The following is a 72,089-nucleotide window of genomic DNA, read 5'->3' as shown; positions in this document are numbered from 1 at the left end:
AGCCACCACCATGCTTGAAATTGTGATGAGTGGTACTTAGTTTTGTGTTGTGCTGGATTTGCTCCAAACATAACGCTTTGTTTTCAGGACATGAAGTTAATTTCCTTGCCACATTTCTTGCAGTTTTACTTTAGTGCCTTAACATTGCAGGATGCATTTCTATAGAGGCCTCCTTCTCCACTCTGCCAATTAGGTTAGTATTGTGGAGTAACTACAATGTTGTTGATCCATCCTCAGTTTTCACCTGTAATTGTTTTAAAGTCACCATTGGCCTCATGGTGAAATCCCTGAGCGGTTTCCTTCCTCTCCGGCAACTGAGTTAGGAAAGACACCTGTATCTTTGTAGTGACTGGGTATATTGATACACCATCCAAAGTGTATTTAATAACTTCACCATGCTCAAAAGGGATATTAAATGTCTGCTTTTACATTTTTTACCCAACTACCAATAGGTGCCCTTCTTTGCGAGGCATTGGAAAACTTCCCATGTCTTTGTGGTTGAATCCTGTGCTTGAAATTCACTGCCCGACTGAGGAACCTTGCAGATAATTGTGTGGGGTACAGAGATTAGGTAGTCATTAAAAAATCCTATTAAACACTATTATTGCACAGAGTCATTGCAACTTATTATGTGATTTGTTAAGCACATTTTTACTCGTGAACTTTAGGCTCGCCATAACAAAGGGTTTGAATACTTATTGACTAAAGACATTTCAGCTTTTCATTTTAAATTCATTTGTAAACATTTCTAAAAACATGATTCCACTTTGACACTATGGGGATTGTGTGAAAGACCAGTGACACAAAAAGTATTAATTAACTCTGGGACCACACAGAAAATGTTTGGGAATAATGGATTATTTAAGTGATAATGCCTGATAAGCGGTGTTTGGAGGATATTGGCAAGGGTCTGTCTCAAAGCCGGTAAACTGTGCCAACATATACTCCAAACACCGGCTTCGAGAGCATTATCACTTTTATACAACAGGTTACCAACACAATCAAATAATGATTGTCATATTTTAATTAAAAAGGTATTTTGATAAATGCAACGTTCTTATCCCTTGCTTGCTAGCTAGCCAACTACGGCTAACTTACAGTCACGTCAAACATAAAAATAATAACAACAGTAGCTGCATTTGCATTTGTTTAAGCTGTTTTCTAGTGACAGTTATTTGGATACATTCATAACATTGAGCTAATGAGGCGCGATTTCGCCTGGCATAGAAAATGTGCTCTCTCGTCAGGACACTGTTGTTCAGAGGAGCTAGCCAACAACTCAGCTAACACAATCACTTCAAACACTGAAGTTTAAAGACTGCAGACTAACTGCACTTCGTTTCGTTTGACCTTTTTTCAATTTACATTTCTTTGTATATATCCATAGAAATTATTACAACTGATTCATGATTTTGACTGGCTGAGAAACGCTGCCTGCCTGTCTGTCTCGTTCCGACTCCCGACACCTACACGTTCATTACCATGGGACAACTGGAGATCGAATTTGAATATTGTTGTTTTTTGCAAATGTCGGAGAGATGGTCTCAACCCAGTCTCTCATTAATTATGTACTATATGTACAAATTAGCACAATGTTTGTATGTACTAATAGCACACACTCTTGGCATTTGTACATATAGTACATACTTAATGAGAGACTGGGTTGGAGAAACAGACAGCAAGGTTTAAAAAAATCTCAGCTGCTGAAAACTAACTGTTAGTCTAAAAGAAATGTGAGATAATGTCTAGATACTTTTTATAGTGGAGATCAAGTTTATAATTTGCCTGGCTGGGTTGATGAGACAGTGGATTGCTCAATCAGATGGAAACAAGTAAATCAACATTTTAAAGTCATAGCTGAATGCACTTTTAACCAATCAGCATTTAGGATTAGACCCACCCATTGTATAATTGATGATACATACTCCTATAAAATGTTAATCATGCTATGGAAATCACCTAATGATTTCATGTCATGTGTCTGTAAACTCCCCAGATGAGACACTTAAACTGGGAAATAAATACATTTATTCAATTTGATGGGAACAATGGTAGAACAATCAAAATAATCCCAGGTGGGTAATTCCCAAATTTTACTCAGTATGACATGATTCATTTATATAAAAAGGCAATGTGGAATTTCACTGAGAGAGGAAATAGAAAAGGTCTCATGACCTAAACCCAGTTTTATACAAATCTCCACTGTTGAAAACTAAATTTTAGTCTAAAAGAAATGCGAGATAAAATCTAGATGTTTTTTTTATAGTGGAGATCAACATTTCTTGAGCTATTTCTTATGTTTCTCCTTAAGCAAAAAGTTAAGAAAAAATGATATTCTTCAAAATAAAGTTATTGGAAATGTTCTGAATTCCAAGATAGCTAAACCCTTGTCTTAAACTCAGGGCAGTGAGAGAAAAAGTTCATGAAAGCAATACACTCAAACTTTTAATTTTTTTTTTGACCAGCAAGTCAGTTAAGAACACATTATTATTTACAATGACAGCCTAGGAACAGTGGGTTAACTGCCTTGTTCAGGGGCAGAATAACATATTTTTTTTAAACATAGTCAGCACAGGGATTTGATCGAGCAACCTTTTAGTTACTGGCCCAACACTCTAACCACTAGGGTACCTGCCACCCCAGGTACATCATCTGAAAGGTTCAGCCTTTGGCCCTAAACCCTGAGTCCTTGCATGACATTTTACATCGTAACATCTGAGGGTACCTTAAATGTCCCTTGACCAAGCGAGGGAGAGTTATGATCGGAAAGCAAAGTTCTTGGTGGAAATCTTGAAATTGAACTTTAAAACAACCAACCTAAAGCTATTAATGTACTTAGCAAGTGAACGTAGCTAGCTAGCTGCAAAATCAAATCAAATCAAATTGTATTAGTCACATGCGCCGAATACAATAGGTGTAGACCTTACAGTGAAATGCTTACTTACAAGCCCCTAATCAACAATGCAGCTGAAAAAACAGGAATAAGAAATAAAAGTAACAAGTAGTTAAAGAGCAGCAGTAAAATAACAATAGCGACACTGTATACAGGGGGTACCGGTACAGAGTCAATAAGCAGGGGCACCGGTTAGTCGAGGTAATTAAGTTAATATGTAAATGATGTAGGTAGAGTTATTAAAGTGACTATGCATAGATAATAACAGAGAGTATGTGGGGGGGGGGGGGCAATGCAAATAGTCTGGGTAGACATTTGATTAGATGTTCAGGAGTCTTATGGCTTGGGGGTAGAAGCTGTTTAGAAGCCTCTTGGACCTAGACGTGGCGCTCCGGTACCGCTTGCCGTGCAGTAGTAGAGAGAACAGTCTATGACTAGGGTGGCTGGAGTCTTTGGCAATTTTTAGGGCCTTCCTCTGACACCGCCTGGTATAGAGGTCCTGGATGGCAGGAAGCTTGGCCCCAGTGATGTACTGGGCTGTACGCACTACCCTCTGTAGTGCCTTGCGGTCGGAGGCCGAGCAGTTGCCATACCAGGCAGTGATGCAACCAGTCAGAATGTTGCTACAGTTACCCATTACTGGCTAGCTAGTTTTATAGTTTGGTCATTTATTCCAATACATTTCAGAATTCCCCAAAATATGTTTATGAAGCTAGCTACGTTTTATAGTGTCCTCACTACTAGACTAAGTCAATTTGACAAAGCTAAAATCAATTAGAATTCACGCCAATGCATATCAAGCCTAGACGATAGTGCAGATCTAGTGCCCACTATCGGCTGCCTAGTCTAGTAAAGATGGCTAGTGATGATTCTAATAATAATAATAAAACATTGATTTGGCACAATGCCAAATTGTTGAAATTCCTACTGTGTTGAACATCCAGTTAAAACAAAATTGGTATGTCTAAGTAGACAACTCACAGCCGCTCTGTGTATGAAATGAGCTCAATCAACACCTTTCTATGAGGATGCCTAGTGGCAAAGTGGCCTGATAATTTAGCATGGAGTCAGCACGCAAATGGTGATAGGCGATAGCACGACAGCGTTTTCTAATCTGCACTTTCGTCATTGTAGAAACATATTTGATTTTAGGACAAACAACTAAGTAAACTCATTCTCAAAATCTGATATATACCTATACCCTGATCTCATTTTTACATTTTAGTTGTTAAGCTGACACTCTTATCCAGAGCGATTTACAGGAACAATTAGGGTTAAGTGCCTTGCTCAAGGGCACATTGACAGATTTTTCACTTAGTCATATGGGGGATTCGAAACAGCGACCTTTTGGTTACCTTTTGGTCACAATGCTCTTAACAGATTGGGCCAGTACCTGCTCCTCCTCCCACCTATGTCTGTAACCTCTAATCAAGGACTTTGGCAGACTCAGAGGCATGGCACACTTTGAGTGTCTTTAAAGGGACTGTCTCTGGTTCTACAGAGGTCTATTCAGAAACGCTTTTTTCACTGGGGACAACCCCCTGAGGTGAAGATGCACAGTGTTAATTAAGGGAGTGAGATCGGATTTACGGGATCCATCCAACAGTTCATGTGCAGAGAATTAGTCAGCTCACTGTTTTAATCTGTAGATGGACTCACATTTAAATCAACATGCAAATCACACCTGTTCCCCACTTCTTTTCTCATGCCTCATTTACATATGAGCAGCTTTTGGTTTGGCTCTTTGAAAATGTCAGCGCAGATAACAATCAATGGGAGTGGCTGTACATTGTATTGTGCTTAGAATGCAACTGTTTTGAAACTATTCCCTTCTCAGTTTCAATGGGCATGATGCTCCTGTGACCCAATGACATGTGCCTTAATTTCTTAGTCGCCATTTGAGGAACAGCACATTCATATGAATGTTTTTCTCTTGTCAAAGCTCTTTTCTTATCATGGAAGACTTCAGTTACTGTTTTTGTCAATCGTGTACAAGCATTTCTTGGAACAATGTCGATTTTCAAAACAGTTTACACAAGACACAGAACCTTATGGCCTTTCGCAAAACAGTAAATACATTTTCAAACTGTAGTTGCCATCTCAAAACATAAATATACTGAACAAAAATAAAATATGTAAAATATTGGTCCCATGTTTCATAGGCTGAAATAAAAGAGCAAAGACATTTTCCATACGCACAAAAACCTATTTTCTTCTCAAATTTTGTTCACAAATTTGTTTACATCCCTGATAGTGAGCATTTCTTCTTTGCCAAGATAATGCATCCACCTGACAGGTGTGGCATATCAAGAAGCTGATTAAACAGCATGACACAGGTGCACCTTGTGCTGAGGACAATTTATTTAAAGGGGGAGATCAAGCTGATCCTAACTGTTATAGGTCTATTTCTATTTTGCCCTGTTTATCAAAAGTGTTGGAAAAACTTGTCAATAATCAACTGACTGGCTTTCTTGATGACTATAGCATTCTATAGCATTCTCTCTGGTATCTCAGGTTATGGATGTGTCACTGCAACCTTAAAGGTCGTCAATAATGTCACCATTGCCCTTGATTCTAAGCAAAGTTGTGCTGCTATTTTTATTGACTTGGCCAAAGCTTTTGATACGGTAGACGATTCCATTCTTGTGGGCCGGCTAAGGAGTATTGGTGTCTCTGAGGGGTCTTTGGCTTGGTTTGCTAACTACCTCTCTCAAAGAGTGCAGTGTATAAACAACATAGCTCAGGCAGTAGGAAGCTCTCTCATCCATTTATATGCAGATGACACAGTCTTATACTCAGCTGGCCCCTCCCCGGATTTTGTGTTGAATGCTCTTCAACAAAGCTTTGTCTGCCCTTAACTTTGTTCTGAACACCTTCAAAACAAAAGTCATGTGGTTTGGTAAGAAGAATGCCCCTCTCCCCACAGGTGTGATTACTACCTCTGAGGGTTTAGAGCTTGAGGTAGTCACCTCATTTTATTTATTTAACGTTTATTTAACCAGGTAGGCAAGTTGAGAACAAGTTCTCATTTACAATTGCGACCTGACCAAGATAAAGCAAAGCAGTTCGACACATACAACAACACAGAGTTACACATGGAGTAAAACAAACATACAGTCAATAATACAGTAGAAAAATAAGTCTATATACAATGTGAGCAAATAAGGTGAGATAAGGGAGGTAAAGGCAAAAAAAAGGCCATGGTGGCGAAGTAAATACAATATAGCAAGTAAAACACTGGAATGGTAGATTTGCAGTGGAAGAATGTGCAAAGTAGAAATAGAAATAATGGGGTGCAAAGTAGCAAAATAAATAAATACAGTAGGGGAAGAGGTAGTTGTTTGGGCTAAATTATAGATGGGCTATGTACAGGTGCAGTAATCTGTGAGCTGCTCTGACAGCTGGTGCTTAAAGCTAGTGAATGAATAAGTGTTCTCAGTTTCAAAGATTTTTGTAGTTCGTTCCAGTCATTGGCAGCAGAGAACTGGAAGGAGAGGCGGCCAAAGTAGGAATTGGCTTTGGGGGTGAACGAGAGATATACCTGCTGGAGCGCGTGCTGCAGGTGGTGCTGCTATGGTGACCAGCGAGCTGAGATAAGGGGGACTTTACCTAGCAGGGTCTTGTAGATGACCTGGAGCCAGTGGTTTGGCGACGAGTATGAAGCGAGGGCCAGCCAACGAGAGCGTACAGGTCACAGTGGAGGGTAGTATATGGGGCTTTGGTGACAAAACGGATGGCACTGTGATAGACTGCATCCAATTTATTGAGTAGGGTATTGGAGGCTATTTTGTAAATGACATCGCCGAAGTCGAGGATCGGTAGGATGGTCAGTTTTACTAGGATATGTTTGGCAGCATGAGTGAAGGATGCTTTGTTGCGAAATAGGAAGCCAATTCTAGATTTAACTTTGGATTGGAGATGTTTGATGTGAGTCTGGAAGGAGAGTTACCAGTCTAACCAGACACCTAGGTATTGTAGTTGTCCACATATTCTAAGTCAGAACCGTCCATAGTAGTGATGCTGGACGGGCGGGCAGGTGCAGGCAGCGATCGGTTGAAGAGCATGCATTTAGTTTGACTTGTATTTAAGAGCAGTTGGAGGCCACGGAAGGAGAGTTGTATGGCATTGAAGCTCGTCTGGAGGGTTGTTAACACAGTGTCCAAAGAAGGGCCAGAAGTATACAGAATGGTGTCGTCTGCGTAGAGGTGGATCAGAGACTCACCAGCAGCAAGAGCGACATCATTGATGTATACAGAGAAGAGAGTCGGCCCAAGAATTGAACCCTGTGGCACCCCCATAGAGACTGCCAGAGGCCCGGACAACAGGCCCTCCGACTTGACACACTGAACTCTATCAGAGAAGTAGTTGGTGAACCAGGCGAGGTGAGAAACCAAGGCTATTGAGTCTGCCGATGAGGATGTGGTGATTGACAGAGTCGAAAGCTTTGGCCAGGTCAATGAATACGGCTGCACAGTATTGTTTCTTATCGATGGCGGTTAAGATATCGTTTAGGACCTTGAGCGTGGCTGAGGTGCACCCATGACCAGCTCTGAAACCAGATTGCATAGCGGAGAAGGTGCGGTGGGATTCTAAATGGTCGGTAATCTGTTTGTTGACTTGGCTTTCGAAGACCTTAGAAAGGCAGGGTAGGATAGATATAGGTCTGTAGCGGTTTGGGTCAAGAGTGTCCCCCCCTTTGAAGAGGGGGATGACCGCAGCTGCTTTCCAATCTTTGGGAATCTCAGATGACACGAAAGAGAGATTGAACAGGCTAGTAATAGGGGTTGCAACAATTTTGGCAGATCATTTTAGAAAGAAAGGGTCCAGATTGTCTAGCCCGGCTGATTTGTAGGGGTCCAGATTTTGCCGCTCTTTCAGAACATCAGCTGACTGGATTTGGGAGAAGGAGAAATGGGGAAGGCTTGGGCGAGTTGCTGTGGGGGGTGCAGTGCTGTTGACTGGGGTAGGGGTAGCCAGGTGGAAAGCATGGCCAGCCGTAGAAAAATGCTTATGGAAATTCTCAATTATAGTGGATTTATCGGTGGTGACAGAGTTTCCTATCCTCAGTGCAGTGGGCAGCTGGGAGGAGGAGCTCTTATTCTCCATGGACTTTACAGTGTCCCAGAACTTTTTTGAGTTTGTGTTGCAGGAAGCAAATTTCTGCTTGAAAAAGCTAGTCTTGGCTTTTCTAACTGCCTATGTATATTGGTTGTTCGATGCTAATGCAGAACGCCACAGGATGTTTTTGTGTTGGTTAAGGGCAGTCAGGTCTGGAGAGAACCAAGGGCTATATCTGTTCCTGGTTCTACATTTCTTGAATGGGGCATGCTTATTTAAGATGGTGAGGAAGGCATTTAAAAAAAATAACCAGGCATCCTCTACTGACGGGATGAGGCCAATATCCTTCCAGGATACCTGGGCCAGGTCGATTAGAAAGGCCTGCTCGCTGAAGTGTTTCAGGGAGCGTTTGACAGTGATTAGTGGAGGTCGTTTGATCGCTGACCAATTACGGATGCAGGCAATGAGGCAGTGATCGCTGAGATCTTGGTTGAAAACAGCAGAGGTGTATTTAGAGGGAAAGTTGGTTAGGATGATATCTATGAGGGTGCCCGTGTTTACGGCTTTGGGGTGGTACCTGGTAGGTTCATTGATCATTTGTGTGAGATTGAGGGCATCAAGCTTAGATTGTAGGATGGCTGGGGTGTTAAGCATGTCCCAGTTTAGGTCACCTAGCAGCACGAGCTCTGAAGATAGATGGGGGGCAATAAGTTCACATATGGTGTCCAGAGCACAGCTGGGGGCAGAGGGTGGTCTATAGCAGGCGGCAACGGTGAGAGACTTGTTTTTAGAGTGGTGGATTTTTAAAAGTAGAAGTTCAAATTGTTTGGGTACAGACCTGGATAGTAGGACAGAACTCCGCAGGCTATCTCTGCAGTAGATTGCAACACTGCCCCCTTTGGCAGTTCTATCTTGTCTGAAAATGTTGTAGTTAGGGGTGGAGATTTCTTCCTAAGCCAGGATTCAGTGAACTGGCTAACTTCTGGCTAGCTTCTGTTGTGGATTTCAGATTTGAGGTGAATTTTTTTAAATTGGTGAGGCGGGTTGCAGGAGAGTGTTTTGAAGTTGAGTTTTTAGAAAAAAATATATATAAAAAGATATGCGAAGAAAATATGTAAATAGATATATACACGGGACACGACAAGACGAGGACAAAGGACGTCTGACTGCTATGCCATCTTGAATGAATGACAAGTACTTGGGAATATGGCTAGACGGTACACTGTCCTTCTCTCAGCATATATCAAAGCTGCAGGCTAAAGTTAAATCTAGACTTGGTTTCCTCTATCGTAATCGCACCTCTTTCACCCCAGCTGCCAAATTAACCCTGATTCAGATGACCATCCTTCCCATGCTAGATTACGGAGACATAATTTATAGATCAGCAGGTAAGGGTGCTCTCAAGCGGCTAGATGTTCTTTACCATTCGGCCATCAGATTTTCCATCAATGCTCCTTATAGGGAACATCACTATGCTCTATACTCCTCTGTAAACAGGCCATCTCTGTATACCCATCGCAAGACACACTGGTTGATGCTTATTTATAAAACCGTCTTAGGCTCCCTCCACACTCCCTCCATCTGAGATATCTACTGCAGCCCTCATCCTCCACATACAACACCCGTTCTGCCAGTCACATTCTGTTAAAGGTCCCCAAAGCACACACATCCCTGGGTCGCTCGTCTTTTCAGTCCGCTGCAGCTCAGCTAGTGACTGGAACGAGCTGCAACAAACACTCAAACTGGACAGTTTTATCTCAATCTCTTCATTCAAAATCTCAATAAGGGACACTCTTACTGACAGTTGTGGCTGCTTTGCATGATGCATTGTTGTCTCAACCTTCTTGCCCTTTGTGCTGTTGCCTGTGCCCAATAATGTTTGTACCATGTTTTGTGCTGCTACCATGTTGTGCTGCTGCCATGTTGTGCTGCTACCATGTTGTTGTCATGTTGTGTTGCTACCATGCTGTGTTGTCATGTGTTGCTGCCTTGCTATGTTGTTGTCTTAGGTCTCTCTTTATGTAGTGTTGTCTCTCTTGTCATGGTGTGTGTTTTGTCCTATATCTTAGATTTTTTTTAAATCCCAGCTCCCGTCCCCGCAGGAGGCCTTTTGCCTTTCGGTAGGCCGTCATTATAAATAAGAATTTGTTTGTAATTTAACTGACTTGCCTAGTTAAATAAAGGTTAAATAAATCAAATACAAATAAAAGGCCACTCTAAAATGTGCAGTGTTGTCACACAGCACAATGCCACAGATTTCTCATGTTTTGAGAGAGCGTACAATTGGCACACTGACTGCAGGAATGTCCATCAGAGCTGTTGCCAGAGAATTGAATGTTGATTTCTCTAGCATAAGCCGCCTCCAATGTCGTTTTAGAGAATTTGGCTGTACATCCAACTGGCCTCACAACCGCAGACCACGTGTAACCACGCCAGCCCAGGACCTCCACATCCGGTTTCTTCACCTGTGGGATCGTCTGACACTAGCCACCCGGACAGCTGATGAAACTGTGGGTTTGCACGAGAAAAACTATTCTCCACAAACTCTCAGCTCATCTGCGTGCTCGTTGTACTCACCAGGGTCTTGACCTGACTGCAGTTCGGCGTCGTAACCGACTTCATTGTGCAAATGCTCATCTTCGATGGCCACTGGCACACTGGAGAAGTGTGCTCTTCACGGATTAATCCTGATTTCAAATGTACTGGGCAGATGGCGTTGTGTGGGTGAGCGGTTTGCTGATGTCAATGTAGTGAACAGAGTGCCCCATGGTGTTGGTGGTGTTATCGTATGGGCAGGCATAAGCTACAGACAACGAACACAATTGCATTTTATCGATGGCAATTTGAATACACAGAAGTACAGTGACAAGATCCTGAGGCCCATTGTCGTGCCATTCATCTGCGCCATCACCTCATGTTTCAATATGATAAGACACGGCACCATGTCCCAAGGATCTGTACACAATTCATGGAAGCTGAAAATGGCCCACTTCTTCCTTGGCCTGCATACTCACCAGACATGTCACCCATTGAGCATGTTTGGGATGCTCTGGATCGACATGTACGACAGTGTGTTCCAGTTCCCGCCAATATCCAGCAACTTCGCACAGCCATTGAAGAGGAGTGGGACAGTATTCGACAGGCCACAATCAACAGCCTGATCAACACTATGCGAAGGAGATGTGTCGCGCTGCATGAGGCAAATTATGGTCACACCAGATACTGACTGGTTATCTGATCCACACCTCTACCTTTTTTAAAGGTATCTGTGACCGACAGCTGCATATCTGTATTCCCAGTCATATGAAATCTATAGATTAGGGCCTAATGAATTTATTTAAATTCCTTATACAACTCAGTAAAATCTTTGAAAATGTTGTATGTTGCGTTTATATTTTTGTTCAGTATATACATTCATCAAAACCATATATCAGCAAAATTGCAAATACATTCATCAAAAGAACATGACTGTCTGCAAAGGGTGACAAAATGGTAAAGCATCATCCAAAACACAACCAAAACAAACTGCAAATGCATACAAAAAGTTTGTAGTCACACACTTGATATAGTCATTGTATGCAAGGAATATGGGACCAAATACTGAAGACATTCAGACTGGTTGGTTTGACAGTTGCTGGACCTGGGTTCAAGTCCCAGTTGGGGCTACAGCTACCCCTCGAATTTCATACAATATACTTTCATGGTCGGTTTCATTGACTTGCCCATATTTTTACCTACAACTTCTGAGTCCGTTGGAGAGGATCACCTCTGATCTACAAATAGTATTCCTTGCAAAATAATAGGTTTTGTGCGATTTAATATTGACAGAGCTACGCTTCCCATGGCTTAGGCAATCCCTCAACTACATGCCAGACATTGATTGATTGATTGAGATTGATTGATTGATTGATTGGAGACAGCTTGTGCCAATTACAGAACATTTCCTAGGATTTCCTACCTTCAGCAACTCTAGTGAATAATGCTGGAAATGCCAGTGAAAGCAGTGCCTCAAAAAGTGCCCCAAAACTCCTGGTCCTAGTCATACCGTACTTCATACTCATACATGGTCATGATGCAAAATGAAACTGTACGTCTCATTTACAGCAGGTACTTAAGGTTATTCACCCCATAGGCATAGTGTACATAGTTACCATGATCACCTTGTTTGTCTTGCTTTTGGATAACACGGTCAGCGTTGGTTACACCCACTGCCGATTGCAAAACAGAGCTCGCAGCTCAACTTCCTGAATTGAAACAGAATACAAGAGAGTCCTGAGCTAGAATTTCACATCGGCCTACCATAAACCTACGTTTTAACCCTTGATAATGTGCAACAATGGGGTAACTGCCAGATGATAACACAGCCACCCACTTTGAATGCAAAGTTATTTTCAGACCACCACATCTGCCCACCTGTCATGTCAACGGCTGTTGGCTGACTTAGGGAGAATCTCAATTGCATTCTCCTCACGTCCTCTCTCCTTCTCAAAACCCATTGGAGAAGTTCAAGAGGTAGGGAGGCAAGTAGAGAGGACGCGAGGAGTATGCAATTGAGATTCTCCCCTAGTACCCACGCTAACGCTATTCCTCCCTCCCACGCACTCCTGAAATGTCACCTCTGCCCAACAACATATATCCCCTCCCTCACCCTAACTCTCCCTCAGCAGCGGTAGCTTCTGATGAAGACTTTCCTTTCAGCTGTGACTCAACTGTGAGGATTCTGAAGGGGGTTGCCTGCTTTTCAAGCACTATGGGCCAAGGCCATGAGAGGTCAGACGTGTGGGTTTACTTTCAGAATTACATTGTTAGAAAGAGTGAAAAAAATTAAATGAGAATTTTGTTAAAGTGAAACACGTATGTGTGTGTGAGAACCAAGATGCTTTAGAAACGTAATGTGGATGGTTTAGCTAAAAATATGAGCAAGTCAATGTGGTAGTGTTGAGCTGCACTTTGGCACAGGCCCATAGGCCCATATGTCTCCACTGGAAAACACAGCACACATCAGTAATAGAATCACTCTAAAAACAAAAAAAACAGAATAATGTCATTATTGAAAACCAGTCATTGAGCAATATCCAGTTACCCACATACGAAATGTAGAAATATGTTCTGTAGAGTTTGTTCATACGCAAGCACACACACACACACACACACACACACACACACACACACACACACACAGTTTGTTGATACGCAAGCACACGCACACACATGTATACACACACTGTGTTGAAATAAGCAACAAGACAATGTCAGGTTTTCTTAATAAAAATAGTTCATTTCAGGACAACATATAAATAAGTATTGAAACGCACAATACAGATAATATTTGATATGAATAAATACTTAACAAACAAAACAAAGCTTTTCATACAATACCCTATTATTGAAAGGTTACACAAAAATGTATCTCACAACTTTTGCATGTTTTGTTACAACTTTGCGTGTTTAAGTCTAACATTGGAATGTCCCTATGCATGTCAAGGAAAGTACCATCCTAAATTCCGGAGCAGCTTATTAAGTATTGTGCAAGTAGTACGTGATGATCAGAGTTCCGACCCATAACCAAAGAGCACGTACTCCTTTGATGTCTCGTAATGAACTGACAACTAATTGCCCTTATATTATATTATGTTTATTATCTGATTAAAGACCAGATCTCTATCTAGGCTACCATAAATCAAATTTTTAACAGACGTCAGATATGCATATTGAACAGACGTTCTTTTGTTTCAACATTGCGTTGGTTAAGAGGTCACGAGAATGCTTTGTAGATGATGGCACGTTTTTTGGCAGGAACAAAAATGTCAGTTCAAATATATAGATATAAAAGAAGAAAAGGAATGTCAGTTTGCTTGCGCATATCACACAGGTGTGAGTACTGGAGTGAGGCATCGTGTGAGCAGAGCAGATTTCAGCAGAGCCCCTATGATGAAGTGGTACTGTACTGCAAGCCAGGTTCTACGGGTGGAGAGGTATTTTACTGCAGGCTGGAGCCTACCAGCTCATGGTAGCTAAGAGCACTGGCTGCCATGCCACAGCTACATGGTGTGAACCAAGTCTTTCGTTTTTTCCTCACAGGTGTATTTGTTTACCTTCTCATGGCCTCCCTCCCTCCTCTGACTGAGGTATTGAGCTCTAAGGGGATTTCTCCTGCACTTATGTTTTCTTTCCTTTCCTTTCAAACACACACTCCTTTCTTCACTGGCAATCCCCTTGGACGAGATCAACTGAACTCTGCTCTTATCTTTCTCTGTAAGTTAGTCATTAACTAGGAGTCTGTGTGAAGGTAATTGCCCAGCATTAACAGAGGCCACATATAGAACATACTGTAACGCGGTACTACTCTCAGGGCAAGCATTAACTTGTATTTCTACAGTACAGATACAAAAGTGGTCAACAGCAAACAAGAACACAACCACAAAAGGCAACAGCATCTGTACTGCCAGCAGACATCTATGCGGCGGTGGGAGAGGTTGAATATTATTGAGTTCTAACTACTGTTTTCTCTGTCATGTCACAGAACCTCCATGTTTGATTTCTGTACAAGTAGCACCATACTTTTAAGGGTCCTGCCCACTCGCAAATGCTCAGATACTGTACATTAGCTGTCTAGGTAGGTGCAGTTTTTGAGACTGTAACTACTCCTGTTTAAACCCGAATTTTGACTAAACAAACTCATTTTGGCAGTGCGCGATGGCTTTGGCACAGCTTTGCACTTGTCAGGACTTTGGTCAATGAGGCTCTTAAACAAAAGCTGTGGTTTATCACATTATTGTGTAGGTAGCTAGCTGCTTGATAGATAATTCCTTGGCCGTATTATTAAGCAGTTTACACATTGCGCTTTTTTCAAGATACAATCAGTAGTCCAGCATGATACAGTATGTACTTAGATACATACTGTACATATGTTGTCAGTTTTCTGACACGTATACCTCACCTCTCGTCCTGTACACGTGAGATAATAATAATTGCACTAAGAGGTATTCTGCCGGCCATTTCTACTACCCCCGCTCTTCATGAACACATTTTAAAATGGGCTTTTGGCCGTAAGGTCACTAGTTTCAGAGATGCATTGACTAGCATCGTGGCACGGCCATTTTAATCTTCCCTAAACTTTTGGGCTCACCCCCTGTAGATCTGCTTAAAGAGGTCACATTCATTACAGTAGCCTTGCTTCTCTTGGTTAGCATAGTGGTCACAGCCTAGGGTTTTACAGCGCTGCTTTGTCTTCTCTTTAGGTGCCCCTGCCCTCTCCCTGCGACTCTCTCTCTGCCCCCGCGTGTTCCGTGTGTGGCACTCTGGACACAGGTCTGTGCAGCCGGGGGAGATGTTACTGCAGCCACTCCGCCTACATGTCGCCTGGGTCTGGGTCTGGGTCTGTCTGGTTCTTTCTGGTTTAGCTGTTCGCTGCAGAGAGAGAGAAAAACAGAGGAACATTGTCACTTGTGGAAGCAAATCATTATATCTGATCTAAGACTTTTATTTACTCTCTGAAACAGTGTAAAAAATGATCTGCAATTCAAAATGTGGTGTACAGCCACTGGGCCCTGTGTGAGAGGGAGGGAGACACTCACCATGACCAGTGGAGGGGAGTGGGTGCCGGGAGCCCTGGTAGCAGCCTGGTTGAGCCTGGTGCTCTGCTCCTTTACGTAGCACTTGTTACAGTAACCCTCCAGCATGACCTTGCCCATGGCCCCACAGTCCGGGCCCCGACAGCGCGAAGCATCCTGGAAACCTGCCTCTGACGCGTGACGACTCTGGATTGGAGCAGGGGGAGGATGAGGGGTCGCCACTGGGAGAGGTGAACACAGCAAAACCACACGTCAAACTCACATATGACCACACACAATATCAACTTATCTTGAGATTCCAGTAAATTTGCAGCTTTCCCAGTACTGTCTGGTGTAAACATTTTGTTTGTTTCATGTTGTCTCTAAGTATACTGATATAAATAGATTAATAGTAGACATGACAGCTGTGGGTTTGATGTGGCCTGATTCCCTTTGATGAAATCTATGTTTTGCTGGGAAATTATTAGAAAAGCATTTCTTGTTAAAATGACTATGAACGAGCGGCTGATTAGACTTACGGTGGTTGGTCTGATAGTCCAGGTAACAAATGGTGCAGAATCCAAGATTCTGTTGAGTCCCGAAGAACTGGCATCCCGACCTCTTACAGGGCCGGCCAGACGTGTTGCCGTTGAGAGCCGAGGTGCCTGAGCGCTCAGAGTCCCTTGGCTGGGGCTGAGTCCATAACGACCCAGAGGAGGCCTCTATCCTGGCTGCTGCCGGTGGCTGGGGATCCTCGCCCCTCTCCGTAGCAGTCCTCTGGAGGCACGGGGGGCACAGTCCGTTAAATATCCTGAAGGCCTTCTGGTGGCACACGTTGCACCGCTCTGTCTCCTGCTCCCGTCCCGCGCCCCACTGGGGCCAGCCGAGGTGGGCAGGCAGGGGGATGCCTGAGGAGCCATCAGCAGTAGGTGCATTCTGCCGGGTGTTGAAGCAGCGTTCACACAGACCATCGTGCTCCACGCTGAGGGTGAAAAGGCAGCCGGGTGTCTTGCACTTCATGGCGTGGGTCTCGCTGTACAGGCTGAGGCTGGGCGCCGTGGGTGGGGGAGGGACGGAGCGCGGGCTGGATAACACCGCCCGGCAGCCACTACTACACTCTGGCTCACAAGCCTGACCACCGCCTTTCGTAGGAGCGGCCTCTATCCTCCCGTTGGGCTGGCCCTGGCGTTTTTCAAAGCACTCGTGACAGTGTGGCTGGGTGTCCACGGAGACGTAGAAGGTGCATCGTGGTGTGGCACAGCGGATCTCGATAAGGGACAGCTGGGACACGGAGAAGGGGGGTGGTCTATGGGGCTGGGCGGCCCACAGTTGGTCCTTGTCCTCCTGCCAGCGCTTGTACTCGTGGTTGACCAACTGGAGGTAGTCCTCCATCAGGTTCATGTCCTCAGGCAGGTTCCCTTCATCCAGCCTGGGAGAGGCAACATGGAACACACTCAGAACTATTGATAGGCTAATCACACACCTCTCGGCCAGGTCGTCAATATTGACAATTGGTTCTCAACTGACCCACCCGATTAAATAAAGTAAATACAAATGAAGTACTATTATGCCACAAACATACTTTTAAAAACAGATTTGTAGTGCTTTTTAAACTGTGCTTAATATCCTGTTCTAGTGTAGTTCCCCATGCCTTTAGTGTCCCACCCACCTGGCAGCGTTAATGATGCGTGTGGTGTCATAGCCCAGTCCAATGACAGGGATCTCAATCAGCATCAGGTAGTCCTTCAGCAGCCTCTCCTTCTGCGTCTGCTCCTTCTCCATCAGGAAGTGCACCTTGAGCTCCTCGAAGCCCCCGCGGCCCGGGTTGATCAGCGGCACCGCTCGGATCTCTGGGGCACACAGTCATAATAATAATACATGAATAATACATAGGTGTTAGGTATATACTACCACTTTTCTGGGACCCAATGACGCTGTACAACAAAAACAGCAGAAGAAATGACTAAATTTAGTAGGATGCGGTATATAGGTCACATTCACCCTCATTCTACAAGCACTCCTCAACAGGGTAATCTATCAATGACAGTTACTGTACACACCTGGGCCACTGTCTTTGATGGTGATGAGGGGGGCAAAGTGCTGGGAGTCGTAGCCGAGCACTATGGGGTACTTGTAGCACTCCCCTGGAGGCCAGTGCAGAGGCAGGTAGATGCCCCCCACATTGAGGGGAGAGAAGGAGGAGCAGGATTTCATGCTGCGTAGCACCTGGTCTGTAAGGATACAGCCATGAGTTAGATACTGGACACCATACTTGACAGACTGCTTCTACTGCAATAGTAGACAGACCTACAGAAAGAGGTACAGAAACTGTACACACCAGACTAGGGTCAAAATAATTTGTCAAACACTTTCAAAAATGGGTGCTTGAGTTTGACCTGTACAATTGAACCAACAGAATAGAGACGGAGCATACTTGTACAATGTAAACATAACTTCTGATGAACTGAATGATGAAAGGCTCCATTGAGAAAGGCTGTACCTGCGATGACGATGATGGGCCTGCGGAGGATGTTTGAGAGGACAAAGATGTGTATGTCTTCCAGGGAGTCAAACTGCAGCCCGTTGCTGCTGGATACAGGTGATGCCATCTTGATGATCTTCTCCCATTCCTCCTCCCAATTCTGAAAATAAAAAACACTTTGAGTTAGGCTGCTTTGAACATTATGATACTACTAACAGGTGATACTACTAACAGGTGATACTACTAACAGACCTGTGTGATACCACTAACAGGTGATACTACTAACAGACCTGGGTGATACTACTAACAGGTGATACTACTAACAGAACTGGGTGATACTACTAACAGGTGATACTACTAACAAGACCTGGGTGATACTACTAACAGGTGATACTACTAACAGGTGATACTACTAACAGAACTGGGTGATACTACAACAGGTGATACTACTAACAGACCTGAGTGATACTACTAACAGGTGATACTACTAACAGACCTGGGTGATACTCTAACAGGTGATACCTACTACAGACATGGGTGATAACTACTAACAGGTGATACTACTAACAGACCTGGGTGATACTACTAACAGGTGATACTACTAACAGGTGATACTACTAAAAGACCTTGGTCAAATATATACAATACGTCAAACACTTTCAAATACTTGGGCTGCACTTGACTTAGCTTGCCTGGTACAATGACACCAATGGAATAGGCCCAAAAGTGCAAACTCCAAACTAAATCAAGCACGCATCTTACTATACTTTCCAAGTATCTGACATTATGCAGTTATCATTATGCACCCAGGTCTGCTATAGTAACACCATCCTAGCCGTAGCGGGGCCTCCGTTCCTCACCATGGTGCTGTAACGCAGGCCAGTCTGGGTGAACTCCTGAGACTGCAGCAGCTCAGTCTGGAAACGGGCTCTGAAGTTGCCCGTGTCTGTCTCCTTTAGCACGCTGTACAGGGCCTTCCTCAGGACCAGGTCTGTGTCCTGCACCCCCAGCATGTACTGAGATGCAGCATGGAGAAGACAGTTCCCATCTCCTGCAACACACATATACAGCCATGAGAAATGGGGGTAGATATTACATACGGAACAGGATCCCCACTAGAACACATGTAAACAAGAATAACATGTTTCTTGACCTAGACTAGCGTGAGGAGGATATCACATCCTTTATTAATAACAAGCCTGTGTCAACAAATATGTCGACTGACTTTATTATGTTGACGCATTCAACTTTGTAGAACTCCGTCTGGTTTGAGCCAGACATGTACAGTAGATGTTAAGTTTATCTCCAGTCCTTTAATATGAATCTGTGTTTATGTGAAATACAAAGTGCCCATCCTCACATCACCAGAGGTAATACTGCGGGTCATTAACGGCAAAACTATCCATCACAGACAAAGACCTGTATCGCTTGGAGAAAATAGTCTAAAAGGAGAGGGGATTTCCAGACAAGCTCTCACAGCGCTCTTTAGGCATCCATTATATCTGACCATCATTCATCACCTTACAGAGGAAATATAAAAAGGCCTGAGAAAGTTTGATGTCACAGACTCTATCAGCACTGTTAGTTTTTGTGGTGTCCTTTTATTGCATTCCTTTTTAATCTTCTTTGAGAGACCAGAGAAAAACTTTGTGCAAGTACTGCAGGTACTGTGGGCTTTGACACACTAGCCTGGTCCCACACTTTATGTATCAGTCTTCTATTGTTGTCATCATGCCATACAACATGGCTAAAACAGACTGGACCACTAGGCCTAAGACACATACAGTATTGGTTTAAACTCTAACTGTATTTTAATTAGACAGTCGTATGGTCCCTTGGCACGTTAACACTGAAATAACCTAAACTAAATAAGAGAATGAAAGAACAGCCTTTAGTGATGACTGGAGAGGGTGACAGACAGGGCCTGAATGAGTAAATCAGGTAAATTACGAGTTGCGTATGCAGGTTTTAATCCAAGTTTAAGAAATCAATGGTAAACTGTATGGAGAAAATGTTGACTCTTATTGCAGGGCGGCGGGTCTTTTTGTCATTGTGAAACATCAGTGAGTACGGGGAGCCTAGCTCGTCTGAAATACCCTGCTGCCTGCCACACTAAAGAGAGGAATTTCCCTGAGTGTGGTTCTCTGTGACTAAGTGCCGTGAGGCTGCCATTCGACTCTTTCTTCCCTTGTCTGCTGCTCCATAGACATCAGACTCTGGACTTTCCAGAGGGGCGGAGCTTGGCTCGGCTGGAACGCTTTCTCTTTACGAGCTTCGCCGACGACCAGTAGAGGTCTCATTTTCGCGTGGGATGATATATTTTTATATTTACACACGCATATTTCTTTACTTAAAAAAGGAAGTTCTGAGTACTGACATGGAACACCTTCTGCCTTCCTCTTTTTTGTCTTCCGCCAGGCTGAAAAACCAGTCTGGGCCTGTAGAGGTGGACACTGTGTTGCACTACTGTTTTTACATATGTACTGCTATATGTGCACCGCTATATATGTATTACTATGTGCACCACTATGTAATATGTACACCACTATTATACCTATGTAATATCTGCACCCCAGTCTGTAGATACCTGTTGCCAATAGAGGCAGGACATGAGCCTAGTAGGGATAAAAGGGAAAGGGGCCTAAGATGTTTTTTCTATTTCTATCCTTTAAATAATTTGATGTATGAGGAGAAAGCGTTCCGTCAGTAAAGGGAACATTCTACCCAAGCAACAACAAACCTCCGCACAGAACAGGAAATCTTGATTATGTTCCATCTTAAGGTTGAATCATACTGGAGAAAAACATATTTCTGGTAAAAACACTATGCTTGTTGTGTTGTCAGAATCTTCATATGTAGACGTAAAACCTATACCGGGGGTGTATTCAGTGATTTGAAAAGATTTGACATGTTGCAGATAGAAATGAAATGAGATCTGACACAATTGCCTATTTTAAATGATAAATGGCAATTGTATATGTTCTTCTACATAATACATTTCTATCTGAACTTTCTGTAATGTTGCACTCTGCCGAACACTGTGAACAGACCCCTACAGTTGTATATTAATCAGACAATAAAACATAAAATAACCTGGGCAACCCAGGTAACCCTGCCTTTGAATGTCTGCCTTCAGACTATAAAAGTATGTTGGTAAATGGGCAATTCCCTGGGAAAGTCAACCTGAGCATGCAAAATAAAGTTTGTCATTTGCAAATGAAACCACTTTCATAATTTTCCAAGGTCTAAATGTTGGAGTGCAAGCTTTATTTAACCAGTTGAATTTGGGCCATTACAGAGTAGGAGAGCTTGTTTTCCCACTCACAGCTGTCCACTAGTGTTTGTTAAAAGGTTGAGATGTTAATGAAGTAATACAGACCTAATGGAATGTCTTCAGTTGTATTTGCTAGTCTTACAGTCTTGTGAAGTTGGGGGGGAGGGGGGAGCAATGTAACATCCATGCCCCGTACATCGGATCGTCTTGAAACTTTCTCTGCAAAGTTAACTTTCATCAAGTTGTTTATATATGAGTATCCTTTTTCAGCGTTATGATAGTCGTAACATCCATTACGGTTGTGGATGTGATGGATATGGATTTATCATATCTTAGCTTCAAAAGCATGTGCATTCACACATTTTGTGTGCTTGTTCTGAGATGTATTCTTAGACTTTTACAGAAGTAATATTGATATATTGAACATTGTGATATAATTTCCCATACATGGTAGTAGTTTTTTTAAGATAGAAAGATGAAAAGAGTGTTTATCCACAATCTGTGATTAGTCCTGGAGTGTTATTCAAATGAAACCCCCAAAATATGCTGACTTCATTCAGGGTCCAGTAAAATGGATTGGTGTTATATGCACATCTACAGTATTTTACCTCATTTGCATAATGTTATATCATATTTCCAATAAGGTGTAATACAATAAAAATGACATATTTGTGTCTACATTCAGTTGGTAAAGGTTCATTTTGATATACACTACCGTTCAAAAGTTTGGAGTCACTTAGAAATGTCCTTGTTTTTGAAAGAAAAGCACATTTTTGGTCCAATAAATAACATCAAATTAAATCAGAAACACAGTATAGACATTGTTAATGTTGTAAATGACTATTGTAGCTGGAAACGGCAGATTTTTTATGGAATATCTACATAGGCGTACAGAGGCCCATTATCAGCAACCATCACTCCTGTGTTCCAATGGCACGTTGTGTTAGCTAATCCAAGTTTATCATTTTAAAAGGCTAATTGATCTTTAGAAAACCCTTTTGTAATTATGTTAGCACAGCTGAAAACTGTTGTGCTGATTAAAGAAGCAATATAACTGGCCTTCTTTAGACTAGTTGAGTATTTGGAGCATCAGAATTTGTGGGTTCGATTACAGGCTCAAAATGGCCAGAAACAAAGATCTTTCTTCTGAAACTTGTCAGTCTATTCTTGTTCTGAGAAATGAAGGTTCTCGTACAATGCTGTGTACTACTCCCTTCACAGAACTGCGTAAACTGTCTCTGACCAGAATAGAAAGAGGAGTGGGAGGCCCCGGTGCACAACTGAGCAAGATGATAAGTACATTAGAGCGTCTAGTTTGAGAAACAGACGCCTCACAAGTCCTCAACTGGCAGCTTCCTTAAATAGTACCCGCAAAACACCAGTGTCAACGTCAACAGTGAAGAGGCAACTCCGGGATGTTGACCTTCTAGGCAGAGTTGCAAAGAAAAAGCCATATCTCAGACAGGCCAATAAAAAGAAAAGATTAAGATGGGCAAAAGAACACAGACACTGGACAGAGGAACTCTGCCTAGAAGGCCAGCATCCCGGAGTCGCCTCTTCACTGTTGACACTCTTATGTACTTGTCCTCTTGCTCAGTTGTGCACCGGGGCCTCCCACTCCTCTTTCTATTCTTGTTAGAGACAGTTTGCTCTGTTCTGTGAAGGGAGTAGTACACAGCGTTGTACGAGATCTTCAGTTTCTTGACAATTTCTCGCATGGAATAGCCTTCATTTCTCAGAACAAGAATAGACTGACGAGTTTCAGAAGAAAGATCTTTGTTTCTGGCCATTTTGAGCCTGTAATCGAACCCACAAAATCTGATGCTCCAGATACTCAACTAGTCTAAAGAAGGCCAGTTTAAATGCTTCTTTAATCATAAATCTGTTTTCAGCTGTGCTAACATAATTGCAAAAGGGTTTTCTAATGATCAGTTAGCATTTTAAAATGATAAACTTGGATTAGCTAACACAATGTGCCATTGGAACACAGGAGTGATGGTTGCTGATAATGGGCCTCTGTAGGTCTATGTAGATATTCCATTAAAAAATCTGCCGTTTCCAGTTACAATAGTCATTTACAACATTAACAATGTCTACACTGTATTTCTGATCAATGTGATGTTATTTTAATTGACAAAAACATGAGCTTTTCTTTAAAAAACAAAGACATTTCTAAGTGACCCCAAACTTTTGAGCGGTAGTGTACATAAAGGAAAACAATGACCCTGATAGGATGTGGTGTATGGCCTTAGCCTATACAGTATATTATCAAGGCTACCTGTAATTATATAGTCCTAAGCTACTATGCCTTCTGCTGACATCTTAAAAACGTTCCAGATGACCAAACATTTTTATGTCTATTTCAGACGCCGTAACTTTCATAACGGAGGGTGTAACATCTATAACGGTAGCTATTTCCTTCTAAAGTAATATTGCAAATGAAAATCTTTTCAAAAGTATTGTTTTTGTGTTCAACCAAGCCTTTCCTTCGAAATGGCTATCCATGTTTCGACCTAAGACTTACAATCTTCCCAAAAAGCTTGTCCATTTCATGCAACATCCATAATGCCTCTTACTTGCTTCATTTCTCCACCATGCCAATATTTAGAATTTCGCTTTTTGGGATATACACTCACTCTAAGGGTTTCTATAGATGCACACATCAACATTTTCATTTATATTTTGTTTGGCCATTCTGTGACACATTAAATTTGTGATTTTGCCTAAAATCAGTATGTGGTATTCTCAGTATTCTCGTTTAGAATACTGTGAATTTTTTGTCAGCAACAGAATGACCATCCATTATTTGGCAACAGTGGGAATCCACTGACTCACAATGTCCTGCTTTGTCTCTCATGTCCTGCTCTGCTTCTCCTGTCCTGTTCTTATTCACCAGTCACCTGACACAATAGATTAATTCCAGTGAGTCAGCAGCCAGCCAGCAACAGACAGGGTGGTCCTCCTCAGTCTGAAAGTCCTCTGCTGAAAGTCATGGCTGCTGTGTCATTCAGAGGAGAGGCTACTGTATATGCTGATTTCCCAAATCAAGGCCTAGCTGGGCCCTCCAGAAACTTCTATGAGAAAATGTTATCCTTTCATTAGGAAGGAAATATGTATCATGTTAAAGGCTGTTTCTGAATTGGATTTCCAGGAAGACAAACTTTTGTTATCACTATCATTTTACTGGAAATACTGTAGTTTCAACATGTAGGGAAAAGCCATTAGGATATGATTCATGTTTCATGTACTGTTACTTTGTTATGACAGCATTAAATTACCAAAAGTTCAAGATGTCTATTCCACAGGTGATAAGATATTTACCCTCAATAAGACAACACACAAACAAGCCTAATAACCTGGTTATATCTCCTCCTGACAATAACATTCCATATTTGCAATGATTCAATGGAATTACAGGATTGACATGGTAACTCACCCACGTATGAGTCAAGACAGGTGGGGCTGTTTGCTGTATGATTTGTGAATAAAGGTCCAACTCACTTAGCTACTTATTGAGAGAAGGGGTATACCCAAACCTCCACTGCAAGGTATGAATCTAACCAGACGGAAACTGAGCACTACAGAGTTTGAATGCGTCAACAGAATAAACTCAGTCAACATGGTCTTTAGAAAAATGGAGGGGAAATTATCACTATGACACCATAGAATTACTGCTTTGGGATCTCCCACATAATTACCCTAGACGTCAGGATTTAGATACGCTGAACAAATCCTGTACTGTAAATCTTCAGAGTCATGTTAGGTACCAGTCAAATCAAGAGCTGCTAATGGTCATTCTAAAAGATAACAAATCTCACCTTTGTAATTTACCATAATGTTTGAGTACCAGTGTTTCCCCTATATTCATTTAGCAGCGTTGGCCCAGCACTTTTAAATGGATATTTGTTGGCTCAATGACTGGAAGTCTATGTTAACAGCTAGTATGTCATTGTGCTAACGCTAGTACCAATGCACCCCACTCCCCCAAGTTACTCTGCCACTGCTGCTGAAAGAACTCATAGGGGAAACAGTATGAGTAACTCTTACTCTTCAGTGTCAAGGTCTTTCAAACTCCTTTGAAAAATACCCCCTCCCCTACTACCAGCAAGAGGAACAGAAACCCAAACTAATACATTACCATTGGTTCTCAATGGCACCATCTTCTTGACCTCGCGGCACCAGTTGAGCTTCTTCTCCTGCTCTAGGGAGCTCTGCATGGCCCTGTCCAAGATGGCTGCCTGGATGACCTGTTGGAAGGCCTGGGGGAACTGGCTCATGCGGATCATCTCCAGGGTGTAGCGGTGCATGCCCCGCAGGTGGTGCATAAGGCCTCCGCTGGCCGCTGGCTTCACCACATCGTTAGGCACCCGCTCCCGGATCTTGACCGCTTTCAGCAGGTTACTCACAAAGAGGAACTTGGGCAGGAAATTCTGTCCCTGGGACATGGTGTTCACCAGATGTAATGTGTACAAACGCAGAACTGAAGAGGAGAAAAATAAAAAGTTGTTGGTTGGTTTCATTGGCAGCACGTGGTTCTGATTACTGGACTATATGGGCCACTTCTAATACTAGACAAATTGTGGGTAATGAATAAAGACAAACAAGAGGGCTTTTGTGTTCTTTTCCAAGTTAGAATTTCCCCACAGCCTCTGCCGCCCCAATGGGATTGAGGCACATGACAGACGCCTTCTACAAACTGATGGTGATTTCCAGACCCAAAGCCAAAGGACACCGCTAGGCAGTAGCTAGTAGAAATCATAAGGCCCACTCACACCCACCATCACAGAAAAGTCGGTAATACTGACAATGATGCATAAGAACTGCACAGGATGGAACTATTAAAAACCCTTACAGTTCTTTTCAGTATTCAAGATGGAGGACCATTGAAACAGGAACTTGAAAGTAATGTGTTTTAACATCAAGAATAACACATTGCTCATCAATCATAAGTCATAAGTCATCTCCCATCTGTAGAACAGTCTGTCAGATATATGTACCCATTTCATATAATATGACAATAAGCTGTTAAGACCTTATGGAGAGGTACCTACCTACAATGTGATATATACTGTAACTGTATATTATGGGCACCGTATACATTATTTAGAACAAAACAATTCAAGCAACAAAACAATTCAAGCATCCTTCATCAATTACAGTATAGATTACCTTGAAGGCGCATAATGTCATTGTAGGAGAACCTCTAAATATCCATGTAATAAGGAGACTGTCGCTCTTTCGATATTGGCAGACATTGAAGCGTTGGCACAATGGTGAGCGCTGCGGTTTACACAAAACACAATAACAGGAGTCTGCTGACGTTCGGATTACGTAATTCCTCTGACAGCAACGGTTGAAACATTGTAACATTGCATCGCGAGTATTGTCAAAAACATAGTTACAATGTAACATAAATTATTTATTCCACTGGGTAATGTTTTTTTAATTGCTTGAGGGTGACGTCTTCGTAAACAATGGCTGTCAGAACCATGGCGCCCATGCCAACGCGCATACCTCTGTCTGTGTCCCCAGAAACTCAATGCTACGACCAAGGCCTCTCAATGTTAGTCAATAGTAGATATATTTCAAATGCTTAAACGAAAGTGAGTTACAATCCTTGGTAAATAAATATATATAATATGAATGAATATTACCTGTGCAATATGTCGGTACTAAGACTACCAACAAAGCCTAAGGGTGCTCCGGGTAGTCCTCTGCCACTTCAATCAGGTTAACCGCAGCAGTCCACACAACGCCATTCAGCCTTCTGCACAATCAATTCTATTTTGGTTGATTCACTGTATAGACCGTCAAAGCATAGATCACGTCCCTCAACTTAATTTAGTTAATGTAGACGGAGGAAAAAAAACTGACTAAAGGGGATTTCCAGTGTTAGGGACTTTCCACATATCTCTGTCACAACCTTCAGACGTAGTTACATCTCACACACAATAGGTGGTGTCTGAGCGAAACGCCATTAGGCTACGTTCTCCGGGTCGTGTTGGTGACGAATAGCGTACTGAAATGCCTGGTCCCACCTACCGTGCACAGACGAGCGTTAGTGACCACAAAGAGGGAGCCTCATTTTCTGACCCTTGTGAGACAGACAGCCAGCCCTAGAACAAATAATTACATTGAAATGAGAGAAGTCCTGAATCTGACCTAAACACTGAATTAGATTCATGCATAAAATGTAGGCTTCGGCCTACATACGCTATTCGTATTATGAGAGAAATGTATTTCCACAATCTATTTTACTTTTAGTTAACTAGGCAAGTCACTTAAGAACAAATTCTTATTTTCAATGACGGCCTAGCAACAGTGGGTTAACTGCCTTGTTCAGGGACAGAAATACATATTTTTACCTTCGATATTTCAACCTTTCGGTTACTAATGCAACGCTCTAACCACTAGGCTACCTGCCGCCCCAAAATGCATTGCCATGAATAGAATAGAACGCAATATAATATAATTGATACTTCATTGTCCAATTGGTTAGAATGGCTGCTGGTCTGCCTCTCTATCCTCTCAACTGTGTAGGTAAACTACACATACTGTACTCAAGGATTTGCAAACACATTTACATGGAGATATCTGATTAATCTCAAATAATTATTCTAGGGTGAGGGGTTTACACACAATTCATTTGAGTTTATGAACAAATGTAATGCATATAAAAGGATATGTGTAATTACACGTAACCTCATGTCTACTCTATATAGACAATTATTTGCACCAGCTTTCATAACCAACCCCCAGCTACACAGAGCATCATACTTTAACTGCATTGTAAATAAGAGTGTTTAAGTGCTCCCCCTCTGGTGTAATACAGTCTGATGAAGGTATTTTGCTGCAACTGTAGAGGAAGTCAGGAAAGAATTTACTTGGTCCTCTACCAGATAACAACTGTGCAGTGTAGAACAAAATCTATACGAATTGCAATGGCATTATTGCTTGCTAATGAAATCCATGGCCCAAAATCATGACAGACAGCTTGATCAATTAAACTGCAACAATTTGATTTCATACGGTATACAGTACAATACTGAAGTTAAACTTGAGTCATTACTAGCGCTGTGTCACTATAGTCAAAGAGGAAGAGGCGAAGAGAGAGGTTTTACTCCGCCCAAAATCGTCTACGAAAATATGCCCACTAAGTGGGACATTTTTTGTGTGGTGTCTTATTTGGTCAACAAAAATATAATTGCTAATATGCTACGTGAGGCTTATTTGATCGAATAGACGTTTCGTAATGGTTCGGTTGTTACAAATGCACTGATATAATTGGGGGAAAAACGACTTTATATGGGAGTTGTGCCTGTTGTCATAGAGATAGATAGAGGACTCATCGTGAATATAACCCGCTTTAGCATGGACATTGCTATTTAGGGCTTCCACCATTTTAAAGTAGTCAACTGGGTGGAGATTCCTATGAGTTGGGCGCAATCAGCCAATAAAGAAGAAGAAAATGGACTACTTTAAAATTGATATAGCCTAAATGGCGCTGCTCATGCTGTCACAGACGCTATAGTGGCACAGATACAAAGAGGAGTCTTCTATCTCTATGGCCTGTTGTTCACACCCGTCTCTGCCCTCTCATTGGCTAGAATGGTCCCACCTGATCTTGCCTCCTCCCGCCTGCCTTCCATCTTTGAGGACATGTATTTCCATTGTTAGAGCGGTCACTTGACTATCTTTTCAATATAATAGACAATCTTTGCTATTGTCTAGCTAGCCTAAAGCTAATGCTTGGTGATATCAATCCTAAGCAGCAGTGACATCTATTGGATAAAGTTGTAAAAAGTGATTTTTGGGAAATATGCAAAAAGTAACACAAGGGGGCAGACATGTTACATGGTGAGAATGTCACAGAATGAAAGGTGGCCTATCATCCAAATTGACATGCACAAAGCAGATGCTCCATATTCTGCAATGGTTTAAATACTCCATGAAAGTACAAAACACAGATGGTACCAAAATATCTTACTCAAAAACAGTTCTCAACAGCATGAACTAGAATTGGGTGTATAGGCAGGTCTTGAATTTCAATATTGATTGGTTCCCTCACCATCAAGTGGTTGCATTCACTCCACATGTAGCTGTTTTTAATAACTACAATCTTATTGTTAAGGTTGGTTACTGCAGTGTATTAATCCATGGCTTATTCATACCAAGACAAAGATGAGAGAATCTTGATTGATACATGGTATACAATGAGGGTTTGGTCCATATAGAATAAGACTTCTAATTGTATGGTTTGGTCAATGGGCCTTCAATGTGGAGATAGGGTGCACACGAACAATATACAAGTTTGTTCTTGCTTAGTATTTTATATTTATTGAATTCAGTATTTAGCCAACCACAACATTTTATCTGCTGCCTTTCTAAAGGGAGGCTGGTGGTCAATGGACTTTACCAATGAGAAATGTAACCACAGTCATACAGAGCAAATGCTTTACTGTATTCGATCACTGCCCTACAGTGCCTTCAGAAAGTATTCTCACCCCTTGACTTTTTACACATTTTGTTGTGTTGCAGCCTGAATTTAAAATTGATTAAGTTTAGATTTTTTTGTCATTGACCCTACACTGGCCCTACCCCATAATGTTAAAGTGGAATTATGATTTTTTTCGAAATGTTTACAAATTAATAAAAAATGACAAGCTGAAATGTCTTGAGTCTATAAGTATTCAACCCATTTGTTGTGGGAAGCCTAAATATGTGCTTAACAATTCACATAATATGTTGCATGGACTCACTGTGTGCAATAATAGTGTTTAACATGATTTTTTAATGACCACCTCTTTTCTGCACCCCACACGGACAATTATCTGTGAGATTCCTCAGTCCAGCAGTGAATTTCAAATACAGATTCAACCACAAAGACCAGGAAGGTTTTCCAATGTCTCGCAAAGAAGTTCACCTATTGGTTAAAAAAAGCAGACATTGATTATCCCTTTGAGCATGGTGAAGTTATTAATTACACTTTGGATGGTGTATCAATACACCCAGTCACTACAAAGATACAGGCATCCTTGCTAACTCAGTTGCCGGGAAAGGAAGGAAAATGCTCAGGGATTTCACAATGAGGCCAATTGTGACTAAAACAGTTACAGAGTTTAATGGCTGTGGTAGGAGAAAAGGGTATGCTTGTAATCATTAAGGACTGAGGAGTTTTTCAGGATAAAAAATAAACAGAATGGAGCCACAGGCAAAATCCTAAAGGAAAACCTGGGTCCGTCTGCTTTCCACCAGACACTGGGAGAGGAATTCACCTTTCAGCAGGACAATAACCTAAAACAAAAGGCCAAATCTACAATGGAGTTGCTTACCAAGGATACAGTCAACGTTCCTGAGTGGCCAAGTTACAGTTTTGACATAAATCTGCTTGAAAATCTATGGCAAGACTTGAAAATGGTTATCGAGCAATGATTAACAACCAATTTGACAGAGCTTAAAGAATTTTAAAAAGAATAATGGGCAAATGTTGTACAATCCAGGTGTGTAAAGGCCTTAGAGACTTACCCAGAAGGATGTACAGCTGTAATCGCTGCCAAAGGTGATTCTAACATGTATTGACTCAGGGGTGTGAATACTTATGTAAATGAGATATTTCTGTATTTCATTTTCAATAAATATGCAAACATTTCTAAAAACATGTTTTATTTTTGTCATTATGGGGTATTGTTTGTAGATGGGTGAGAAAACAATATATTTAGTCAATTTTGAATTCAGGCTGTAACACAACAACATGTGGAATAAGTCAAGGTGTATGAATACTTTCTAAAGACACTCTATAGTGAACAGGACCAAAGTGACACTCATGGAACTATATTATGGTATACATGGGTCCCAGTGTTTCAGAACTTCATGAAACAAATTGAAAGTACCTTTCATCTACTGTGAGCAATGGGAAGAAAAAAGTTTGTATCATAAACATAAACCGAATGGCTGAGTGTGCTGTTAAGATCACATAACTTGACATTTTGAGTTTTAAAGTGCAGTAAATGCATTTTGCACACACAAATAACATAATAATACAATTATATTTATGAACATTCTACAGCCTTTTGTATATTCTTGCCTGTCCTTTATCATGTGGTGTAGCACCTGCTAAACTGACAGTAGTATTTGCATGATAAAACATATACTGTAAGTTGTGTGATGTACTGATTGCCTGTTGAACCTGCACCTGAGGGGTTAGAACTAAACTGCCAAGCATGGGAAATTACAGGGCAAATCACTGCCATACCATTGGCCCCAGTGCCATCTTGAGTCCAAAAGGAGGTGGGCAGATTGGTCCCTCACTTTTCACAAAGACGCAAAGGCGTGCTCTTTATGAAAGCTGGGGAAGTCTATAAAAATCAGCCTCTGATCTCCTCACCGGCAGTTTACCACTAAAACATTTTTATAATCAGCCTTTATTGTTCATTCCCTCCTTGTGGGAGATGCGCCCATGTTCATTTTTTAAAAGGGCAAATCAACCATAATTCAGTTTATAAACTGCTGCGGCGGGTGAGAATGCCTGGATGAATATTCATTAGCCTCCCTCAAGCTGCCACGCACTGTGATTCATTAGGCATATGTAAATATCACTCACTTTAATTGCCCCTAAACTGACTCAACATAATGTTGTCATTAGCAAATTATTACTTATTTGTGATACTAATGGTACAGTATGCTGTGCATGTTAAAAAACCCACATATATGATTGCAATTATAATCCCCTTTTTCAGGGCAGTTTGTTGTCCCATTGTCAGGGTGTTGAGGAGTCTGGTGTATTATGGACAGAGTTGGGGTGATGGTAATGAGTGAGTTAGGGAGGGAGGGAGGAAGGTGGGAGCTCTCGTCTGCTCTGTTGATGTGCCAACAATTAAACAAACTGGCACTTTGATGGGTTTAGGACACCGTTGATTTTCCTCTCCCTCCCTGCCCACCCCTGACTTCCTCTCCCTGCCCTCCCCTCACACACGGCAGCAGCGCTCCTTCACCATCTCATCTATCCCTCTCATTTGCAGTGATTACCAGTATTAGTATGGCTGACTGGCATTAGTAGAGAGGTGCTGTAGAGGTGAGGCTGTGGCAGCACACTGCATGGCTTGTGACTGTGGTGTAGCCTGCCTCTCACAACTTTCTCCATTTGCTGCAACCTATAGGAAAAACACTATATTTTGCTACTTTTACGTCTTCCACAAGCGCATCAAGACTGTACGTCTTGTAAACCATCTTTCGTTTACTCCACTTTTTCATCAATAATTATCTATTTTTTTGTTCTCTTCTTTAAAAGTGGAATTTTGAGAAAAATATAAACACAAACAAATCTTAACTGATAATAGATTCTGTGCTCTATTTATTTTCTTAATTCCCCCTATTACAATAAAATATACATGTTTATTTCAGGTGTTGATAAATGCTTCTACTGTTTTCAAAACATTTGTGTTCCATATTTTACTTAAAAATATCAACAGTGCCTCTATACATTGCCACATTTTGCTACATTAGCAAATAATTACATTACATTTTTCATCAAAGAATGTGCGCATATTTAATTTTATAAATGTGGCTTATTAGGCTTTGTTAGTTATTGGTAATGAGATCAGAATTTATGAATTCAGTTAATTGATTTACAAATATTAACAACTTTAACTTCAATTTCATTCTTTATCTTGTAGATTCTGTAGATTATGCCCATTCCAATTCATCATTCTCAAAATTCTATCGCTAAAGAAAAAACAATTTTCTTGACCTAAATGTGGAACCAATTGGTGTTTCCTTTGTCAATATACTTACTGTTATAAAATTATCCTCACCTATTTATTTGGTCAGTCATCAACAGACAAATTCTGCTTTAGTAACTAGGGATTTAATGATAATGAGAGTATTCATGATTAGTTGTTTTTGTTGTTGTTATAAAGACTGGTCTGAAAATGAGACTGTTTAGTAATCCAGGCATGTATCACAAGTTCATGGTGACAAAACCGTGTTTGACCCTAACAGATCCTTAACCTGAAACTGGTCCAGATTCTTGTAATTCAGTTGGGAATATATTCAGGGGGAAATCATGTAAATGTATTTGATGAGGGTGATGCCACATAAAACATTTTTAACTTCCACTACCAACACTAATACTCCCTCCTACCCCTGTAACCAACTCCCTCAAATCCCTAACTCTGGGCATCACAAACGTGCACATTTTTTACAACCCAGCAATTAAGCTGTTTGGAGTTTTTTATGGGGCCAGTTGCACTCGGCACAACAACCATGACAAAACGGGGGAACAAAAAAAATAGAAGAGGGAAAGTAAGAAAGGGTAGAGGGAAATGGAGAAAATGGGAGAAAAGGGAGAAAGGGGAGAAAAGAGAGAAAGGGGACAAAGGGGAGATGGAAAAGGAAAAGGAGAAGTGAACGGGAAAGGAGAGAACAGGAGGAGAGAAAGGATTAAAAGGGGCGACCTCTTACACGCATTTCTGCGCGCTTTACCCGTGCGATCACGCATACTGTCGAGATCCCGAAGGGTGACGCGGCATACGCTGCCCATTAGTACTACAGCCGCGTAGTACCGTGTCGTGACGACGGGTAGATATAGGTGCCCGTGAGCTCGCGAACACGTGAGGATAAGCCGTGTGTCATACCCTGTACCCGTGCGTGCCATTTCTCCAAGTGATCGCAGCGGTCAATAGGCGACGCGCATTACATTCCCCTCGCGCTCTCCGACCGAGGGAAAGGGAGACTCAATGCCAGCTGTGTCTCCCAGTTGAGAGGAGCGGACGACATAGCGTTCCGAGAAGTTTCACTCCTTAACCCGTGACGATCCATTATCTCACCCGATACACAGTACTTCTTGAAGTATTTCATCCCGCATCATTCCTTCTGCGAGCGAGCCGTAATACCCTCTCCATATGTGTCTCCGTGCTGTCTTTCTTCGTCTACGCGTCTACCCACTCATTTCCTCTTACCTCTACTTCTACCTCTTACCCCTTCTCACCATTCTTACTTCCCCTTCTCCCCTTACCCTCTCCCCTTTCTCCCTTTCCCCTCTCCCCTTTCTCCCTTTTCGCCCCTTTATCCCTTTCTCCCTTTTCTCCCTTTCTCCCTTTCCCTCTCCCATTTATCCCTTACCCTCTCCCCTTTCTCCCTTACCCTCTCCCATTCTCCCCTATCCTCTCCCCTTTCCCACTCCAGTCTCTTCTATCCCGGCGTATTAATTTCATGGGGGAGAGGGAAGGCCTGATGCACCCGCTTCACCCGTGAAGACACCGCCGTGGTCCCTCGTCCGCGCCCGATGAATCCCACACAGCGGCCGAGTCCGAAAGGGCCTCCTCCGAGAAAGAAAGGGATATGAAAGGCGGCGAAAAGGAGAAAAGGGAGAGGAAAGGGGAGAAAGGGGAGAGGGTAAGGGGAGAAAGGGGAGAAGAAAGGGGAGAAAGGGAGAAGGGTAAGGAGAAAGGGGAGAGGGTAAGGAGGAATGGGAAGAGGTAAGGAGAAAGGGGAGAGGGTAAGGGAGAAATGGGAGAGGGTAAGGAGGAAATTGGAGAGGTTAAGGGAGAAAGGGGAGAGGGTAAGGGAGAAAGGGGAGAGGGAAAGGGAGAAATGGGAGAGGATAATGGAGAAAGGGGAGAGGGTAAGGGAGAAATGGGAGAGGGTACGGGAGAAATGGGAGAGGGTAAGGGAGAAATGGGAGAGGGTACGGGAGAAATGGGAGAGGGTAAGGGAGAAATGGGAGAGGGTAAGGGAGAAAAGCTAATAAAGTAATGTGATTGATGATCCTCTTTTCCCAAAGGGTCCAACACCATGTAAATTGGCCCAGACAATGCATTATGGATAAGGCAGTTGAGCTTATAGCTTGTTAATGTGTCCCTCCCTCCTAACCCACACACAGCATCCTTCCCTCCCCACTAGCCTCTCTGCTTCTGTGCCGGCGATGACATGGTCACCTCATTGTCAGGGCATGCGGATCTTTAGGTGCAGATGGAGAGTGGTGTCTCTGCTGCAATCTGCCAGACGTTGCTGCAGTGCGGGGGTGAGTGTGTCTGAGATAGGGAGATGCTGAGGCAGAGTGGAGACTTGCCCAAAGACAAGCAGTCAGCAGAGGACAGGGCTGTGGCCATGTCTCCTCGTTCCTCTGGTGACCCAGTGTGGTCCACACAGCTAGGCGTCCTGTCCAGGGAGACGAACGTCAGGCCATCTGTTGAAAGTTGGGGAGGAAGGCGCTTGCTTTGTTAGCCTAATACTGGGATTAGATTGAGGATGATTGGCCGAACTAGGGGGTTCCATGACCATGAGTGGTGCCCTGATCATTATACTGTTTACTGTGTCATCCCATTCATTTGGCATTTCATGGTTATGGTGAGGATTAGGGTAAGAATAGATGTCCCTGGATCAGTGCGTCCATACTCGCTCAACAGGTCAAATCCAAAGCTTTACGTAATACATGCAGCATGTGCAGGGATGATATTCTGCATGCAGTCAACGGCGTAACAAAAAGTTCAACCTATCTAACAAATGTGTCACTGTTTAATTGATTTATGGTTGAAATATTAAAGTCATTTTGTATTTTACAAAGTACAGTAACCACACAGCATTTAAATAATTTGCATCCAATTTACCATAAAAACTATTACCAGCTCCATTAGTCAACACAAAGCTAACACAAACCCTTTCATGGTGAAACAGTACAATAACCAACTATAATCACCTACCTATCAAAGACAATTTTGGTATGATATACTACATCTCTAAAATTGAAGTCAGTGCATCTAAGTAAATTGATAATTAACTAAAGTTACATTGTGTTTACCACTAAATAGAGATGTATGGGATGAACCCCCATCTTTCTCCTTCACATGAGCTGGCAAGCAGGAGAATATTAAAAGAGACACATTTAGCCGTTTTCTGCAATGTCGTAAAGAGGCTGTTTACATGATTGTTTTAAAATCCACCTGCTTCTTTTGACACGTCCAGATAATGTTTGGATTATGTTGATTTGAAGGAATTTGTGTACCATATGCTGCCAGGGCCAGGCACCTTCATTTAGGCGAGAGACACTGCTGCAGGTCTTAATGGCAACATCATTTTAGCTTGTTTATCTAATGCGACTGTTTCATGTAATTTATAGAGCTGTTGGCTGGGTTCATTCCACCACTGCATGCTAAGGAGACAGACATAAGATATGCTAATGCAAATGTTGGCTGAACTTTGCAGCAGTAAAACAAAGCATTTGCATTTGATATAGCACATAATAAACTGGTTATTAGCATTTTAAATATGTCAAACAAACTTGAAAAATGTGGGGTGCGCTGTTGGCTTTTATAGCTCACAGCCACACACACCACAGCCCCATATGAAAGTCTGTGATTTAATGTTTTTGCACAATGTCACATAAAGATGCTTAACTCTGTTGACAGGCCTAAACTGTCAATTATTCAACACACAATTTGTAAAAAGGACAGGAACAAGTATATTACTTTAAGTAAGTCCCATTAAGATTCTGTTCAAATGTGCCTAACAGAATATGTTACAGTATCCAACTTTGAGAAAACTATTGATGGCCTTTGTCCTCTTGCTTAAGGAGTTGTAAACATCGCTTTAAGACTATTTGATTAAAGACATTAAGCTACATGATTGCTATGGCGCAAGACTATTCATCATCAGTTAAAGAGCACCTTTGTAATTCTACAGATTCAATACATCTGATACGGTACAGATGTAGGATCTTAATTTGATCACCCTCTTGCAGGAGATGCAGGAAACATCAAACTTCTAGTGTATTTGAGGTTTAGAAAGGCTTCTGAAGTTTGTAATTTTCACTTTGAAATTTCAGACTTGATTTTCCTTTACAATTATTTTTATCAACCCCTACAAAAATGACCAGTAATAATAATCCATATAATAATTCACATTTCCTGTTGCTGCAGGATTATTTTCCTGCTGTAGCAAACTGGCTCAAATTAAGATCCTACACCAGTACCTTGTGACTGACAGGAATAGACAGACAGACTGACTGACTGACTGAGTGAGTGATGTATCCAAAGGGACTGGAGGACAATTATAAGAGTACAGATGGCCCTGTAAAAACACACATTCAAACTCAGCCCTTTTGTTTTTATGTGTTTTATTAGAGAAGCTGGTGTTGAATATATGTTTAGATTTACAATCTGATCAAACCAACAACAAACATGACATATTTTGGGATCTTTTTGGTCTGTTTTTCAGGCTGTTGTCCATTTCTATTAGGAAGAAAAATATATGAAAATGGTTGATTCTATTATTCAGCTTTTGAGATTTGAGATTTCAATTGTACTTCTAGTAACTTAGATCAGTTTTAGGATCTCTGATAGTGTGTGTGTGTGTGTGTGTGTGGTGTGTGTGTGTGTGTGTGTGTGTGTGTGTGTGTGTGTGTGTGTGTGTGTGTGTGTGTGTGTGTGTGTGTGTGTGTGTGTGTGTGTGTGTGTGTGGTGTGTGTGTGTGTGTGTGTGTGTGCGGTAAACATTTAACGCATGCGTACATGTATATATCTTTAGGAGTAAGCTGGTGAATAGAACCCACATGATTCCCAGTCATCGGCAAGGCATTCTGTCCGTGCCACTCTCACCCCATTAGTATGGAAATGAGGCTGGTGTGACAGGTGGCCTCACAACCAACACAATTAACTTTCTCCATTAGCTGATGTGCTGACAAAACAGAGCGGGGCCAGGAGGAGCACAAAAACATAGGCCCTAAGAGAGAGCCACAGACAGACATGTCCCATACTCCCTTCCATTGCCTGGGCGGGCTAGAATGACTCTCATAATATCTCCAAATGATCCGTCTCTCACTGCTCCCCACCGTTACTGAAAGATTTGCACCATTCATCCTTTTTTCTTCTAACCCGTATGTTCCATCATTTTGGAACACGGATAGCTTTCTCCAACAACTGCCGCTATGGTCTGTGTGACACGTTGTCTCTCTTGCTTAGCCACCTCTCGCTCTACACCCTCCCCCCCACTCCACCCCTATGTGCGCACACGCATGCACACACACACATACACAATCCCTTTAAAGCTACTCTCAGAGGGATCATTTATATATGCAAATGATTTGTTTCTTTGAAAATTTCTCCTTACACAGAGAGGACGATTCTGCTTTGACAAGAAACGGCGACAAATGAGACTAATACCCCAAATTGCTGCATCTCCTATCATAGGCCTATTAGCTATTCATTTATGGGCGAAGATTCAAACAACCACAGCCATGAATGAATTGGTGTGGCTCAATTTGCTTTTGTCTTATTAATGTACAATTTTTATGTGGACCATCTGAAAAGGAATTTGGGTATCCAGAAGAATATTCAAACTCATTACACTTGCCAAAAATGTCTCACTCCACGGCAGATGATTTGAAGAATGTACAGAGTGTACGGGTTCTATTGAAGCACTGAAATAGTTTGGAAATGATAAGGAACTACTGTACTAAAAAAAATGCAATTCCATGCAAATAAAATAAATAAAGTAATTATGTTGGAAATACACCACAGAACATTTGGGATAGTACAGCATTTATTTCCAGATCTCCCACACAAGATAATTGCTTATTTTCTATAGATAAATAATATACTGTAAATAATATACTGATGTTACACTTTTTTCCAATCCAACTACAACTTAGTGATTGGCAAGAGGAGTCCCTATGATTGGTCAAAAGCATATCAACTAGCTCTCAATGCTACAGTTATACAGGTGAGGCTGCGACTACCTCCTGTCTGCCTTGTGCATTAATTACCTCAACATTAGTTTAACCATGAAGTGAGCTGGAGGCCATACTGGTATTTGACGCAAAATAATGGCCCTTGACAAGTGAGTGCTAAGAAATAAAAAAATGTTTTTTAAAAAGTGAGTGCTAAGGAGCTATGTTGTCTCAGTGGTGGGTCTGGTCTTGGCTCCCAGGGGACCGCTACAGGGTGAACCGGGAGGTGAAGAGGAGAGAGTGAGAGGTGTGCTCTGTTTCATGTAAGGGTTCATTAGTTCTAATGACTACATGACGGCCAGCTTATAGTCATCAGGGTAGTGTGATTGACAGGCCGGAGGCAAGGCTCACATGTTCTTTTTAGACACATCCTATAACCTTCCCAACAGAATCTCTATCAGCTTTTGGAGCAGCAGCCTGACTAGATGATACTTTCATACTATTCCTACTCTTTATACTATGACTAGAGGAAAACTTTCAGTCATTAATTTCTGGTACATTTGTTGTAACAGTTTTGAGACAAGTTTCCATGTACATGTATATACTGTACAGGGAGATTTGAATTAATTTGCTGTATTTACAGGAAGGCTGTGCGTTTATTTTCTTGTTCCTCTGCAGCCCTTTCTGTTGCTGCTGTTTGGTTGAGACATCCCCGCCTGCGACTCTTGTGTTTGGTTGAGACATCCCCGCCTGCGACTCTTGTGTTTGGTTGAGACATCCCCGCCTGCGACTCTTGTGTTTGGTTGAGACATCCCCGCCTGCGACTCTTGTGTTTGGTTGAGACATCCCCGCCTGCGACTCTTGTGTTTGGTTGAGACATCCCCGCCTGCGACTCTTGTGTTTGGTTGAGACATCCCCGCCTGCGACTCTTGTGTTTGGTTGAGACATCCCCGCCTGCGACTCTTGTGTTTGGGTGCGATAAAAAGAAAGACAGAGGGAACGCAGAAAAAAAGACAGGAGATCGTAGAAGGAGAGGAACGGCCACCAACATTAAGAGTTTGTTCAGGAATGACCCCCAGGACTAACATCCAGCCTAGAGTAAAGAAAAAGACTGGGGGTGAGAGTTTGACAGGCTTTATATCGCTATAAAATCATGGCTGCTCATAAATGCACATTTTCAATCAGTTTCTTTGGAGAGTAAGGTGCTGCAAGTAAGCTCCTTGAGATGAGCAGGGTAGCTCGGTCATATTGTTGTCACACAATCTTCATGGCCACAAACTACTTCCTCATTCTGTAAAAGAATGGTAAATGTTTGCAAAAATCGTAACTGCTCTTAAAGTTTAGTTAACTTCCTCAGAGTGATCACAATGTACTCTCTACTTGATAACACTGGACTTTCCTATTTGGTCAAAGCTGAATTGTTACATTCTTTTGCAAAATCAAGAATGACAAAAAGCTATTCAAAATAGCTATGAACAGATGTAGAGTGAGTCCCCTCCCAGACTGTCTACAAGGGGTGTGCTAGTGGCCTGGAGAGCGATGGTAATGGTGACTGGGAGGAAGAAGTTCCCTTCCAACTGGAAAGCACTACATACCATCCATGATGGGGATCTCTTAGCTGATAAAGACAATGTTTACCCAATGTGTTATTAGTAAACGATACTTCTCTGGGCTGTCTTGACCTATTGTGCCCTACGTGTTCTGTGGCTAAGCAGCAGTGTAGGCAGTTCGTGGTGTTTTTTAAGAAGCGTAATTTTGTAGTATTCTTTTTTGTTAAAATTATGTCATAAAGAGCACATGTTCAACTTAATAAAAAATATGTTTTCCCAATTCAAGTGGTTAAATACAAATTTGACTATAGTAAGTGCCTATTAAGTGCCAAATAAAGTAACAGGGTTGATGATTTCATCTTAACAAAACCAACATTTGCATAACTATGGGACAAAACAGACAGGGTTGGCTTAGATTGTTGACAACATGTAAACTATATTTCGTCTCCAATGTTTATTGAAAACATAAATACATTTGCACAATGAGCACTTGTTGTCTCTCAAATACATTGTTACAGTTGTTGGATAGCTAGCTAGCGTATTTGAGCCATAGTAGCATTGACATGAAATCAGTCTAAACACCTCAAAACAAGATATGGTATCAAGAACAAGATGACATTTGCTGAAACTAGTCAATTATGATTCCCCACATGGCAGTTTCTTGTCATTCCTTTCAATCCTTTATCCAGATTTTAGCAGATGCAGAGAAGCACATTTAGTTTGTTTAAAATACGACCCACCAGTCAGGAGGATACAGACAGCTCAAGAGGTATGCTTAGATACGCAGAAAAATACTTGGTTTAAATGTATTCTGGCACTTTATGATAATATCATGATATTTGTGTATTAATTATGATACCATGATACATGCCTGTATTGATGTGTGTTATGGTCCCACATAGTGTCATTTGGATGCAATATCCTAGGCATGTTAGTGCAATATATTGAGATATGTAATTTACAAGTCAGAATAACACCCTCATTAAAATGACAATTGAACAAGTAAAGAGGTATGCTTAGATAACCGCTGCAGAAAAAAAGACATATATATTTTTTTACATATAATTAGACATAATGATTATGACTCTAAATTGCATTTTAAAAAACTGTTTCAGGTGTTTGAAAAATGCAAAATTCCAGAGGAGTACGGTCTCTAAAATAATGGGTGCATAACGCCCTTGCGCAAAAGGCACTCTTTTCGTGGAACGACCCAGGCAATATATGATGGTAGTGCTTCAAGATACAAGGAGGACTCTGGAGGACCTGATCATTTTATTGCTTATGATGGGCATTGATAAGGAACAAGCAGGGCCACCATGCTCTTCAGCAGTATGGGTGGGGAGGAGAACCCCTCCCTCTCCTCCATCTTTTACTGAAGACTGCAAGGTCATTTTGGTTCAAAATGCCTTTGGACAGGATCAAGGCTTTTTTTCAGCCTGTTTTTTGTCACAAACACACACATCTGCATTTTCAACTCCTTACCTCCCACTTTGTCGATATGTGCGAATGTGTAATTAATGAAACAACCCCTCTCAGATTGGCTCAGACAATGGACAGTGAGCTTTTCACCAGCCCCTGTTGGCTGCCAAAGCAAGGCCAGTCCCTATTCTCCTTACATGTAACCCCACTCTAGCACAATGCACCCCTCCTCTGTCCAGCTTATCTGCCAAGCTTACATATTAATCTGTTCTCTCCTACTCCCTTCTTGGGGAGCCCCCATGCAAACCTTCATTTTCTGGTCATGTGCACCCATAGGAAGGGGGCGAACCAGACACAAAGTGACATAAAAAGCAGAATAGGGGCTGCCAGGCTGAAACTGAGCCTGAAAAGAGGCATGGGAGATGAACAATTGTCCCCAGTGAAAGGGACGGTTAAAAGAAGGCGCTCAGGGGCTGGTACAGCGATGGAGTCCAAGTCTCTAGTGAGCAAACTCTACCTACCAGACAGACAGAGCCATGCTAAAGCTAAACCAGGGCCTGTGGGCCATCTGGCTGCTTGAGAGAAGGCACAGAACCACACCCAGGCAGGCATACCAGCACTCAACCACTATAAGGGAGGTTTTGAGGGTGTTTGTTCCTCCTGACACGTCTGACCTCACCAGTAATGCCACTCTATCATCGTACAACTCCAAAATCAACAGGTCATTACTTACATGTTTCAACATTAATGCCCATCCTATCAATGGATGGAAAAGATTGAGATGGGTGAGAACAGACTTGGACATACTGTAGGCTTCCTCTTGTAAAAATAATCTGCTACATGCATTTCCAAGATTCTTTTTCAAAGCTCAAAATGTAATCATGAAGACATGACTTACTTGAGAGTTTTCAAAGTGTTTTCAACTAGATCAAGTGCTTGCTTCAATATTTCAACGCCTTTAAAAAGTAACTGTGCTAATGGCCTGGGTAGGGAGTTTTGATTGAGTGAGTATTAAGTGAGTTACAGCTTTGTGAACTAAATACCCCTGAATGCCTCAAACAGCTTAAGAGAGTTTTGTTTCTGAACTTTTCAATTCAACAAAGAACATGAAAGAGCATATTTAGCACTGAAATGTAAATGTTCTTGTTTTGTCTAATTAATGTAAATGTCTTCTCAGAACAAAACAACTCTCCAAATATTAATTAGAACCTAAATATTCATGGTGAAGCTCCTTGTGAGCCATTTAATTAGGGAGCTTTTATTGTTTGATCGTAATGTTAATTAGATATTTCTAATTTGAAGATTTGTTTACTTGTCATATAACAGAATACAGAATCAAGGAACATAAAGTTTTATTGATATATCGTATTTAACTCAGCAACACCATGGTACAGTATCTGGATTGGAAAAGTCTTAAAGATAGAATCCTTAATTGAAACAATAACAAAATCGGCCGCCCCGCCTCTATTTCAGTGAAAAGCTGAGGGATAGGTCTGGAGAAATGTAAACACTCAAATTCATAGACAGAGCTATGGATGCAACAAAATAAAAATGAAAAGAATAGCGATTTAATTACATTTGTCTTGTGCAACACTATCAAACCAACTCCTTCAACATTCAGCAAAACATTGAAGACATCCAAGACACGGCTCTGACCTTGACCCCTCGCTCAGACTTATAGTGGCAGGATGTTTCCCACCAAGACCAGGGCTTTTCAATCCAGGGATGTTGAACTCATTCTGTCTGGTTTCAATGATGATGGTGGAGTACACTCACTTTACATGCTGACTATTGCTGATTCATTCACATTTTACTACTGTTGGGCCTTCGTGGGTTATTGGGCCATTACTGGGCCGTGCGGGCCACCCTGGAGCAGCTGAAAAATGTGGTTTGTTGTGCTGCTAATTATATTGTGTCTCTGCTGAATAGGTCCTCTTAAAGGACTTACGTGCTGAGACCAGGGAACCAAGGGTCTGTTCAGGAGAGTCCCAAAGTAACAGGCCGTTCAGATAGAAATATGTTGTGTAAAATAGACATGTAAACTAGAGTAAGGAATATTCAGTATGCTGCACACTCCTGAACACGACCCCGACCCTGAACTTGGTCATGTGTATATTCTGTGTTCAGGATGCATTGCTGAATAAAATTACTGTTTCAATCTGAATACATTCATTTTCGAATGGCCGCAAGTTAATACAAAAAACAGTTAGATGGACTTTCATTAAAAGCTGTTGATCAGGTATTGTATCTGTTCTTCTGTTGTCTGTTCTGATTGATGAAACTTAAGAGTGAAACTTTATGAACAGAAGATAGTTGAAGCATTTTTTATAACAGTAAGGCCCAAAGACTCAAAGAAAACAATTTTGTCCATGGTGTAACTCACTTCACCCACGGCGTAAGCAGTAAATCCAGGGTGGCTCAGTGTTGGTCATTGTGCCAGAGGATTGTGCTGGTCCTCAGACACCAACCTATTATCACAGATTATTGTGAAATAGACACAAATTACTTATTCTAAATTCGGAGACAGGCACACGTAAAAGTCCACTTTTTCGTGTACAGTACACTATTTTGTATACAGTACATTTCAATCCAACCCAGACACTGTGGAGAGCTGGAGGGCTGTTCAACTTCCTCGACCATGCAGGGCTGACAATGTGGTCCATCAAGAGGTTTCATTCTGTCCACAATAAAAGTAGTTAATTCCAATTCTGGCCATGGTGACAGAAGCCCTGTTTTTACCTGCCATTAACATGCGTCCTTAATCCTGATCTTGTCCTGTTCTTCTCCTGATCTTGATCTGATCTTGTCTGTTTACACTTATAAGATCAGATCCCAATGCATCTTTTAATTGTCTAAACTTGTCTAAAATTGTGGGCTCAATCAGAATGTGGACAAGATCAAGACATGTTAGAACCAGGTATAAACGGGGCTTTAGAGAGCACAGCATCTAAACTCCTGCAACACAGGAAATTAAATGTGATGCGTGTTATATGTTGTTTTTGATGATGACACAATACTGAACTTTTTATGTTCACAATTTTTTGATCGTACAGAAGATTATTACGGATGATTTTGATCGGACAGAAGATATTTGAAAGTTGAAGAACAACTTTCAAGTATCTAGCATGAGCTGTATATGAACAGGTAAAACATATGGCTACACACAATGAAGCTTTTTCAGACAGCACTTGTTATGCCCAGAAACCAGACTCTTTTGAAGGAGTTGTTTTCTCTGCCAGCATTCTAAGCTGACCAACAGGGTTGTATGACTAAATGGCATCAGGTCTGTTTTGGGAGAAGCCGCCGAGAGCGTGGGGAAGAGAGAAAGCGTGGGATGGGGTGAATAATGAAAAAGCGGAGGGGCTTAAGAAATGAATTGAGGCACATTAGAGGCAACCTGCTGGGACTGTACCGCTAAGTAAGAGGGATTTTTTTTTATTTTATCCTCAATTTAGGCCAATGTCCTGGTCCTTGGTGCAGGGTAAGCAGCGTGGGCCTAGTGCACTGGTGGGAGGGTGGGAGGGGCCTCACTCATTCTGCTGATTGGTGTTTCCCTCCCCTGGGGCAGTTGTGAGTAGGTGAGCCCCCCCCCCACTCCACAGCCACACAAACCACCATGACACCTTCCTTTCACCTCCCTGCGCCTCGGAGCAGTTCCCTCTCCCCCTGGCTCTCTCTCATTGAGACATTTCTCCACATTGCCTGGATTAGGAACACTTTCACTTAGATCTATGTGGTTGCCCCACAGACAAAGAAACACTTGGGGACAGGATTAGTAGGATTAAAAGGGATTCACATATGTCCAGTTCAAGCAATTGGTATTCAAAGCTTTAAACTTTCAAATGCCACCAAGAGAGAGCAAAGAAGTCCAGCGCTTTTCTTTGCATTGCAGCACCTTTATGAGGGATGGTTTCTTTTCTATTCCAACAATGACATGGTGGGGGATTTTATTGCTGTGGAACACCAAGTAGAATATGAGATTGATTTTTTTTTTTTGTGGCTGGCACTATTGGATGGATGATGCTTGTACCCCTCCAATTACTGTGCATTCAATTATTCCTCTCCTCCATGACAAAAGAGTATACCCCTTTGAAGATAGGAACTATCTAGTCTCAATGTTTTCTTAAACTTCAGTAATATTGTTCCCAGTATCTCCCATGTGTTTTATGATACTTCATCACAGAGTTGGTTCAATTTCTATCGAATTCTATCGAGTTAGTTAAATGTCTCTCTAGTTATCTTCTAGGTTTCAGTCATCCTTCAAATGGTTGTATACATTTGTGTCCAATATAATGCAGATTAAATGACTAATTAATAATTAAGTGATAATGAGTGGTTTCTGTAAATGTGGTCTTTTTCTGTACATTGGGACACAAGTTTTCATCAACAAGTTCTATAGTTCTACATCAACATTTCTACAGAATAAGATTCACTGATGTGCATGCACTGCCATACATTCTGTTTCTAGGTTAAATGTTTTTATTTTAAGGATGAACGTTATTAACACAATTATAACATTATTCACAACTAGAGGATTGGTGGTGTTATTATTGTTATTATTATTATTATTATCATTATCATTATCATTATTACTTGTATTATTACTTTTATAATAATTAGCATTATTATGATGTTGAACATTTTCCTATATACTTTTTAAATGTCTTATTCGTTAATGTTTCATGTTTTATGTATTGACTAGTTTATCACAATATTGCTGATACTCTCCACAAATTAAATGAGACTACTACAGTATAAGGATACATTATATTCGTTGAAAGTTATCTTATTAAAGGATTGGAATTCCTATGTAGGCTAATGTAAATTACATATTTAGAAAAAGTAAGTAAATAATCAGCCTATTAGCCTATAGCTAGGCCAATAAAAAGTTTAGAATTTTCTGTTTGAATTGAACAGATATTTCATTTAAACTATACGCAATTCAAGGTTCAGAATGGTGGTATAATACGCCACGAAGGCCTACCACATGTACCACATGAGCAATATATTTAGGCCTAATGTAATATCATTAGGCTATGCAGGCATAGAGTATAGGCCTACTAAAACCAACCACCTTAGGAAAACCGGGTTACGTTGCTACATTTGAGCAATTCATCTTCAAGCCTAACTTTGGTTTCCATTCTGGAGGTGGACGCATTTTACCCCCAAATTTAGTAAGGCACTTAATGAGATTTGTAGGGGTAAGAAGGTAGGCCTATTACGTCTGTATTTTTACACACCTTATGTAGCAACAAGAATTACAACAGTTACAACAGGCTAATGACATAACATTGTTGTTAATATAGACATAATAATAATAATAGTTGTTGTTGTGGTTGTTGTCATAATCAATTAAAAAATATTTTCAACATAATACTAAATCTTATATTTAATAAGCAATGACACAGCATATTTGTGTGAATCATTTGTATAACTAAATGAAAACCACATGTAGTTTTTGATTGGAAGTTGAGTAGCCTACCTACTCTGTTGCAGTTGTGCATCAAGCGTCCTGGCCCATTCCATTTCCAGCTTGGCCTCTGATGGGGATAACTATTTTTGGGCTGTCATACATGGCCTATAATTGTGATGATATAATAAATTAATTTCCAATCTAAATGTCATGTTATGGCAGGTGTTTACCTAAGGTGGAAGGTCACTTCACTTATAACAAATACAACCATGAGAGTCAGATAACATATAAGCAATGTTATGCGGATTCCTGCATGGCTGAGAATAGTGAGAGATTTGTCAAATCAGGTCAAACAGATGCATTTTCATACAGGATCTGAAAATGAATTCATGAACAAATAAAGTACATATTATAGCACGTTATAATGATAGCATGTCATGAATTAGTCTAATTTATGTACCGGGAACGTGTGAGATAGGCTACCTTATTTGCTTTTATCAAATTCTAAATCAATATCTTATCCGTTTTCGCGAAGTCCCCTTGTTAGCTGCTAATTACTGAAACGTCATGAGGCTGAATAGACTTAGAATCGATTTGCTTATCAGGCTATTAATGTGGTATTAGGGAATATATCATATTATGTTGCTCGTGAGCAAAAATCACGTCCGGGTGTGCGTCCGTCATTGACAGTCTATCCTAAACCGCAGCGAAACTCATCAATGTTATTCATTCTCTCTCGACAGCACGACAAAGTTAGATTGTGCATACTGCAAATTAACATATTTTCTAGCGATTTAGAGAATATAGTAGTCGATCCCAAACACACAATCAATAAAACACGATGCATGACCAGGCTCCACCACATGTCAAGTTTTCCAGAATTTGAGTGCTACACAGTTTTAATAAAAACGTTTTTTTAAATGCATTACAAACAAAGTGAAGCTGATCAAACAATACTTTCAAACTAACCCGTTATTATTTCTAGAGAGCCGCAGAGTTTTTAAGTTGTCTTGGTGTCAGATGATCCAGGACTGAAGTGTTCCCCCCACGGTGGCATTACAATGAATAGGAATAGATGTCCCTTTGGTCAATGGGACAGTCAAAGGACACCGCCCTGTATAATAATGGGGACGTCATCCTAACAAGACCATTATGAAATGAATAGGAGGGCTCCTTTTGTTTCCCTTCTCTCAAGCAGCACTATAAATACTCCGAGCGCTCTTTTACCTCACCACAGAGCAAGAGGTGCACCCGCGAGATAAGATTACTCGCAGCTATCCGGCCAACAAGCCCACTGTGTCGACTCCTTCGTTGTTACCTACACCTCCTTCCCAAAAAGAGGACGGAACTCAAACGACAGAATCAGGTGATCGAGTGTGACTTAAAAACAGGGCAGAGATAGAGAGGAAAGCAGCGACCTCCTACCCAAACCGAGCTAATAAAATGCATTCTGACTCCAGCTCGAGCAGATCTTCCTCACCAGACATGGATGGGATGTATCTCAGAGACCACCTCAATTCAGTGTCCTCGACGCAGAACGAACTCCTCCAGAAGATGACGAGCGAGCACCTTTCCAGGCACGGGGAAAAGTCACCTGGCGGGAGCAAGTACAAACTCAAGAAGCAAGTGACCGAACAAGAGGTTCAGCATCTGAGGCTGAAAATCAACGGACGGGAGCGCAAGAGGATGCATGACTTGAACCTGGCGATGGACGGCCTCCGGGAAGTCATGCCTTATGCACACGGTCCGTCCGTGAGAAAGCTGTCGAAAATTGCCACTCTCCTGCTCGCCAGAAACTACATCCTGATGCTCAACAGCTCACTGGACGAGATGAAAAGGCTGGTTGGAGAAATCTACGGTGGACATCATTCTACGTTCCACTGCGGGACAGTGAGCGGGCACTCTGGCAACCCAGCGCATCAGGTGCATCCGCTGCTCGGGAGCGCGCTGTCCTCGTCCACATCCTCCACCCTCACCACCACTTTACCGGGACTAACCTCCATCCGAGCACCTCATTCCCTAATGAAGAGTGCCCCTGCACCCCCGCTTCAACTCGGCAGCGGTTTCCAGCACTGGTCAGGTTTACCTTGCCCGTGCCCCATATGTCAAGTACCTCCACCCCCTCATATTCCTATCAGTTCAGCGGGACTGACGAGACTTACAAGTGAAAACAAGGACGTGATGAAGTAATTTGGGACATCCGATACAGAATGGTGTCAACGTGTACAGTAAATTGTGAATTGGACATGAAGAATTGACCTCAATGCATGTCTGTTTATCTTTTGTCTGTTTATTTGTTTTTGCGTATGAGATACCCTAAATATCCTCCCTGTAACAAAGATCCCCTGAAAATACTTTTTTCATGGTAAAACTTTTGCCGGTTATTTGGTGTCACCAGAGATGCATTCACACAGTGTACATATGTTTCTTTGTAAAAAAAAAAAAAAAAAACTTATAGAACATTAAGCTGGAGATGTCTGAATGTAACCTTACGTTTCGAGCACTGAAGGTGATCGTAGCACAACATACTTACTGATCTGAAAGGGCGAAAAAGTTGCATGCAGATTTAATATTTTTGTTTTTTACATCATTTGTGAAAGTGAAGAATGTCCTTTCCTTGTAACAAGGATGGTGAAATCGCATTCTACAGTGTATGAACATTGTATTATTATATATTTAGGTCGAAAAAGGTTGACATTATATGGATCTTGATTACTCCATAGAATTCTGAAAATGCTTTTAGCTTTGTGGCGTTATTCTGTGTCCATTTGTATGTAGAACTTCTTTAGCATGGCTTCAGAACAACTAAAGCATGATTGTTTTGCTGGAAATAATTTGTTATGCCCAGAGACCTTGCGTCTTTATTTTTGTACATTCTTGATGATTGATGAAATATTTATTATTGCCCAGTGTTCCTGGATGAAATTTCAATAAAACTGATATAATGAACCATATATGCTGCTTTGTCTGTCCATGCCATGCCATAATGTATCTAGTATGGCCTCAATTAAGGACATTTATTCCGGTGGATTATTTATTCATGGATTAAAGCCATTTCTAAATATACGTTTGGTCTAGTAGCCTAATATGGATGCCTTGAGGGATTGGAATCATGCAGTCTGCCAATAATGCCTGTATTTTAATGTCACTTTTTAATGAATATGTAGACCGTGTCCTAACATATCTATAGACTGTATACAACGTTTACAGTCCACATAAGAGGTAGACCTAATGATTCCTCAACGTAGGATACTTGCTAACTTGTATTTGTTTCTGTTCATTCATTGTGGTGTAGTGACAGCAAAGTATTTGTTTTGCAGGCTGGCAAAATAATTATCCAGTGCAGTTGGCAATGTTTACACGTGGGCCTAATACAATCTGTTGTTTGAACGTCCACTAGATTTCGCAAGTGCAGAAATAGAAGACGAAGGAGTTTTGAATACAAATTACACCCATGGGGGTTAGACGAGTTTTGATGCAGCAACTAACACCAGTAAAAACGTTGCTTAAACATCTGGGAGCATCTGCAGGAAAGTGTGGGCATTCTCCTTGATTGCCTTTAGATTCCCTTTAGCCAGAAGACATTTGACATTTTCCACAAATGAACATTCCCAGTATTTATCCTCACACTGAAAATAATCTTCATTAAGCTAATCTTTATCAGTAGGCTAGAAAATAAATATACATATATCTAAGATGTTATACTAATCAACATAATTATTAGACCCTCATTATATTGATCACATCTGAATGCACATTTGAACCATCATGTACATTGCTAGATCTATACTGTATGTAGCTCACCTAGATAAACACATTTTCTGTCCAGAATCATACAAAATCCTCATGTTTGCATTATAGTGATTTTCTTGTGTTGACGGAAATGTTTAGAGAGAGTAGGCCTATCGATCTAAACACCCGATAATGAATGGTTTGGCTTAACTTTCTCAAAACATTATTACATACTTTCATTGTTAACTCCAATTTCATGATATTTTAATAACATAATGATATTTATCATAATTGCACATCCCAACACCACCCCCACTTCTAACTGTTGATATTAGGCCTACTTCTTACAACAATAACTCAACCATTTTAATAGGTCTACAGTAGCCTTACTAAGAATCTATAAATAATCCATGTAAATACAAACATGTCCCATATGCCTAGGCCTATATTTTAAACAAATAAATTACTAATACGACATATTTCTGATCATACAATGTGCTTCAACTATTTCATAATTAGATGCGCGTTATGGAACTGTTGAGCCCTTAAATGCTACATGAACCTCCATGGGATCAGAAAGCGCTTTGGCAAGTCCCTGGAGTCCTTTCACTGGCGCATCGCTGATCAGATAGGCAGAAACAGAATGTATGTCTGTGGAGATTACAAGTTAATTGTTCATGGGGGAATGTGGATCGAAACACATCAGAAGACTTCGTTGGGATTACAGGATCCTAAATGCAAGAGATTATGCATTCAGCAGCCATTATTCGAGCATGTAAATGAGCCAGTAAGCCTTTTGTAACTTTGTCGTTGGAAAGCTCAAGTTCTTTCCTCGTAGTAACTGCTGTAGGTTGGGAGAGTGAAAGGGGGAGTTCATTTTACACGTTGTCTGACGGATACAAACAGTTACGGTTAGACTGTCCATGCCAGATGGGGTTTATATAGACGGGTTGCAAAGCACCATCAAAACGAAGCTTTTAAATATTTTGTTCTTAAAACGGTGCCAGAGAAGAATTCTGCCTGGCAGTAATCTTATAATCATGAGATATGTAAAAAAAAAAAAAAAAAAAAAAAAAGGTTTAGTTTATCAGTTCAGATTTATCATGCAGTAAAGAACATTTACAATCCAGTGGTGTGAGAAAAATGTGCCAGCAGTTATTTAATATCTTAACCTGTTACTCTGCGAAGTATTATTAAAATTATGATATTGCTAATATACAATGATGCTTGCTTGATGATGTAGTTCATAATATGAATTATATCATAAAGTATGCCTAGCAAGCAAGTATCAATGGATATTAGCAATGCATGTGAATATTATTATGTGCAGTTCTACCATCACTACTGCAACATAAGTAGTAACATTGATTTACCTTACTCCAAATTGGGAGTTCACATGCATGCAATTTTGTAAATGTTTCCAGAAAATATATTGGACTCATATGGATAATCTGACCTTTGTAAATAATAAAGAATGAATATTGGGGCTGCAGGTAGCCTAGTGGTTATAGCTTTGGGCCAGTTACCGAAAGGTTGCGAGGTCGAATCCCCGAGCTGACAAGGTATAAATCTGTCGTTCTGTTAACCCACTGTTCCTAGGCTGTAATTGTAAATAAGAATTTGATCTTAACTGACATGCCTAGTTAAACAAAAATATCATGAATACATTTCAAACATGTTGTGTGATTACCCTTGAGAGGCAACTATCTGGACAGAAAGGGACTGAACTCAGACACAGATGTTATGATGTTTGACCCTCACTCCTCCAACACATTTTACACCAACAATAATGAACTATTGGAAAAAGCAACAGTCAGCAAAATATGAATTTATTTCTTATCATAAAGGCCCAGTGCAGTTAAAAAGTGATTTCCCTATGGTTTATTTATATTTTCACACTGTGAGGTTGGAATAATACTGTGAAAATGATGACAATGCCATTTTAATGTAAGAGCTGTTTGGTGGGATGGTTTTGGCCTGCCAGGTGACATCACCAGGTGGTAAATTAGTTAATAGACCAATAAGAAATAGAGTTCCAAACGTATCTGCCAATAACAGCTAGTTTTCATTTTCCCACTCAGACCACTCACAGACAGTCCGAGCAAAAATCTTTCTTGAAGAAGCTATTTTTGTTTATTTTTTACCATTTTAATTGAAAACAATCACAGTAAGGTACTTAATTGTTACCCAGAAATGATTTAATATTGAGATAAAAACGGCTGTATTGGACCTTTAACATCATTGGACATGCTATCTGAAATAAAATATAACCAAAAACAGACAGTTATTTTAACAAAATTACAGTTAATTAGCACATTATGTAAAACAAAAATATACATTTTCCCTTTTGTAATGTGTCACTTCTTTCCGAAGTACAATCCACAATAGTACTAAAAAGCTGATTTACTATCAATTGATCATAGTATCATTTATTTTTCAGAATTTTGAAGAAAATATGAATTTTGTCATATTTATTTGGTAAAAACAACTGCCATATAAAGGGGCAGTACATCAAAATGTACTTAATGATATGCCTTAAAAGTGAATAATCAATTGATCCTGAGAGACAGTGACTTGGTTTTCTTTATTTACTTATCCCACAGAAGCTTTAGCATTGCTGTTAGCAAGCCAATGGGAGTGTTAGGGGCTAATGAGCTATGGTAGCATGCTTCATAAAGCATGCCCAAGTCCTCAATGTCATTTCAAACCAAATGTTATAGCAACCAAAATGTCATTACAAGGATATTATAGGAATTCTCGTATTTATATAACATTTTCAGTAGAATAACAGTTTTTAGCAGAATACACACACATGAGCTGTTTGGACAGCAACTAAGCATACATTTAAGGTCCTTTTGAATTCCTATACAGTCACATCTGCTATATATGCGTATAACCATAGGTAAGTACGTAAGGGGCTCAGGCTCACCAGGTGATCTGTCTATCTGGTCAAAATCACAGGGAAAGGGAGATACCTAGTCAGTTGTACAACTGAAATGTGTCTTCTGCATTTAACCCAACCCCTCTGAATCAGAGAGGTGCAGGGGGCTGCCATAATCAACAACCACATCCTCGGGGAACAGTGGGTTAATTGCCTTGCTCAGAAGACATATTTTTACCTTGTCAGCTCGGGGATTCGATTCAACTACCTTTCGGTTACAGGCCCAACGCTCTAACCACTAGGCTACCTGCCACCCATACTGAGGGTATGGATAACTTGGTATTATGTCTCCAGAGAAACCTAGACTTAAATAAAGATCTTATTGATCAAAATACTATAAGCGGAAATAGGTGTTTTTGTCTGGGGTCAAAATGGCCCCAAAGTCCACATTGATACAGAAACACTAAACAATTATTTAAATTGAATAATAACAAGTGGATTAACAAAGTCATGGAAAATTGGAAGGGTGAATAAAACACCTTTGAGATACAGTATGATCAAAAATATGCCTCTGGGGTCAAAATGACCAGTCATTTGCTTGAGGGTTAAGATATGAGTACTCTTCTCATTTTTTGAGAGTCTGTTTGAATTTCTTTGTTTTGCCCTTTATTCGAACAATATCTCTGTGAGATTGTGGAGGAAAACTGTAGGTAATTGTATCGGCCTAATAACCTATTTGGTTGCTATGAATTAGACGTTACTTGGTAGTTTTCTCTCCATGCAACTCCCTTTGTTTTCTTTAATTACAGTTTTGCAGCTAATAAAATTGCTCCCTGCTGGAGATTCATCAGACATGCTGATTGTCATGATGATAACACCTCTGTGAACAAAAGTAGTTTGTTTATAGTAAGTGCTGCTGTGGTAGAACAGTGATGCATGGGAAGGCAATGCTCCCATACAAAAAATATTGAATGTACTTTGATTATTAGTTTTTGATTTAGACTATGCAGGTCGAACAAATTTTATTAACTGTAAAATATAGGGCTGTATATGAACCCAGTAGATATTTTTTTTTAAACTTCTTAATTGTTCAGGCTTACAATTCTCTGGCTGAAAGAGTGAGACAGATAGAGATTCGCTACACCACACCAGCTATTCTATTGGTGCTTATTCAGAACCAGGCAGATTGGGAGCCTAAATAGCCTTAAAACAACATAAGGGTCACTAAAGAACCAATGAGAAGGACTTTCATGCTCCCAAGTAATTTCATGAAGGGTTTAAATGAAAAGACAACCCTGCTAAGTAGCCCCCTTCTTTTCAGCAGTGACAAATGGCCAGTCATCTTCAGTGGACACACCTGTTACTGGAAACACTCCACATTATACACTTTGAGAGTGGCCTTGTTAAGATCAGATTCCCCTCAAAGGTTCCGCACAATAGATATGCATGCTAACAATGCTGCTGGCCCAGAGCTAAAAGCTCTGCGTCAAAGCAGGGCTTGTGCCGGGCAAGACTGGGGGCTGCAATTGAAAATACATTTCAGTTGAATAAGGGGCATTGGCTGCATCAGAGGAGCTGCTGCCCCCTCATAGAACAAAAGCAGTTGTGGGGATAAGTTATTGACTCCAGTGACAGGGTGAATGCAGTTCATTATGTTTGCCAGTTCTTGTGCACTCTGAGTCTGTCTGGGGTCTGAATTAGGTGGCAGGTGCAGCAGCCATTGCCTCTCTGCCCCAGGGGAATGCCTGTCATCAGCTGATTTCATAGACAAATAATTATCCCATATAGCCAAAACAGAAAGCATATTTCCATCATAAGCACATTTTGCCACAGCCATTAGTGTCTGAGCTCATTTGCATGTTAATTGTGCAGTTAGAGAGGTCTATGTTGACGTTTCCCTTCCTCAAGTTTTGATTGGAGGGGAAATGGAACTAGGAAATGTTTTCTATGCTTGTCCAATTGTTGTTTGGTCATAATATCTTGTTTACACAATTTAGAGGATTGGTGGATTTGTAAAAGGATCAGTCTATAATTCTCCCAGAGCCTGTCAGCATCACAAAAAATCTAACTGTGTTGCATAGTCATATTTAGAAATGTCCATGCTTTCTGACAGAAATGTAACTCAAATATAAAATACTGCCATATTTATATTTACATTGCACAAGCTAATGTAGCGAGACTTTGGGACTATAAGGTTCTATCTGCAATTATACAATGGGCGGGTCTAATCCTGAATGCTTATTGGTTAAGAGTGCATTCCAGCCCGTGTCTATTCCACAAGTTACCACCGGCTAAATCTGACGTTAAAATGTCTATTTACTCAGTTCCATTTGACTGCGCAATCCACTGTCTCATCAACCCAGCTTGGCAAATTATAAACTTGATCTAATGTAGCGAGTGCTTGGGACTATAAGTTTCTATCTGCAAAAAAGATGACCCTGAGATAATTGGGTTTAAAGTTCCGAACCCTCATTGGTTTGAATGGTGTCAACAATTTTGATCTTCAATTTTTTTTAACTTAACAACAGCAATTGGGACACATAGGTAGAGAACATGGAACAGAACAAGGCTATGTATATAACTCTATTTTGACAAATGCAGATATCACCTTATAGTCCCAAGCTCGCGATAGGGCCTAGCAATTCTGGGTGACTCATTACTTGCATTTATCTGATTTATGGAGAATTATGTTTATGATAGATATTATTGATATATTGATACCTTTACAGACAAATAACGGAATATGCCAGACGTCTGAGGCATTTTCAACTGCAAAATGGGGGCGATCATCTCACTCAAGTCCACTGAACCAGTCAACCAGACACCTGCTAGAATAGCAGGCTGTTTACACACTTCCAACACAACATGCAAGTCGGCTTTGGTGTCAGTTTTGTGTAAATACAGAAGAGAGAGAAATCAAGCTACCGTTTCTGTGAGCAGTAATGTCCTCCCACAGTGTCTGACAGATGGCGTTCACTAGTTGGCCATAAATGGCTGTCACAGAGTGTTTGTCTGTCTGCCAGTAGCCTATGGTTAAGGGACTCCCTGGGAGAATGTTACTGTCCTGACACCGCTGAAAACGAACTGTCCTTGATTGTCAACCACAGACAACCATGGCCCTCGCGCCACCCCAACCTTCTGGCCAGAAAGGCTAGGTTGGGGGAGCAGGTGCAGTGAGGAGAGATATATCTATTTAAATCATAGGCCACCACATGCTTAAAATCTGCCCTGAATAAAGCCACTCTCCATGATGATATTGGGGACATGTTCAACATAAAACAAGATTTTTGTGCTGTCTGTGTTCAATAAAGGGAATCAACAGGAGAGTCTTTGCTGAGTGATTACCTGTAATTTCCCAAGGTTTATTACCCGGAATAAAAAGATAGATTTTCCTCTTGTCCTTTTCAGCAAAGGATCATCGTTGTAAGCACAGCGGGGCTCATTTCCAATGATCATAGGACACAACATGACTCATGATCACCTGACTATCTGATGCCTATATCAATAGAGACAATCAAAATAGTGTTTTCATGCACATCAAACAGAACTTTGTTTGTTGAAAGCATTTCCTCATTATCATAGTCTTGGACATTAGTGAGACAGAGTGTTTAGTCGCAGTGATCCATCATGTGTGTGTGTAGGGTGAATCTTAGTAGACAGAAGGTGGAGGAACATTCCCCAGAGAGGGGAAAGGAGGGAGAAGGGTTAAAGGGGTAGAGGGGGTGCCCGTGGGCGGTGGTCTGTGTGCCAGCTCCTAGCCTGGCAGAGGGCACTGTGGCTTGGCCCCACTCAGCAGGAAGTTGCTGTGTGACAAAGTGAAACATGGACGTGTGAGGAGCAAGCCATCACTGTGTCCAAGACCACAGAAGTTAAACGGACACGGCAGATACAAAGAAGCCGATACATTTTAAATGCGGGGGAAATAAATTGAATAAATTCATTTGAATTTATGAGACTAAAATGAATCAGAACTTTTGAATCAATGATGATTTTAACCTTTTGAGGGTCTCCTACTAGATCTAGGGTCCATCATCTACAAAATCTTAAATCTACAGTAAGCTTGCTTACAGCACTGGAAGACTGGGGAGTATGACATGCTCAGTAATCCCTCAAATATCCTACACAAGTCGACTATCAGCTAAGACATCCTCATTGGGGCCGGGGACCACAGGTACCTTTAAGACACAGATTTTTGTTGTTGATGATTTCCGATTAGGGAAGCAAATGGATTTGCTCCCTAGAAGGGATATGATTTCAAAATACATCAGATTGAACAGAATTGATACAATGAATAGTTAATCACACACACACAAAGGCTAGTCTGGACCACTAATTAGGGGCCGAATGGCAGGGTCCTCTTGTAGCTCCTTCAGCTGACACATCTCATTGGCTTCTATAATGGGGAAGCTGTTTAGCAGGGAGACGGCTGATGCGCTGACAGCTTGGCAAAATGTGCTTGCCTTAGCGCCACATGATGCTTATGGAAATGAGGAGGATGCAGATGGGACCGCGAGGGCCCGTGATCAAACTACATAGACTTGATGGGAGTTTACCGCGCGTGGACAGTTAAGGTATGGTGAGATTCAGGTAAGGGAGAAGAGGCTGTCGGCTCAGTCGTGGCTCTATCAAACAGACAGAGTTTATTTAATAGCAGCCATGCGCCAACACCACAGTCCCTCCTTACCCTCATCTCACTTAACTCCATCTCACAAGTCTCTTGGCAGAGCGGCAGTTGGCAAGCCTCACCAAAGTAATCATGTGCCAAAGTGAGTCCGTCACAGTTGGTGATTTTGATCAATTTCAACTTAAACAACGGACAGACAGCTTGCCGCAACAAACAAACATGTAAATATATGTCAACACATTTGTATGAGTTGGAAAGGCTGCTTTTAAAGGGGAAGACACTAGATTGATACCAACAGCCACTTTATCAGATGATAGCTACGATCTAAATGACAGTGTATTGAATATAAAGTGAATCCGCCTTCATCCAGAGTGCACACTGTTGGGAGAGAGGGACCACACAGCCCATGCATCCCTATAAATCCTAAATGTTGAATGGAGAGCTAGGAGCAGTGAACAGAGCTAATTATAGGCAGGAATTAACAGTGGTATGAAAACAGAAGCGACAGCACCAGTGGCCTGCCTGCAGCATGGCAACGAGAGCCCTGACGTCTGGATGGGCCAGTCATCATATGGACAAATCACAACTGATCTGGGAATGTAATGGCTGCCAGATGTTAGCGCTTTGTACCAAATGGCTCTCCTGGGAGCTCACCTAATCTGTGAGGAGACATCACATGGGGGGATGTAGCGTATGTTTGTGTGTGTGTTTGTGTGAGAGAGAGGGAGAGAGAGAGAGAGAGAGAGAGAGAGGGAGAGAGAGGGAGGGAGAGAGAGAGAGAAAAAAAACAGAGAGAAAGAAAGAGAAAAAGGGAAAGCTATGGAGTAAGTGGAGTTAAGAGTGCTAGAAGCCTACTTAGCAAATGTGAAAGTCGTCCCACACTAACTTTTACTTTTACAGAGGAAAACCTTTACTAGACATTCTCTAATCTGAATTCACAACCAAGAGTTGAACAATAAAGACAAGGGGATGTTTACCAGCCGTCAAGCCCCGCTATGTTCCTAAGCTGTAGTTTGGTTTATTGAGCCCTGTGGACGGGTAGTACAGCAGTCAGTATGGTTACAGCATGGCACTCTCATTGTCTTCCATCTCACAGCAATGAGAGATGTTATAGTATGGGTGGAATTAGCTCGCTGCCTCTATCTAACCTGCTATGGTAAAGGCAGCAGATGTTGGCTGATAGGTGTTGGATGCTGTGATGGAATCCAGCAGCTGGTCACCATGACAGTCCCAATCAGGGGGGATAGTGACACACTGCTATAAAAAGGCCCTGATCCAAGCATTTGGTATGTAAAGTGTCACTTTATTTGTAGGTGGACATGCATTATGCCCACATTACCATCTGACTCAACTATGAGTACTAGTCTAGGAGATTATTCAATCTAGAAGATTTGGATGTGTCATAAATATGTGTCCTTGAGTTGTTTTGACCTGCAAGAGTGACTACAAAACACATGCATGATGGCCCAGTCTGGTTTGGATAGGAAGTCATCAGTAACTGGTGAGAGGGTATTCATCGACACACTTGCATTTAAACTTGGTTGTTTTGGTCCCCCTCTCAGGCCTGTTGAGAGGGCTCACCATGCAGCACCCTCTCTCCACAAGCAGAGGATATGCGACAAGGTGTCCACTGTCACTTTCTGACAGGGGGGACTCCAAGCTTCAAATGTCCTGCGATGCCTCATCACTCAAACCTCTCATCCGTTCTGAGCCATTGGCCTGTCAGAAAGGAACTCCCCCATCTGTCCCTATCCCTGTCACTCAGAGGGGAGGACAAAGCCTGATTATCCCATTAGAAAGTCATTAAGTAGCCTTAAATGTAAAACACCATCTCCACTGGATCCTAATGTTATTGGAAGCTGCATGTGAATACATGCTCCAGACCCCATGGTGTTGCAGGCTCAGCCTGAGGAAGCTCTGTGCAGTTCTGTCACCACTCCAGACAATGAGCCAAAATGGCACACTTCTCTCTTGTGTTGTTGGTCTGCTGAGCTTTAATACCACTTCACACATCTGCCACACAGGACACTACAGCATGTCACTTCCTTTTTAACAGCCAGGCTCAATGGAGAGACTCAATGAGAAAATACAGATGTAGGATCTTAATTTGAGCCAGTTTGCTAGAGCAGGAAAATATTCCTGCCGCAACAGGAAATTATAATTATTATGTGGATTATAATGTGGATTATAATTAAAGGATCATTTTGTAGGGTTGATACATATTTTGTAAAGGGAAAATCAAGTCTGAAATTTCAAAGTGGAAATCACAAACTTCAGACGCCTTTATAATCCTGAAATACACTACAAGTTCTCCTGCAACATGGTGATCAAATTAAGATCCTACACCTGTAGAGATGCTTGCAGTATGCCCAGGTAATCAAATGAGCTGGGCAGCTATGTGTTTAAATATTTTGCTAGTTTTCTTCTTTTCAGAAAAGTTCTACATTTATGAGCCAATTTTATTTACATGTTTCCATGGCGGTGCATTTTAAACTGGCACTTTATAATTATACATACTCAGACAATTCCATCTAAATCTCAAAATATACAGTACATCTATATAGTGCATGTATGAATGTATTGTGTCAGTCTGTTCGGACACAATACACGAAGAAGCAACACAGAGTGACTGACAATGACAGTTGACCAATAATAGACACAGATTAAACCACATGGGATGAGCGTGGCTGGGGCGTAAGGCAACAGCTTGGAACATCTCTCGAAAGACAGGAAGGCTAGGTGACACGAGGCACCACTGTCACTTTCTGACAGTGAAGACCAGCAGCCATCTAAAGGACTGTCATAATTCACCTCCTCACATCCAACCTGATCAATCAGTCAATCAGAGAGAGAGACCAATTCCACCCTCTCCATCTGTCTTTATCCAGGCAGAGAAAAGAACATGATTTCCCTATTAGCAGCTCATTAAAGGTAGGGACACAGTTTCCACTCTCTCCAGATCACAATTGTTAAGAGGGCCATTTGAATACCTGCGTGGGTCTTTGTTCCTGAGCCCAGGGAGCTCCTATGTTATGCACAGGGCTGCTGTGGTCTTCGATGGGGTTGATCCAGGCTCATCCATCTCCTACTGTCAATGTGGTCACCTCCTAGAGAGATCAGTGCCCCTCCCAGAGACTACACACACACACACACACGATTGTCAGTAGCTTTAATCTGATGGAGAGGGGGCTATGAGGATAGGACTGCTGCCACACCCTCCCGCTCCCCACTGCTGTCTTGAAACGTTCATGGATGAATTGTTCACACTTTAAACACTATTATAATTGTGTGGTGATGTGAACTCTGCTGCACCATCCCCACGTCGAAGTCACTACTCAAAATGCCTTCTCCACCGCGCCAAACACAAATGGAACTCTCAACAAACCGTTTATGTTTGTAGCGCTTGCATATGAGTGCACACATACATTTCTGCTACTACTGTAGTTACATTGCTAGGACAGCTTATTGATGAAACATTTTAACCATGTTCAAGTATCATTGTTATTCCAACCTGTGTTTGTTGTTCGCCATCTCGTGTTGTGTTGTGCTGTTCATTATATTGTGTTTTGACTTTTGTGTCTCATACCCTTTTTATATCTAGATAAAAACCTGCAACCTTTACCATACCCCCTTCTTTGTACCTCCTTCTTTTGATAAGGCCTTGTCTTTATACGGCTTTCTCTTTAGACCGCCTTCTCTTTATACCTCTTTCTATATACCTCATTCTCTTTATACAGCCCTTCTTTATACCGCTTCTCTTTAGACCGCCTTCTCTTTATACGGCCTTCTCTTTAGACCGCCTTCCTTTATACCTCCTTCTATATACCTCATTCTCTTTATACAGCCTTCTCTTTATACCGCCTCTCTTTAGACCGCTTCTCTTTAGACCCCCTTCTATATACCTCATTCTCTTTATACAGCCTTCTCTTTAGCCCGCCTTCTCTTTATACGGCTTTCTCTTTAGACCGCCTTCTCTTTATACGGCCTTCTCTTTAGATCGCCTTCTCTTTATACTCTTTCTATATACCTCATTCTCTTTATACAGCCTTCTCTTTATACCGCCTTCTCTTTATACCGCCTTCTCTTTATACGGTCTTCTCTTTAGACATCCTTCTCTTTATATCTCCTTCTCTTTATACGGTCTTCTCTTTAGACCGCCTTCTCTTTATACTGCCTTCTATTTATACGGCCTTCTCTTTATACGGCCTCCTTCTCATGACCGCCTTCTCTTTATACCTCCTTCTCTTTTACCTCCTTCTTTATACCGCCTACTTCATACAGTCTACTTTATACGGCCTTGTCTCTATAACGCCTTGTCTTTAGACCACCTTCTCTTTATACTCCTTCTCTTTATATGGTCTTCTTTATACAGCCTTCTCTTTATACAGCCTTCTCTTTAAACTGCCTTCTTCATACCGCCTACTTCATACAGTCTACTTTATACGGCCTTGTCTTTATACAGCCTTGTCTTTATACAGCCTTCTCTTTATACTGCTTCTATTTATACGTCTTTCTCTTTATACTGCCTCCTCTTCAGACCGCCTTCTCTTTATACCTCCTTCTCTTTATACCTCCTTCTTTATACCGCCTACTTCATACAGTCTACTTTATACGGCCTTGTTTCTTATACCGCTTGTCTTTAGACCACCTTCTCTTTATACCTCCTTCTCTTTATATGGTCTTCTTTATACAGCCTTCTCTTTAAACTGCCTTCTTTATACCGCCTACTTCATACAGTCTACTTTATACGGCCTTGTCTTTATACTGCCTTCTCTTTATACAGTCTTCTTTATACAGCCTTCTCTTTATACTGCACTCTATTTAAACCACCTTCTCTTTATACGGCCTTCTCTTTATACCTCCTTCTCTTTAGACCGCCTTCACTTTATATGGCCTTCTCTTTAGAGCGCCTTCTCTTATACGGTCTTCTCTTAATACCTCCTTCTCTTTATACAGCCTTCTCTTTATACAGCCTTCTCTTTATACCGCCTACTTCATACAGTCTACTTTATACGGCCTTGTCTTTATACCGCTTCTCTTTAGACCACCTTCTCTTTATACAGCCTTCTCTTTATACGGCCTTCTCTTTATACAGCCTTCTCTTCATACAGCCTTCTCTTTAGACCACCTTCCCTTTATACCGCCTTCTCTTTACACGGCCTTCTCTTTAGACCACCTTCTCTTTATACCGCCTTCTCTTTAGACTGCTTCTCTTTAGACCCCTTCTCTTTATACGGTCTTCTCTTTAGACGCCTTCTCTTATACGGCCTTCTCTTTAGACCGCCTTCTCTTTATACCTCCTTCTTTATACCTCATCCTCTTTATACAGCCTTCTCTTTATACAGCCTTCTCTTCATACAGCCTTCTCTTATACTGCCTTCTATTTATACGTCTTTCTCTTTATACTGCCTCCTCTTCAGACCGCCTTCTCTTTATACCTCCTTCTCTTTATACCTCCTTCTTTATACCGCCTACTTATACAGTCTACTTTATACGGCCTTGTCTTTAACCGCCTTGTCTTTAGACCACCTTCTCTTTATACCTCCTTCTCTTTATATGGTCTTCTTTTACAGCCTTCTCTTTAAACTGCCTTCTTATACCGCCTACTTCATGCAGTCTACTTTATACGGCCTTGTCTTTATACTGCCTTCTCTTTATACAGTCTTCTTTATACAGCCTTCTCTTTATACAGCCTTCTCTTTATACTGCACTCTATTTAGACCTCCTTCTCTTTAGACCGCCTTCACTTTATATGGCCTTCTCTTTAGAGCGCCTTCTCTTTATACGGTCTTCTCTTTATACCTCCATTTTTTTTTTTTTTTTTTTTTTTTTTTTTCCCCCCTTTTTTTTTTTTTCCTTTTTTTTTTTTTTTTTTTTTTTTTTTTTTTTTTTTTTTTTTCTTTTTTTTTTTTTTTTTTTTCCCCCCCCTTTTTTTTTTTTTTTTTTTTTTTTTTTCCCCTTTCCTTTTTCTCTTATACAGCCTGCCTCTCTTTATAACAGCCTTCTCTTTCCTAGCCGCCTAACTTCAATACAGTCTTAACTTTAAACGGCCTTGTCTTTATACCGCCTTCTCTTTATACGGCCTTCACTTTATACGGCCTTCTCTTTAGACCGCCTTCTCTTTATACCTCCTTCTCTTTATACTGTCTTCTTTATACCTCCTTCTCTTTATACAGCCTTCTCTATATACTGCCTTCTCTTTATACAGTCTTCTCTTCATACTGCCTTCTCTTTAGACCGACTAGTTCATACAGTCTACTTTATACTGCCTTCTCTTTATACCGTCTTCTTTATACCTGAAAGGCGTAAGGGGTAGAAATCGCAATGTAGTTTATTTAAAGTGGGCAGCATAACCGTTTTGCCAACATTTAAATAGCACAACATTTACAGTAAAGGCCTTTAAAGGGTTTATGAAGGCTCATTCAGCTTTTAGAGTTACAGTTGGTTTAAAGTAGGACCAAGTATTTTGAGAAAAGTGATACTTTGCCTTCACTTTCACTGGCATGCTCTTGACCAGTGTCCAGGCCATCTGTTGTGTTGTCTGAGCTGAGATATGTGTTAGCAGTGCTTGGTTTGTCACATTACTGGACTGACCACAAAGTCATGTTTGCAGATGGTAAAGAAATACTGATTATGACTCTATTGTCACAGTAACAGTGGGAAAAGATCCCACAATCTGGCAGATCAAAAGAAACATTCATATATGGGAGCGAAGTCATCTGGAGAACATAGAGACCCTGAGTAGGAATGGAATATCATTGACATCTGTATAAAATAATGTGTGTGATAAATACAAGTCTTCCGAGGCTTTGTGTGTGTGTGTGTGTGTGTGTGTCTTTTATTCAGTATTGTATTCAGTAAAGCAATTTTGAGCAATGCTGGAATATTGGAGAATATTGTTTGTTGTATCAATATTGACAATTGCTTGTCAGGGTTAATTTCAAGTTGTCAAAAACACACGGAAGATATTCTGACACAGATAAAGAAAAGCACTTTTTTTTCAATGTCACACATCTAACAAATAACATACTGCACACAAAAGGGAATGTTTTAAAAAGTACTGTAACATATTTCTGTGATTTATGAATAATGAACAACTATTGCGTAGCAATGATAACAAGCCTGGGGGTCAGAATAAAGCGGAGGACACCTTCTTCCTTTTTCCTCTGGACCCATGTTGTGCTGCGGCTGCACAGCCATTGTGTGCCACTCAGCAGTGTCATGAGACAATCATCAAAGCCCTGCAGCGGCCCATCGCCCTGCCTGCTCCTCTCTCTCAGCCTGGCCTCCAGGCTGCAGGCGCCAGCCCCGGCTCACCACTGAAAGCTCCCACCACAAATTCTGAAGGGTGTGAAATCAGCATGATTAATAATTACAATTATTTGCAAATGTGCCAGCTGCTCTTGAGCAGTGGGTACCTTTGATTTATGGTGGCGTAAACGCTTATATCCATTGTGTTCCGGAGGATGGAAGGGGAAAGAGGAGAGGGAGGGGAGATTTTTTGGACGTCCGCCCTGAAAATATGATTTTATCTTCCGTACCCCCTTCCTGTCCCCCCTCCACCCCACCCGTCCATACCCCTTACCTATTCCAAAGTCCAAAGTGGCTTTTCTTCAGATCTCAGAGGACAAAACCTCTTCCACACGGGGCCTCATAGGCGACTGGGGCCAGGAGCGCTGTTATCATTGTCTGCAGGGTTCTTTGATCCAGATCTGCCTGCCGCCCAACAATGACAGATTCTTTATGCTTCAGAACCGATTTCAATATGAAGCAGAACATTTTTCTAAAATAATATTGCTTAAAGAAACTGTATGACGCAGATGTCCAGAGTAAGAGGGTTAAAAATACATTTTAGGTGACATTTTAACTACTGTATATTCACATTGTTGATAAACATTAGAGCTGGGAATTGCCAGGGACCTCATATGTATTGTGATTCGATACTATGATTTTATTGAGATTTGAGGTTCCAAACATATTGCTCACCATTTGTCTGCTGCAGAGGAACAAGAGAGACACATGAGAAAACGAGTTTTGATCAGTCATGAAAATAAAAGTACTGCAAACAAATTAAAAAGCTACGAAGGAAAAATACTGGAGTTTTGGTGCAGGTACAGCCAACTAGAGCAAAAATAATATTGCGATATTGTCAAAACAATACGATATATCGTCAAAGATAATATCCCATCTGTAACTGGATCAGTTTTCCCCCATCACTAATAAACATGTCTGTGTTTGAGAGCAGGTTCCCATCACAATGCGTCATAGCCATAGTGACCACTGAACCGGTGCCAGTTTTCCCATGCAGCGTTAGCTCAGTATGCCTGTTTGGCTCCAGACCCAGAGGAAATCAGGCTGCACTCTGGCAGGCCGAGAGGGCCCGGTGATGTGTCCATCAGTGGAGGGACGATGCACTGAATTAACACACTCATTAATCACCATCAACACAGCATTAGTCCTGATCATCTCCAAGAAGAGAGAACCTGACAGCGAGTGGCCACGAACCTGTCCAAAACCTAATTCGATTACTGTCCCACCAGCATCTGGGTCTTTTCGAGGGGGTTCGGTTGTGATGAAATGAAAAAGACAAGCCGTTCATGCGTATAATAGACATCTAAATAATCTTCATGCAGAGACCTGTGCCGAGTCGACAGGAGCTGCATGGTCACAAAGTTTTCGGATCAGGTGATGAGAATCATCATTGGATTAAACAATCTTGAATCTGTAAGTCGTTGTGATATATGTAGGGTTTGCGGGAGTGTGTAGTGGGGATTGCTTTATCAGTGACTAGAGTAACAGACAGAATCAGCACAGCCCCTACGAGCATTCTACAGTATGTACAACGCCTATAGGCAGCCAGGCAGTGACAGGTCATAGCCAGCAGAAGCCGCTGCCCAGAAGGCACTTAAGACCTTGCTGTAGCCGCACTGTAGCAGCCTGAGGCGAGGGGAGGCTGCCAGTCAAACAGCTCCGACTTGCAAGCGGCCCTATTCTACCTGACATCCCTCTGCAGATGGACCAGTCCCCCAGGTAGAGGCCCGCTAAACATGCCATTAATCATTGCATAAACCCAGCCCAGAGGGAGGACCTCAGGTTAGCCATCATTTGGAAATAAATTGGGTGAAAAATAGCTCTGGCAGTCTGAGGACTGTGTAAGGCTGTCCCTGGAGGGACCCTGCTAAGTGTGGAAACAGCCTTATCCAAGTCACTAAGTAATCTGTCAGTTAGTTAAAGACATCATCATTCATTTGGCCTAATAGGGCTGCAAGTGATGACAATATCATCTGTTTGCTTTCAGCTTTTGTTATACATCTTCTTTATTTGCCTGCTACATGCCTCTGATGAAATGCTTTATGATGCTACGTGCCTTTGATGAAATGCTTTAGGATGCTACGTGCCTCTGATGAAATGCTTTAGGATGCTACGTGCCTCTGATGAAATGCTTTAGGATGCTACGTGCCTCTAGATGAAATGCTTTATGATGCTACGTGCCTTGATGAAATGCTTTAGGATGCTACGTTGCCTCTGATGAAATGCTTTAGGATGCTACGTTCCTCTGATGAAATGCTTTAGGATGCTATGTTCTCTGATTGAAATGCTTTTAGGATGCTACGTTCCTCTGATGAAATGCTTTAGGATGCTACGTGCCTCTGATGAAATGCTAATCAGATGCTACAGATTTTTTATATTAACTAGGCAAGTCAGTTAAGAAACACATTCTCATTTCAATGACAGCCTAAGAACAGTGTGGGTTAACTGCCTTGTTCAGGCAGACAACAAAGATTTTACTTTTCTCAGCTCGGGGATTGATCTAGCAAGCAGTTTGGTTACTGGCCCAACGCTCTAAACACTAGGCTACCGCTTTGAGGGTCATTTGGAAAGAGGACAGTAGGAGAGGGAATTTTCAAATCCATGTGCTGTCAGAAAAAGGTTTGGCAAAGGTCAACATGCAACTAAACATTCTACTAGAACTACACTGGTAAATACAGGGGCAAAAAAGTATTTAGTCAGCCACCAATTGTGCAAGTTCTCCCACTTAAAAGATGAGAGAGGCCTGTAATTTTCATCATAGGTACACTTCAACTATGACAGACAAAATGAGGGAAAAAAATCCAGAAAATCACATTGTAGGATTTTTTATGAATTTATTTGCAAATATGTGGAAAATAAGTATTTGTCAATAACAAAAGTTTCTCAATACTTTTATATACCCTTTGTTGGCAATGACAGAGATCAAACGTTTTCTGTAAGTCTTCACAAGGTTTTCACACACTGTTGCTGGTATTTTGGCCCATTCCTCCATGCAGATCTCCTCTAGAGCAGTGATGTTTTGGGCTGTTGCTGGGCAACACGGACTTTCAACTCCCTCCAAAGATTTTCTATGGGGTTGAGATCTGGAGACTGGCTAGGCCACTCCAGGACTTGAAATGCTTTCTTACGAAGCCACCCTTCGTTGCCGGCGGTGTGTTTGGGATCATTGTCATGCTGAAAGACCCAGCACGTTTCATCTTCAATGCCCTTGCTGATGGAGAGGTTTCACTCAAAATCTCACGATACATGGCCCATCATTCTGTCCTTTACACGGATCAGTCGTCCTGGTCCTTTGCAGAAAAACAGCCCCAAAGCATGATGTTCCACCCCCATGCTTCACAGTAGGTATGGTGTTCTTTGGATGCAACTCAGCATTCTTTGTCCTCCGAGTTTTACCAAAAAATATTTTGTTTCATCTGACCATATGACATTCTCTCAATCATCTTCTGGATCATCCAAATGCTCTCTAGCAAACTTCAGACGGGCCTGGACATGTACTGGCTTAAGCAGGGGACACGTCTGGCACTGCAGGATTTGAGTCCCTGGCGGCGTAGTGTGTTACTGAGTGGAGCTTTGTTACTTTGGTCCCAGCTCTCTGCAGGTCATCACTAGGTCCCCCGTGTGGTTCTGGGATTTTGTCTCACCGTTCTTGTGATCATTTTGACCCCACGGGGTGAGATCTTGCGTGGAGCCCCAGATCGAGGGAGATTATCAGTGGTCTTGTATGTCTTCCATTTCCTAATAATTGCTCCCAAAGTTGATTTTTTCAAACCAAGCCTGCTACCTATTGCAGATTCAGTCTTCCCAGCCTGGTGCAGGTCTACAATTTTGTTTTGTGGTCCTTTGACAGCTCTTTGGTCTTGGCCATAGTGGAGTTTGGAGTGTGACTGTTTGAGGTTGTGACAGGTGTCTTTTATACTGATAACAAGTTCAAACAGGTGCATTAATACAGTAACGAGTGCAGGACAGAGGAGCCTCTTAAAGAAGAAGTTAACAGGTCTGTGAGAGCCAGAAATCTTGCTTGTTTGTAGGTGACCAAATACTTATTTTCCACCATAATTTGCAAATAAATTCATTAAAAGTCCTACAATGTGATTTTCTGGATTGTTTTTTCTCATTTTGTCTGTCATAGTTGAAGTGTACCTATGATGACAATTACAGGCCTCTCTCATCTTTTTAAGTGGGAGAACTTGCACAATTGGTGGCTGACTAAATACTTTTTTGCCCCACTGTATATGAAATCATTTTGAGTCAAACCATAGCCTCAGATGATTAAAAAACAAAGATGGACTATGTTTTTAGTGAGGGGAGGAAATCTTATAAACACATGAACACATTGACTGACATGGTGACAGAGACCGTTGATGCTGAAATTAACATACTGGTAATTCATTTATAATTCCAAAGACTGTCAAAAGATACACTGAACATAATGTCATAATAATATCAGTGTAACTAAAGTATTTCTGAAATGGTCTTTTGATTTGGTGTATATATCCTTAAGGCCAGTCCAGTCAGGCCAGCCATGATTGTACGCATTGTCACCTTCATGGTCACCTCTGGGATGACGGCAGCGAGCGTTCCCGTCTGTTCTCCATGCAACGGATTAGAGGAGCATGTAGCAGAGCTGTCTACTACAAGATGATTTATGACTGCTGGGACACTGCCTTCCACTGACAGCTTCAGCTGTATTGACACTATAGTTATTGTCAGCAGTGACAGCCCACAAAGCCTCAGGCCAGGGCAGGAGTACACGGTCATATCAGAGCCTCTGACGATACAGTACATTTAATATTAGTCCACTTGAAACCAAGCAGGTTCATGCATGGAACTGCTTGGGTAAAATATGTAATCAATCTAGCCTGTTCCTTGGCTTAATTTGGCGACAACAATATTGGGAAAAGTTTGTGATTGGCATATGACTAGAGGGATTCCAAGTCTTTGCAAAACATTTGCCTTTGATATTATACTGTGGACTATGGCCCCAATTAATGAGAGGAACAGCTTGTGGGGGTGTGCATTTAACAATTCTGATACAGTATTAACATTCTTAGTGAGCCCCTCTGCAATTGATTGAATTGTGGCCTAGTGTAGGTTTCTACTGAGGCAAATCAAACTTGCTATAGCTACTCTTGCGCTTAATTAAGGGTGGCAGATAGCCTAGTGGTCTGAGCATTGGGCCATTAACGGCAATGTTGCTGTTTCAAATTCTAACAAAAATCTGTTGATGTCCCCTTGATCACATCAACAGAAGGTGCAACAGAAAGATCCAATAAATTTTCCATACTCACAAAAAGCGTATTTCTCTAATATTTTTGGCACAAATTTGTTTACATCCCTGTTAGTGAGCATTTCTCCTTTGCCAAGATAATTAATCCACCTAACAGGTGTGGCATATCAAGAACCTGATTAAACAGCATGATTATTACACAGGTGCACCTTGTGCTGGGGACATTTTTTTTTTGCAGTTTTGAGGGAGTGTGTAATTGCCATGCTAACTGCAGTAATGTCCACCAGCGTTGTTGCCAGAAAATGTAATGTTAATTTTTCTACCATAAGCCGCCTCCAACATCGTTTCAGAGTATTTGGCAGTACATCCAACCGGCTTCAACCACAGACCACATGTAACCACGCCAGCCCAAGACCTCCACATCTGGCTTCTTCACCTGCGGGATTGTCTGAGACCAGCCACCCAGACAGCTGATGAAACTGAGAAGTATTTCTGTCTGTAATAAAGCCCTTATGTGTGGAAAAACTCTTTGGCTGGGCCTGGCTCCCAGGTGCGTGGGCCTATGACTGTGCCCCTGCCCAGTGACTGTGCCCCTGCCCAGTCATGTGAAATCCATAGATTAGGGCCAATTGAATTAATTTCAATTGACTAATTTCCTTATATGAAATATAAGTCAGTGAAATCATTTAAATTGCTGCATGTTGAGTTTATATTTTTGTTCAGTATAATTTAGACTGGCCCTTTGATCAATTCTGAACATGAATAAAATATCTACTAAAATCTCAGTCTGGCTTTCAACTTAAAGTTGTAATAGTAGAATGCACAAGGTGCAATTTCGAAATTGGGTAGTGCATCATCAGTTCCTCTTGTCATGTCAGTCATTGCATACCTTAGAGAGCTATCTATAACGTGTAAGAAATGCCCAGATCAACTAGCCCATGTCAGCAAATGTTTTTTAGACTGTTTTTTTTTTAGCCCATAGATTTTGTTGTAATGTTTGAGTCACTT

The 72,089-nt window shown here is 41.4% G+C and overlaps 2 protein-coding genes across 3 annotated transcripts; one reads left to right on the top strand and one right to left on the bottom strand.

Moving 5' to 3' along the window:
* Positions 1-13,203: 13,203 nt before the first annotated feature.
* On the bottom strand, positions 13,204-27,235 carry LOC111968025 (tumor necrosis factor, alpha-induced protein 3). 2 transcript variants are annotated; one of them, XM_023993538.2, is made up of 9 exons: positions 26,915-27,235; positions 25,399-25,740; positions 18,847-19,037; positions 18,005-18,146; positions 17,565-17,735; positions 17,174-17,354; positions 16,044-16,933; positions 15,529-15,746; positions 13,204-15,361 (listed from the first exon to the last, which is right to left on the bottom strand). In XM_023993538.2, exons 2-9 carry the CDS (start codon positions 25,703-25,705, stop codon positions 15,077-15,079), a joined length of 2,385 nt encoding a protein of 794 aa, XP_023849306.1. In that variant the 5' UTR covers positions 25,706-25,740; positions 26,915-27,235; the 3' UTR covers positions 13,204-15,076. The 2 variants fall into 2 exon arrangements, with proteins under 2 accessions (XP_023849306.1, XP_023849305.1); XM_023993537.2 differs by lacking the exon at positions 26,915-27,235 and adding an exon at positions 26,430-26,886.
* Positions 27,236-48,472: 21,237 nt separating this feature from the next.
* LOC111967054 (oligodendrocyte transcription factor 3-like) lies at positions 48,473-50,257 on the top strand. The gene has a single exon (XM_023991959.2). It carries the CDS (start codon positions 48,747-48,749, stop codon positions 49,491-49,493), a length of 747 nt encoding a protein of 248 aa, XP_023847727.1. The 5' UTR covers positions 48,473-48,746; the 3' UTR covers positions 49,494-50,257.
* Positions 50,258-72,089: the final 21,832 nt, after the last annotated feature.

Source organism: Salvelinus sp. IW2-2015, linkage group LG8 (assembly GCF_002910315.2).
Source record: "Salvelinus sp. IW2-2015 linkage group LG8, ASM291031v2, whole genome shotgun sequence".
Lineage (NCBI taxonomy): Eukaryota > Metazoa > Chordata > Actinopteri > Salmoniformes > Salmonidae > Salvelinus > Salvelinus sp. IW2-2015.
This window is presented reverse-complemented; position numbering and strand designations above follow the sequence as displayed.

Bases quoted from the DNA above. Each gene is read 5' to 3' on its own strand.
- LOC111968025 (XM_023993537.2), bottom strand. The intron at 18,147-18,846 runs GTGAGGAACGGA...TTTTATTTTCAG, and splicing joins GCCTGCGTTACAGCACCATG to AATTGGGAGGAGGAATGGGA. The intron at 16,934-17,173 runs GTGGGTGGGACA...TGCCTCTCCCAG, and splicing joins CGCATCATTAACGCTGCCAG to GCTGGATGAAGGGAACCTGC.
- LOC111967054 (XM_023991959.2), top strand. From the start codon at position 48,747: ATGCATTCTGACTCCAGCTCGAGCAGATCTTCCTCACCAGACATGGAT.